The 72,089-nt window shown below is 42.3% G+C and overlaps 1 protein-coding gene and 2 pseudogenes across 1 annotated transcript; all 3 read right to left on the reverse strand.

The window, feature by feature from the left end:
• Positions 1 to 908: 908 nt before the first annotated feature.
• On the reverse strand, positions 909 to 1,303 carry LOC113196169 (protein POLR1D pseudogene; annotated as a pseudogene).
• A 22,114-nt stretch (positions 1,304 to 23,417) lies between these two features.
• LOC113196145 (acyl-CoA desaturase 1) lies at positions 23,418 to 34,454 on the reverse strand. Its single transcript, XM_026407890.2, has 6 exons — positions 34,126 to 34,454; positions 33,140 to 33,422; positions 30,182 to 30,312; positions 28,528 to 28,733; positions 26,903 to 27,135; positions 23,418 to 24,691 (listed from the first exon to the last, which is right to left on the reverse strand). Exons 1-6 carry the CDS (start codon positions 34,147 to 34,149, stop codon positions 24,492 to 24,494), a joined length of 1,077 nt encoding a protein of 358 aa, XP_026263675.1. The 5' UTR covers positions 34,150 to 34,454; the 3' UTR covers positions 23,418 to 24,491.
• A 29,384-nt stretch (positions 34,455 to 63,838) lies between these two features.
• LOC113196180 (stAR-related lipid transfer protein 7, mitochondrial pseudogene) lies at positions 63,839 to 64,730 on the reverse strand (annotated as a pseudogene).
• Between the last annotated feature and the right edge of the window lie 7,359 nt (positions 64,731 to 72,089).

Below are 72,089 nucleotides of genomic sequence, written 5' to 3' on the forward strand. Positions count from 1 at the left end.
GCTTTCTAGTTGCAAATTCTTTTAACTTTTGTTTATCATGGAAGGTTTTTATTTCATCTTGAAATCTGAAGCTTAATTTTGCTGGCTATAGGATTTTGGGTTGACATCCATTTTCCTTTAGAACTTGGTATGTTACTCCAGGACCTCCTACCTTTGAAGGTCTGGGTTTAGAAATCAGCTGAGATCCAAATTGGTTTCCTCCTATATGTAATTTGATATTTTTCTCTCACAGCCTTCAAAATTCTACCCTTATTCTGTATGCTAGACATTTTCATTATAATATGCCTTGATTTGGGTTTGTTGTAATTTTGTACATTTGGGGTTTTATAAGCCTCTTGTCTATGATTTTCCATTTCATTCTTCAGAGTTGGGAAATTTTCTGATACCATTTCATTGAAAAGATTGTGCATTCCTTTGGTTTATATCTCTGCACCTTCATCTGTCTGGATAAATCTTAATTTTGTCTTTTCATGTTATCCCATAATTCTTGGAGGTATTTTTTTTTCTTTAGGATTTACAAGTATTTTGAGAAATTTTGAGAAATGACCAAAAGTGCAGTACATCAAAAGACTGGGACTAGTTTTAATAATCTGAAAACTTTAAATTTTATATTTACAGGTTTTGAAGCTAACTTCCAAACAAAATAGGATAAAAATAACACAGATGTATACTCTACTGCCAAAGTAGCTCACACATGCCAAGATATCTTCAGGGCAAGTCCCTTTGTAATTATTTCCTCGATAAGTCATTTTCCACCTGCCACCAACAGCCATCTTTAAAAACAACAAAGGACTTACTGAGAAGATGGCTCTTAGACACCTGCCCTGCCCGCTCATCTGTACTAACACACCCTAGTACCAAGGGCCGTGTGGGCTCAGCTGGCATGGGCTGGCTTCTCCCCCTCAGCCTCACCACCTGCTGGGCCACGGGTTGCACTTGTCCTGGGTGCTCTGCCTTCTTGAGGGGGTGAGTACCCCACCTAGCCTTGAGTGTGCAAGCTGTGCTTGTAGGGTTGACTTTTGTGCTTCTTCTGGTACGCTTCCTTCTGGTCCTGCATTTTTTCAGGTTCCTTATTGCCTTTTTTTTGTTCTTGTGCTTTCTCCTTATGGGAAGGCAATGTGTTCTTGGTTGTGTTAATTAGGAATCTTTTATTATTTGTGCCAACAAGGGGACACTTCATCCTCCTCTCTGCTTTGGTTTTCCCCATCAACCCATAGATCCTATTGTTTCTGCTTTAGTTTTCCCACGTTTTGCTTCCTTTAGCTTCTATTGCTTTCCTCTTGTGCTCCTGGTCTTCTTCCATCGCTGGGGCAGTTTCCAGGATCCTCAGGTGGTTTATATCTCTGCACTTTGCTGGCAGAAAGGAGTCTCTGCTCTATATCACAAAATGTGGGGTGAAGCAGGAAGGAAGAAAGGACCGCTTGGAGATTCTGTTCATTGTTTCTTAACATCTCTTTTGTCTTCATTGTCTGAGGTTCTGTCTTCCAAGTGGCTTAGTCTGTTGGTGGTGCTTTCTATTGAATTTTTAATTTGGTTTATTGTTTCCTTAATTTCCAGGATTTCTGTTCCTCCCCACCACCCTGCCAATTTCTTCCTCTTTATTGAAGTGATCTTTCACTTCCTGTATTTTCTCTCTAATTTCATTTCTTATACCATCCCTTACTTCACAGATCAGTTTAACTATGTGCATTTTAAACTCCTTCTCTGACATTTCTTCCATTGTGGTGTCAATGAACTCTGTTATTGGCGTGTCTTTGTTTGGGGCAATCTGTTTCCTTGCTTTTCATGTTGTTTGTGTGTCTACCCTTCTAAGTATGGGTATGAGGCAGTAGAGTTTCTACCCTGTGGACCTAGAGTGTCCCTGAAGGTTTCAAGTACCTCACTGTTTAGCGGGAGACAAATAATAACAACAACCAAGGCAAATAATATATAGCATTAAACTAAATAGTTCCTACTATGATGTCCACAATGTTAATTATCACAACCAACAGAAATGATATGATCATTATTGCTTACAATAAAAACAGCAAGTTTGCAAAAGAGTTTATAATTTCACATGGTGGACAGGGAGAGAACAGAACTGATACAGAATATGATGACTATGAGGGAGGAAGAAGGGAGAAGAAGAAGGAAAAAATTAAGGAATGAGTGAAAGAACAATAGAGATTGGCTGTTAGCAGAAGAAAAGAGAATCAAGGGAATTAGGTATGAGAAAAATATACATATAAAGTAAAATTTTTAAAAAAATAAAAAATAAAAGAATATAAAACAAAACTAAAATATACTAATCAAACATCCTAGTTCACAAAAAACTAATCCATGAAAAATAACTGTCTTTGAAAATGCTAGAAATGAGAAAAAACAAATATGAATATGTATAAATGTCCATTTACCATAAGGTCACAATTAAACAAAGAAAAATAATTTTTAAAAAATTTTTAAAGAATTCTTTCTGTTGGCATTCAAAAGATTCTTAGTTTATCTTCTCAGCAATTTTAGGTGGGGGTCCTCTGTAGTGTGATACTCCACCCTCTGGATTGCTGGAGAGAGGTAATTAAGGAGCTAAGGAGCGGGAATTCCTGGAGGCAGGGTTTAGGCTTAGGTGGGCTTTAGGCTCTTTGCTTAATGCCAATTGGTGGAGATTTTAAATCAATGCACCTGCAGTGACCAGTACTTGCTAGTTCATGCTGGAAGTCTGTACCCCAGGGATCTTCCCTGGGTTCCACTCATGTGGGACCCAATTCTTATAGCCCTCTGTGTCACCTTTGGAACCCCCCATCTCCACCCCACCACCATTTCCTGGTCCTGCCTTTAGTCTCCAAACAATCCCTCCAGCCCTCACCCTTCTGAGTTCCCAACCAGATGCATCTCTCCCAGCTGGTCCTGCAAGCAATCAGATTGGAGGGAGGGTGTAGAGTTGGGTGGGTTTCCATGATCAGTTGGGTCCTGTATAAACCGCTGTCCATGTTTGATTTTCTCCTGGTCACTTAAGCACACTCTATGTTGTTTAGTGTGTGTTTACTGGGCCTATATTTGGGGCCAAACTCGGGGATGCCAGGAATTTGCCCCCTCAGCTGCTGGTCCCCCCAGGGAAGCAGCTGCAAATGGTTCCTTCCTTTGTCTTCCACATGATGCCTGGAGAGATGGTGGCTTCTTTCCCTGCACAAGGATATTGTGCAGTGTGTCTTTCAGGTTTGCTGGGCAAAGTCCTTAATTTCTAAAGGCACCCAGACATGCCTCAGGCCTTCCAAAAATGCGCATTCCTTTAATTCCCTTACCCCTCCACTATGCTCATTGGAGGACCTGCTCTGGCTTAGCGCTTCTGGCCCAAGCTCAGCAGTGGCTGTGCCGCTGGGGATTTCTTTCTTATTTTATTATATCCAACCTCCTGAGTCCCCCATCTGCTTCAAATATTCAATTTTATTTCTTTTTCTTTTTCTTTTTCTTTTTTTTTAAGAGAGAGTGAGAGAGGAGAGAGAGAGAGAATTTTTAATATTTATTTTTTTTTTTAGTTCTTGGCAGACACAACATCTTTGTTGGTATGTGGTGCTGAGGATCGAACCCGGGCCGCACGCATGCCCCAGGCAAGCGCGCTACCGCTTGAGCCACATCCCCAGCCCTCAAATATCCAATTTTAAATTCCGGTAAATTCCCCTCACTTTTTTTTTTTCACCCACCTTGCTGAAAAGTTGCCTGTGTGCTTTCTTGGTTTCACTCCATGGAGCAGCCAGGAAAGCAACCCCCTCTATTTCGCCATCTTGAAAAACCTCCCCTTCCTTTAAATTCTTTATAACCTATTAGTTTATTTTGCAGGAAGTTTATATTCATTTCTAAAACTAAGAATTTTTAATCAATTGATTCCTAATTATCTCAGTATTCCTTTTTAATTTCATTTGTTTTCATTGAAACATCTCATTGCTCACTTTGTCTGGTTTTCCTAGACTTGCCTCCTGACCATTTATTATGTCATTCCTTATCTGAGGATATCTAGTTTTGTCCTAAATTTATATCTTCTACAAACCTTTCTTTGATTAAGTCAAAACTTTAGATAAAAATTTCCAAAATAAATCTTTGCAACACAGTATAAAACACAGAACATTGTATGTGTTCTAAAATAATAGCTAAATAATAGGTGATTTTTATTGAGTGCTTATTTAGTACATGCCAGGTATTGTTCTAAACACATTATACATGCAGCATTCCACTTAATTCTCATTAGATATCTGTGATGTTTGTGACATTATTTTCTAATTTTACAGATAAGGACCTGAAGCAAAAAGAAGTTAAGTAATTTACCCCAGGATTCTCTACCAGAGGAAGTGTTAGAACTTGGAGTTGAACCCAGGTAGTCTTGACAGAACCCATACACTCAATCCCATCTCACTAAGCTAGCAATCTGTGGTGAGAACATTCCAAATGTGGAAGCAAAATGTAGGCTGTTCCATGGGATCTAGGTTTGGAGCACTGGTCATTCAAAAGGGCCAGTGTCTCTAACTAGCCTACTGGATTTTCTGTGTAAGGGCAAGGCCCACATCTCTGTAATTCCAACGTCTGGCACAATGACAGTCCCAATGAAGACATTTCATAGGTGTGGTTAAATAAATCAATTCAATAAATATAAATAATATTTGAAATTCTGTTTTTTAGGGTTTTTTTTTGTTTTGTTTTGTTTTGTTTTTTTGATGCTGGGGATCTAACCCTAGGCCTTCTGCAGCAAGGCCATCCTCTATTAATTGAGCTACATCCCCAGCCTTGCAGTTCTGTTCTTTATAAGTTCTATTTAGCCGAAGACACTTGAACCCTATCATTACCATGATCACATAATACAGGAAGTATATTTCCTTTTTTAGCAATGGATGCATTGTGGAAAATATCATATGCAAACCGAATCATAGTTTCCTGATGTCTTGCATTGTGATATTTGAAAATCTAAGTAAAATTTTCTGAAAGAACTACTAACTTTATTAGATTTGTCTTTATGTTCTGCTCACTCATCCACTTCTGCTCACTCATCCACCACTCATATTTATATGCTTATATATGTATATGCATAAATGCCCCAGGAATGTTTCTATTTAAAGGACTCCTTTTTTTGTATTATACGGAAAATAGACAAAAAAATCATTAACATGGAAAGTCCAGGTTTATACTTTTGCTTGACCCACTCCCTCATGCTGAAGTGATAACAATGAGGCAAAAAAGAGGGCAAAAGCCCTGTGGTGTGATCTCTCGAAGTATCAAATTAGACAAAAGGTAGATTCAGTATATTAATAATGTATGCAGTACTCACATGTTAGACCAGTGGGAAGAACAAATTTAATAAAATTTATTTGAAAACTAGGAATAAAAGGTAAATGGAAGGTACTGGGACTTTGGGATTTTAAGTTATAATTCTACCATATTATTTGTTTTAAAATCTCTTTGGGGATGTAGCACAGTAGAACATGAGCTTAGCATGTGTGAAGTTCCAAGTTCAATCCCCAACACAGCAAAACAAAACACAAAACTCACGATCATATAATTAAACATATCATGAAGTAAAAAAGTCCTTGGAGTTGAAAATACATTTTGGCAATTGTTAAAGTGACAGGAAAGAATCAGAATTGTCCTCTACCCTTCAACCTCATCCCAGGTGCTCCTACTTTTTTATACTTCTGGTAAATGAATGTCTCTGACTGTTTTTAAATTTTTTTTAAGATAACACAATGTCCAACAGATACACAAATTTAATAAAGTATTCACATTATATATAGAGACTATTTATGCTTTTTAAAGATAGTTTATTTTAAAGAAATGAATTTCCTAAACTAATTAAGACAGTTTATTTTACTTTATGTAAACTACACCCAGCCATGTGGTATCCAAATATTTGGTTAGACATTATTTCTGTATATCTGTGGTGGTGTTTCTGGATGAGATTAACATTTGAATCAGCAGACTGAAAAAAAGTAGATTATCCTCCCTAATGTGGCAGGACTCATCCAATCTGTTCAAAGTCCAAAGAGAATGAAAAAAATCCTTCTCTATGCCTGCCTTTGAGCTGAAATATCATTCTTCTGCCTTCACACTCAGATTCAGACTGTAACTTACACCATTGACCCTCCTGGTCCTCAGGTCTTGGACTTGGAACACTATTGACATCATTGATTCTCTTAGGTTCCAGCTTGCCAAATGCAGATCTTGATTATTCTGCCTCCATATCATAATCATATTAGTGAAATCTTTTTTTTTTTTTTTTTGGTTCTGGGTGTTGAGCCCAGGGGCACTTTTCCACTGAGTTATATCCCAAGTCCTGTTTTATTTTGAATTTTGAGATGGGGTCTCACTAAGTTGCCCAGGCTAGCCTTGAACTTGTGATCCTCCTGCTTCAGCCTCCTAAGCCACTGGGATTTCAGATGTGTGCCATCACATCCAACCCTTCCAGTCTCCTTCTATCTCTCTCAATATAGATATAAATATATCTTATTGATTTTGTTTCTCTTTACAACCTGGACTAATATACCTACTACATAAAAGAGGATTTCAATTTACTATCTTTAGGTTAAATTGCTTATATTGAAAAATTCATCTATTAGTATCTGTGCATTTGATGAATCATAAAACTCTTTGGAATGCCACTCTGGGCAACTCTTCTAGGAAGGCGGTGTAGTGTACAATAAGAGCTTATGCTCAGGGATCAAACTGGTGTAGCTTGAATTCTGGCTGTTCCAATTATTAGCAGTGTGACTTAGGTCAGTAATTTGTTTTCTTAAAATTCAGTTTGCTTATTTTAATATAAGGCTAGTAACTTGTGTCTCATCAGGATGTTGTAACTCTCAATAGTTGAAGTATCAGCATAGGACTAGGAATATAACACTCAAACTTAGTGCCTTTGCTTGTGACTCTGAACAGAACAGCAGGCTGAAGGAATGTGCAAAGTGTGTGAGGTATGGTGAATGGAAATTGTAAGTCAGTTTACCTCAATATTTCCAAAGTAAAACTAATTTCCAATATAAGTTGAACATTTTATTTCTGCCAAAATAATATGGGCTGTGTCACTTGATTGTCCTTAAAAATTACATTCTAACACTGATTCTTATTGTAATTTTCCTAATCTTAGATGCCCTTGGGTCCTAGCTTCCAGGAAAGGAATGAGATCTAGCAGCTCACCATTCTTCCCATCATATACATGAGAAACTGGGATTCAGGAGTGGCATCTTTCCAAAAGTAATATGGAATGTCAGCATCCAAGTTCAAAATCCTTTCAGGCACAGGCAATTGGGGCTACCAGGTCCCTTGGAAAATGATATAGTAGGTGAAATGAGGGCTAAAGAGAAGTCATTACTTAACTTCAAACCAAAGGATAAGAAGAAAGAAAAAAGTTATAGAAAATATGTACAAACACATCCTATTAGTATGTATACATATGTATATACACACACACACACACACACTCAAACACAATACACACACATGCAATTGCAAACCTTTCAAGACTTTGCTTAAGTTTTACTTCCTCAATGATGTTTACTTTGACCATTCTATTAAATACTGCAGCCTATCTCCACCTATTCCTCCTGAATCCCTATTTCCTCTGCACTTTTTTCCCACAGTACTTTTAAAACTGCCTTTCTAATGCCAATTATAATCTAAATATTGATTAACATTATCTCTATAACCCCATTCACATTCTAGAATGAGAAATCCACAATCGAAAAGGTTGTTCTTTTTTGTTCACTGATACATTCCAATTGTGTAAATAGTACCCAACATACAGGAGGCACCCAATAAATATGTGCAGAATAAGGAGGTTCTGAGAAACAAAAGAGAATCTCAGGTAAGGAAGACAGAGTGAACACCTGTACAGGCTCCCTCCCCAAACTCTAGCAAAATTATAGTAAATGAATTATTTAACAGGCATAATCCAAGGATGGAAAAAAATGGGAGAAGAGACTACAGGCAGATTCTGGAAGCTGGAACACAGGTGGATGACTAAGACTGAACCTGAATCAGAACCAGTGAAGCTGAAGCAGGCACTGGGGACAGCACAGAAGCAACATGGTTTCCATGGAAGAAGTCCACAAAGGCTCAAGATCCAGAGGCACTAGCTGCCTTGGAGGGCAGTGGGGAGGGCACAGAATCCTAAGGACAGGATCACTGATCTGTTAAAGAAGGAAATGCCCCAGACTCCAGACAAAACACTGGAAACTATTTACTGGTTGGAGAAAACTCCAGGATCTCTAACTGGGGAACATGAGATTCATCTGAGGGCAGAGTGACTGCATCAGTGTGGTGGAGTCAGGAGATAGAAACTGCAAAATGACAGGGAAGGGAAGGGAGGGTAAAGAGAATTAACATACTGGATGTCAGACTCATAAGGTCCTTCTCTTTTTCAGCATCTAGAATGCAGCAGCCAGGCCTCAACACTTCAAGCAGCAACTGAAAGAACCTTCTCTGCAGACTCTTAAGAGCCTGGAAGGAAAAAGCTATGATACTGACATCTGAAATCACTCAAACATTTCTGTCACAGGCAGAGATCAGCTCTCACTGAACATGAGGTGCTCGCTCAGAGCTTCCTAGGGCTTTGTACCCACTGTTATACATCAACAAACAGGTGTGGATCATCAGGCACCTCAGACAGATCTGCCAAAACAAAAGAGCGAAAGCAACAACAACAAAGAAATTTGGAACATAGGTGAAAAGAGATTATGTAGGGAGAAGGAAAAAATATTCTCTAAACTATCATTAAAATTCTTAAAGGAATAAGAGAAAACACTGAATCCAAGGAACACACAAGATAATACAAAAAGTAATAAAAATAATAATAATAACAACAATAATAATAATAATAACCCACTGTCAATTAAGGTATGATATAAAATGCAAAAAAAAAGGGGGTGGTTATAAGATGAAGGTAAAGAAATCTCCCATAAATCAAGTAAAGAAAAAGAAATTAAAAATAGAGAAGATATCTATCTATATCTATATCTATACACACACACATATATATATATGTACATATGTATATATACATATATGTGTGTATATATGTGTGTGTATATATATATATATATTTTTTTTAATTAAAGATCAATTCTGCAATTCTGGAGATTTAAGTCAGAGAACAAAAAAATTGGAGGAAGAAGAGAAAATCATCAATACATCACCAAAATACATTCTCAGATTTGAAGGGTCCACACAATATCCTTGACGATGTATGGAAACTGATCCATACCAAGGCATATCAACATGAAATTTCAGAAAACTGGAGTTCCAGAGATAACTGAAAACATTCTACATCTTATGAGACTAATAGAAAATGAACAATTCCCCAAAGACAGTGAACCAAGAAAAAAGAACACAAAGAATCCATGAACAGAAGATACAATGCCAGCAAGAAGCAAAGGGAATCACTAGAATCATGCTTCTGAGAAGTCCTAAGAGAAGAGGAGGGCAGGAGTTTCATGGAGCATCCATTCCAGGATGGAACAGGTGACAGGTTCCAGGAGAGACTGTTCTAGGACATTAAAATTGAGAGAATACCTGATGTGACCAAATGTATTGAGATGAGATGTAGAAGTTGGTGGGGAGATTGAGTGGAACTAATAATAAGTGCAAGTGCACAGAAATCTAAAAGAAAACAAGTTATTAGGTCCCGAGAAAACAAAAAGTTACACAGGAGGGAATCACATGTCTCCTGAGTGAACAATAGTTAAATAATATAAACATGGACTACAGATATAACCAAAATTACAACACAACTGTACTTAGAGTACTGAGAAAGTGAATCATCCAGGTGCCCACGTGAATGAGTGAGTGGTGGCTGTACTAGTGGTGATGGGGAAAAAGATAAAATTCTCTTCCGACCTGGAGAGAAGTCAATAAGTAATGTAAAAGGGTTTAAATCACTAAGTGGCCATGTGCTTATATGTCACATGTCACATAGAGATACAGAGGGGACTTCCAAAGAGTGAGCTAAAAGAAGTTCAAAGGTTGTCTCTGAGAAGCAGAAAAAGGTGAGGAGGAAGGGGTCCTACTATTTTCATAACAAGCCTTATGAAAAATTTTCACTCCTTAAGTTATATAGAAATTAACAGGCATAAAATATGGAAAAAAATACAAGGTAACTACAGAGACTTTTCAAATGAACAACACCCTTCTCCCCAATCTTTGTGACAACACTGTCTTGTTTCAGATCTCACTTGTCTTCCCCCAACCACTCACCCACATCCCAACAAGGACACTAAGGAGAGGGAAGGGAAACACTGGATGATTCTGGGATCTGCTCAGCCAGGATCATATTAGAATCACTGGCTCTGTTTTTAGTCTGTTTTCACCAGATAACTTCTTCTGGGCAACTTAAAAGTTTTATATTGAAATTATAAGTTTCAAAACCAGGCTGACTCAATACTTGCATATTTCCTCTTCCTTATTTTCCATTGAAAGGTCCAAGCAATCGATTTCAAATGAACATCTTGTCCTCCTTTCTCTTTGTCTTTTCCTCTAGAGATTGGAGTGTTCCTGAGGTTTATCACCTTTGATGGGACTCACACTTGCCAAGTCTTTAATGCTTAAGAGTAACAAAGAGTCTTTACCCTTTCACCTTACTGTAGTGACCTCCACCTTATCTATACTGGCCTTCACTATGGATAAAAGGCACAGTATTATCAGTGTTGTTTTTTTTTAATACAAAATATTACCCTTTACCTACTAAATTCTGGAATATTTCCCCTTCATCACTAGCTCTTCTACTGGCTCTGATTGTAAGGCTGGTCATGGCATAAATGAGAGAACTGCCTAGAGGACCCTCAGGGGTCCATGGGGTATGCAGTGAACACATCTATGTGAAATGCCTTTCCCAAAATTATGCATCTGGTAAGTACTGGATCTCATAGTTGAAACTAGGTTATACTGACCCCTAGTATAACGGTTTCTGCATTGTGCCACAGCATAAGAAATGAGTGACACAGGTATGAAGAATAATAAGAATTCATATTAAAACCAAATAACTAAACTTCTACTCGATGCCTAGTTATAAATACAATTATACAAAGATAAATACAAAGATTATTCAGCCTTCTCTTATTCAGTCTGAAGTGAGTTTCATTCATTATGGTTTGGATCTAGACTCACTTCTGGGTCATTTTTTTCAATGGTTTTGTTGTGTCTATCAGCTAGTTTGATCATTTTAAACTCTTAAAACAGGTTTACTTAAATCTATGAAGAAGTGGGAAATAGACATCAAGAGACAAAAAGTTGTGCAAGAGAAAAATCATGGGTGCGTCACGTTTCCAGGGTGAAAAATAGTTAGTAATATAAACACTGACTATTGACAACCAAAATTACAATACAATTGTACTTAGAGGACAGAAAAAGTGCTCATTCTATAGACTCAAAATAACAAACTTGATTCCTATTGCCTTTTGTTTGGTTATAGGACCTTCATGTACTTCAAATAAGAGCCCCAAACTAGGTGGAAACCAAGAAGAAATCACATCTCTTATCTTACCCCATGCAGAAATTTTCTCACAGCATCTTGGGCAAGTTCAATAAGTATAGTAAAGAACAGTTTTCCTCTCCTTGAACATCCTAGAACATTTCAAGTTATTTCCACTTGAATTTGGCTCTTCTTGGTCCCCTCCACAGCCACACTCTTATTTCTACTCAGTTTAATTGCTTCATTCAAAGCCCTGAAGCAATAAGAAAAAAAAAAAGTCTACTTCTGTGGCATGGTTTAAGTCATCTTTCAAGTCCCCTCATAAGTGAAATTTCCTGAATAATGTTGACCAAATTATATTGTGATAATATAATTATATATCATTATATAATTATATTATATATAATTATAATTTGTACATGCACGTACAAATATGTAACAATGAATTATACCATTATGTATAATTACAATGTTCCGATAAAAAATATGGACAAAGATAAATGATTCAGTCTGAAGTGAATCACTTCTGGGTCATTTTTTCAATGGTTTTGTTGTGGAGGGCCAGGTGTGGTCTTGATTTATTCTTCCAGGCCATGTTCCCAGTCTGCCTCCTCTATGCAGAGGTTCTGGGTCACCATTTTTCTCTTCATTCACTGAGTTCTTGTGTTCTAGGCAATGGCTTTCTTTTGCTACATAAAGTACAGCATCACATTGTTATGAAGTAGGGACAATCAACATGTGTCCCTCTCTAACCCATTTCATCCCATTGTCTCAGATGTGGAGCACCCTATAAAAATTTAAATATAGCATATAATATATATGATAATTAAGTGATAAAATAATTATAATATAAAATTAATAATATATAATCTCTAGTTATGATTTCCAACCTATTTTAATGTACTTTTCAATTTTATTGAAATACAGAATGGAAAACTGGGACATAATGGGTTAAAGAAGGTATTATAGTTAGAGGATTGGGAGTCATTGTATATAACTGTGTAACCACCACCTGAACAACACAGAACAAGTTTCTTATGCTAAAAATTCCCTCATTACCTTTTGTTGCCACATATACATTTTTTTAAGTGTAGGATAATTGTATACATACCATTCTTTTTTTTTTTTTAAAGAGAGAGTGAGAGAGAGAGAGAGAGAGAGAGAGAGAGAGAGAGAGAGAGAGAGAGAGAGAGAGAGAATTTTTAATATTTATTTTTTTTTTAGTTCTCAGCGGACACAACATCTTTGTTGGTATGTGGTGCTGAGGATCGAACCCGGGCCGCACGCATGCCAGGCGAGCGTGCTACCGCTTGAGCCACATCCCCAGCCCTACATACCATTCTTTAATCTGAATATTTCTCTTAAGATGCATTGGACATTTTCTATGGAAATTAATAATAGTTTTTGTATAACTTTCTTTTTAAATGTTAGGGATATTATGGACACTAAGTACATGGTCAACCACTGAGCTAAACCCCAGCCCAACAACTTAATTTTAATGGCTAGGTAGTATTCCTTCAAATCACTGCTAAAAAAAACAAAACAAAACAAAACAAAACAAAACAAAACAAAACAAAACAAAAACCAAAAGGGGAAAACAACAGAAACAAATAAAAAGGACAAAACCTATTTAACCAAATACTTTTGATATGTGTTTTTTCCTGCTCCCTCTTGGTGAAACTATTTTTCAATTATATTACATTATTAAAATTTTTTTTTAAAAAATGTCTTTTGTTTTTGTTACCACTGTGTTCTCTTCCTGTTTTGTTTCTAATTCCCATTATCTTGCCCTTGCACTTTCCTAGTCTATAATTTCTTCTTAGGTTATCAACTTTCTCTCTATCTTCATATAGACTCATTTAGATTTCATCTCTATTTCTCTTCCCAACACCAGATCCTGATTCCCAGGAGCCTATCGGGTAGTATTTGTATGTACATGTACTTTTTGCAACTCAAACTACATCAAAAATTGAACTCCTAACCCCTTCCAAATCTTTTTTCTTCTTGTTTTCCTTCCTTCTTTCAACTAAGGGCCTTGAACATTCTAAGCAAGTCTCTACCAGAGCTACAACACTGACCTCTACTTCTTTTAAAAAATTACCTATTTCAATTGTTGAAAGTACTTCCTTTGCATCACTCAGACTAAAAAAACCTCAGGCATTTCAATTCTTTTCCATCATCTCATAGTTTCGATCGACTGAGTGTCCAAACGTCTCGGACTTCCTTTCCATTTCCACTATCACTACCCAGATTTGGAGGTCCCCTGCTCCTCACCTGAGTTGTACCAAAGCCTTAATCTAATCTACCAGCCCTAGTCTGGACTCCTCTGCTCTGCTGTTGCACAGATTTTCCTGTCCTGCTTGAACATATCTAATGACTCCTTATCAGATAAGAAGCAATTTGCACCCTCTGTGCAGGCACCTTTCCCTCCCATTCTGCACCCCCTTCATGTCGGGTGACATCAGCCTGGAACGTTCCCTAACGTGCTTCACTTTTGTTTTACCTTGGGCTCTTCCTCATAAGTTTTTCTGACTCCTACGTGACAGGTATTTTGCACTACTACACACAAGAATCACAATGCTCCCTGCCCACCGACTCTCCCAGTTTAGCCAGGTCTCCCCAACCTCAAGAGCAGCTGGGGAACAGGTGCCTACACAGGCCATAGACCCCCAGGGGAGGGGCTGGCTGCCCAGGAGGCTAAAGCTCTTTGCATTCATTTCTTTTGGGCAGGAAAGGAGAGCATGTGCTGGTGAGGAGCGGCCTCTCCCATTCCGGGAGCTCTCGAAGCGCACAAGTGCACAAACGAACTTCCCGCTCTGGAAGGCAGTCTTCACTTCCGCGTTCCAGCGTGTGGCCGGCGAAGTCCGACAGAAGCCTTATCCCGGGCGGAAAAAGTAGAAAGACGACAGCGAACGGCCTGAAGCGGTCGCGCCTTCTGATTGGCTCGGATGGCCCTCTGACAAGCCGGGTGGCCGCTGATTGGCTGAGCGGGCTCAGGAGCTACGTGCCGCGTGAACGCTAATAACCCTGAAGGCCGGGTCTCTGACCGGCAGTAACCTCGGTGAAAGGGGAGGAGGGCATCGGCGGAGCCCCGCCCCGCCCCGCCCCGCCAGGCTCTGGCTCCGGGCGTGAGGCTGCGGTTTGGGCTGCGGGAGCTGCCCCTGAGAGTTCAGCGCTCAGCGTTGCAGGCTGAGCCTGGCTGGCGGTCTGCGCACAGAGCAGCCGCCTTCCGACCTCAGCGGGGCTGTTAAGGAGTTTAGTGAGGAGGGGGGCTTTGGAGTCACAAGGACGGCAGTTCTGTGGAATCACACGGATGGCCGCGGTGGCTCAGCGAGGTGGCAGCCTGTCCTCCCCGCCCCTGCGCACTCTGCCCTATTGGTGGAAAAGGCACGACCTGAGGCTCCGGCCTGACGCTGGTCTTGCTACTGCGGACTTGGCTTCTCCCACCCTCACATCCGGGGCCAGGGAGACCTGTGGGGACTGCCTTTCCTGAGGAAGGGAGGAGGAAGGGACGGACGAATGTGTACGTGAAGGATAAAGGGTGACGCGCATACGTTGGTGGTGGGAATGTAAATGGTGCAGCTACTGTGGAAAACACTGGTGAGAGGGCTGGGGATGTGGCTCAAGCGGTAGCGCGCTTGCCTGGCGTGCGTGCGGCCCGGGTTCGATCCCCAGCACCACATACAGACAAAGATGTTGTGTCCGCCAAGAACTAAAAAATAAATATTAAAAATTCTCTCTCTCTCTCTCACTCTCTCTTAAAAAAAAAAAGAAAACACTGGTAAATGTTCATAAACAGCACTAGTCACAGTACCCCAAAGTTCATAACAATAGATAAAGCAATATACAGCTGTAATACGCATTAAATAGAATATTAATAATCCATTAAATGGACTATTAATAAAAAGGAATGGAGTACCAATTTATGCTACAGGGCGGATGAACATGCAAATAATTATCGTGGGAGAGAAACCAGACACAGAAGATCACATAATTCATTTCTGTGAAAATCAAGAATAAGTAAATCCATAGAGAGAAAGCACATTGGTTGTTGCCAAGGATGGAAGGTGGAGTGAGGGTGGGGGGAAAATGAGGAGTTCCTGTTGAAAGGGTTTGGGATTTTCTTTGGGATGATAAAAAAAATAAAAAAAAAAAATGTTTAGGGACCAGAAGTGGTGGTTATGCAATATTGTACATGTATTAAATGCGACATGATTTTTTTTAAAAAAAATACATTTTTTAGTTGTAAATGGATCTTTCATTTTATTTATTTATTTGTATGTGGTGAGGAGGGAACCCAGGGCCTCACACATGCCAGGCAAGTACTCTACCACTGAACCACAACTCCAGCCCCCCACATGATTTTTAAAAATGGTTACTTCATGTAGTGTAAAGTGTACTTCAAATTACCTAGATAAAATGTATATCGATATAATGTATATAGATATAATGTATATCTAAAGATATTGCTCTACATATCTGAAATGAACTAAAAAGGGTGTTTTTCTACTGACCAAAATTCTCTCAAGAAAGGAGTGAAAGTTTATCTGTAACTTTGGACCGTTGGTTCCCTTTCATGTTCAATTTTTAATTTTTTTCATCTAGTTTACAAGGTTTTTCAAAGCCTGGCCTGGCCTTGGCTACTCACCGCTCCCACTGGACTTGGGCCTAGACATAAAGGACCCTTTTGGTCCCTCTGAGAAGATCCTTGCCTGGGCCCTGGGCCACTGTAAGTCAGCACAGCACACACTGTTCTTTTGTGAGCCCTCTCAGAACAGGGTATAGCAGGCTGGGCAAAACAGTCATTAAGGGGCAGACTGGGTTGCCAAAATAAGAGGGTTCTGCCACTGGCAATCCCAGAGTAGAATCTCAGCTTCTTGGAGCCTGTGGCATTTGCCTCAAAGTCAGTGTTCATGAATCAGCCCTTTGCCTGTAGCTGTAGCTCACAGAGTAGGACTCCACTCCCACTAACATTTCCCCCAGTATGTAGTAGAGACACAACTTAAAAGAAGACATGAGATCTTTCCATTATTGGATTGAGTACTGACTGTTTTAAATGAAGGGAGACATTTCCAATAAAGTAAGATGCCTTTGGAGGAGTACAGAACTTTACAAGGGGGTGGAGTATGAATGAAAAGAAGAGAGGAAATGTCAGGTCTGATTCTGTGGTAGAGAGGAGAGGGCTTAAAAACTCAAATATGGCTCAGTGTTAAGGTGGGTCAGAAGGTGGAGAGAGCTGGGTTCTTGCAGAACACAGGAAGCTTATGTAGTTTGTACTTGAGTTCAGCTCCCTGACATTGGCAGTCAGGGAGGAGGGCTACCACCAGGCTTTGCCTCTGAGTATAACTGAGTATCATGGGCCGGCACTTGCTTTTATAGCAGGGCTGTCTTTTTGGTCCTCAGGAGAGCCAAGAGGTGAGACCTCAGTTCTGGAACCAGACCACAGTGCCACTGTCCACTCTCTCACAGGTTCTCTCCAGATCTGATCCAGCTACCTCTTTAGTTGAATTCATGCAACAACAGCACCTGCTTCTGGTAGAGTGAGGTGATGTGCTGTTTAGCCTGCAGTGCAGTGCCTGTCTGTAGAAATGTGGATATTGCCATTATCAGTAGTGCCTGTCCTCTAGTCTGGTGGACAGAGATCTTGGATTTTGACTCTGAGGAAAGTTGGATTTGTTTTGTGCAGTGGCCAAAACATTTTTCACTAATATAGCACATAGTACCTGGATTCTTCCAGCTAGTGTAATTTGGGAGAGCAAAATTATCATCTTAGACTCCAGTTTATAGAATTTACCTTTTGTCTCCTTGACATTTGAGACTGAGAACCATACAACTGTATAATTAAGGGAAGACAGAGTACTTCCTTTAATGAAGTACTTCAGTCAGTTATTTTTTAGTATATTTGGGTTTTATTGATTCAGTTGTTATATTTATGTATGATTATGCCACAGTGAAACCCACTATTATGTTCAGTTATTATGTACCATTACAAAACTTCTTTATTTTCAAATTGGATTGTCTTTTTTGTGTGGTTTTTGAGTTATAAGCATTCACTTTATGTTTTGAGTTTGAGTCCCCTGTCAAATATATGATTTGCAAATGTTTCCTCCCATTTTGTGGGTTACTTTTTCAATTTCCTTTTAAAAAATATTTTAGTTGTAAATGGATTCAATACTTCTATTTTATGTGGTGCTGAGGATTGAACCCAGTGCCTCACATGTGCTAGGCAAGTGCACTACCACTGAGCTATAGCTCCAGCCCCAAACGTTTTCGATTTCTTGATAACATTTTTTTCAAAGGACAGTTCTCAGTTTTGATAAACTTCAAATTATCTTTTTTTTCTTTCATATCTAAGAAACCACTGTTTAATCCAAGGAGATTTACATCTATGTTTCTCCTCAGAGTTTTATAGCATTAGGAGATTCATTTGGAGTTAATATTGAGTTAGTGGGCCAGCATTCCTTTGCATGTGGATATCCAGTTGTCCCAGAACATTTGTTGAAAAATGTTATTTTTTCCTTGTTGAATTGTCTAGACACTCTCATCAAAAATCAAATTTACCCTAGATGTTGGGGTATACATCTACACTATTAATTCCATCTCATTAATTTATGTGTGTTCTTATGCCAGTAGTGTCTCACTTTATCTTGATTATTGACCCTCAGAAGTCTTTTGAAATCAGGAAGTATTAGTCCTCCAACTTTGAGTTTGTCTTGCCAGTTTGTTTTGGCTATTCTGGGTCTTATAAATTTCCCTATAAACTTTAGGATCAGCTTGTCAAATTCTCTTCAAAAAGGAATTAGAGCAGGGCAAAATGTTGCATGCCTGTAATCCTAGCAGCTCTGGAGGCTGAGGAAGGAGGATCACAGCTGGAGGTCAGCCTCAGCAATGGTGAGGCACTAAGCAACTCAATGAGACCCTGTCTCTAAATAAAGTACAGAATAAGGCTGGGGATGTGGCTCAGTGGTTGAGTGCCCCTGAATTCAATCCCCAGTACCAAAAAAAAAAAAAAAAAAAAAAAAAAAAAAAAAATCAGAGCTAGGCACAGTGGTATATTCTTATAATCCTAGTGACTCAATAGGCTGAGGAAGAAGAATCACAATTTGGAGGTCAGCCTCAGCAACTCAGCAAGACCTTAAGCAACTTAATGAGACACTGTCTCAAGATAAAAAATAAAAAGGACTGAGAATGTGGCTCAGTAGTTAAGGGTCCTTGTTTTCAATTCTTAGTACTTTGGTTGAAAAAAGTTGAAATTTGATAAAAATTGCCTTGAAATGATACATAAATTTCAAGATATTGCCATGGTAACAATATTAGTCTTCTAATCCATGAACTATACTTCCTTTGAATATCTTTCAAGTACTTTCTCCTTTAAAATCTTTCAACAGCATTTTGTAGTTTGAAGTGTATCATCATACTGGACATATCTTTATTTTTGATGCTACTATAAATGGAAGTATTTTTCAATTTCATTTTTAGTCTATTCATTGCTAGTTTAGACCGAATACAATTGATTTTTGTATATTGCTATTATATATATATTTTTTTAAAAAAAAATATTTTTTTAGGTGTAGGGACCTTTATTTTTATTCCTTTATTTATATGTGGTGCTGAGAATCGAACCCAGTGTCTCACACATACTAGGCAAGTGCTGTACCACTGAGCCACAGCTTCAGCCCCTATTGCTATTATATCTTGAAACCTTGCCTAAATTGTTTATTTTGTAGAAATTTTCATATTCTAGTTATATCATCAGGAAACAAAGGTAGTTTTACATCTTTCTGTTTAATTTAGGTGCTGCTTCTTTCATTGCTCTGTCAGATATTTTGGGGAATATAGTGGTTCTTTTAGGGAGGAGGGAGAAATGGTGGCCACTGGTATAAAAATTTTCATTATTTTAGTTTCTCCATTATTTTAAATCTTTTTTTTTTGCCAATAATTAAATCTTGATGCCTAGACTGGTCCTTAATCTCTTTATCCCTTCTCATAAAACATGGAGAAGCAGAGTTCACTGTTTTGCCCCCAGGGAGCTCTTGCTCTCCATCTCACCCTCCCAAGAAAGCTGTCACTCCTTCCCTTAACTGTTTTCCAGTTCTAAAATCTCTCTGTTTTCCTCTTTCTTTGGACAACTTTTGCAGACAAGGAAGAAAACAGTCCAAGGAACAAATAGATATAGAAAATATGGAGGAGGCACAGAGGTGTGTTTAATCAGAGGGAGGACAGCCAGGTGTGGAAGAGGAGGAACTGAGAAGGCAGCAGGAGCACAGCGAGGACATGTTGTTTCCCTGGGATGCCAGTCCGTGCAACAGCAGAGACGCGGCAGGGCAGGTGCAATTATGGGACAACCGAAAAATTATTCTGACTTCAGCATTTTAAACAAGGGAAAGGGAGTGGGACTCAAGGTAGAAAGCCAGATACTCACTGATGAAGAAAATGTCACCCTCAGTCTAAGTTAGTAAGGTCTGGCAAAGCCTCGAAGCATGTTATCTTTGATTTTGGATACTCAGAATTAGAGAGTCCTGCGTTACAATGACTCTAAGAGAGTAGTGCTTCTTGTTCAAGACAAGGACAACCTTAGATCAGAAAGTGAGGTGAACTGAAGGAAGTAGTTCTTAGAGCTCATAGAAGCCAAGTTTTTGGTCAAGGAGGTTCCTGCTGGAATATGGAGCTTGTACAGATGGTACAAGTTCTGCCCTCTTTTTGCCACAAGAGGATTACCAAAGCCGTAGAAGCTGAGAGGAAACCAAACCAAACACCTTTTCCATCATGTGATGGTGAAGCCCTCTCTACTCCAGGAATCCAGGTTCCCCTGTATTATTTCTTTCTTCCTGCTGTTGTATATCAGTGGTCAGGAAGCCATTTATTGCCTGGAGGCCAGGACTTTCCAGGAGCTGGGCTGCCCAGCCTGGTTACCACATAACCCACTTCGGCGGCTGCTGTCGGCCTCTTCCAGCATCTTTGTCTTGGGTCCATGTGACCACGTGACACATGTGGTCCTGGCATGCCTCCAGGCCAATGTGCAACCGCAGGTATGTGTTTGATTTAATAGGAGCAGACACCTCCTTTCCTGCTGCCCAGAGTTTAACCTAAAGTTACCCTTTGGAAGGTCAGGGCAGGTTACTGGGGTATGACTCAACCATTGTAATATTTTTATATTTATTTTTAACTCTTAAAGGTTCAGGACACACACGGGATGGTGGGCCATAGAGACAGGTCCCAGGAGATTATATCACAGCCAAAACACTCTAAGACACAGTGCAATCAGAATCACTTCACTTTTATTATTAACAAACATAATCTCAGATCAGTACAACTAGCTTCAGACTTGATATTCCAAAATTATTCTTAGGTAACCAATAACTACTATCTCACATTAAAATGGGAAGAGAAAAAAAAACAACCCACTCAGGCAAGGAAAAGGTACCCTGCATAAGAGACACATCCATCTCCAATGGCTGCATTTAATCTCTTGAGAACCATGTAGGCTAATAATGACATCCAGACATATGTGCATGTCAAGTTTGTGGTGGATACTGCTACTAGAAAAGTCTGTGGGGCTTGAGAATTTCTCTGAATATCCCAAAATGCTTAATAATAGGCTTTAGTAATACTTCAAAACTGTCCTTTGAGGTAGGTCAGTATTATTATCATACCACATTTTAACAGAAGATAAAGCAAGGCACATTATAACTGAGTGATTTGTCACCCAGTGCAACAATTTCAGTGTTCCTCCTCAAAGTTCATGTGTTGGAATGTTAATCCCCAAAGCAACAAATTGAGAGGTGGGACTTTAAAGAGAGGTGATTAGCTCAAGAGGGCTCTGAATGGATTAATGACATTGTCTGGGGAGTGGGTTTGTTATAAAAGCAAGGGTCACACAGCAAGTTGGTGGCACCGGGTTAGAAGGCCCAGACTTTACCCACTAGTGTAACAGGGTCACCTTGCTTTGTTTACCTTTTTGACTTACCCCTTTGAGCTACATACAGTACACTGAAGATATTAGCAAACCAAGCATACTTTCCACTATAAATGCTACTACCACCATTCCATGTTTCAAATGTCAAATACATTCAAATTGCTTCTACTCTCCTTCAAATTTGGGCACTTAATAAAAACATTCCTAAGAAAGGCTTTTAAAATGAAACTTAGAGGGGAGTCCTTCAAGTCTCTTCACTGATAACACTCCAGCCAGGCTTCTATTGATTTAGGGCACTGCTGCAGGCTCTCAGGGGTAAAGGACTGCTCAGAGGGAACCAGGAGGAGCATAACCACAGGATTAGAAAAGAATTAAGGCACCCGAATCTGTTGTCAGCACACCCACAAGGCAAGGATTGAGTAATTAACTCTTGATGAGAGTTTCTCATTAATGTGTCACTTGAATTGAGCTTTAGAATCTTGAAGAGTGTTCTTACTAAACCAGCGTGCCCCTACAGGGTTACTGGGGACCTCACCCTGAGGTCACCATACCCATGTGTGTAGGGACATGGCATAGATCAGAACCATGGAACAGGATGAGAAGAAAAGAGAAAGGTTGAGTTTATTGTTTATATATTATCAAGCAGACATTTGATGACCTGTAGAATTAAAACCATTCAACAGACATTTCCGGTGATAGGCACAGAGTAGGCAGCTCTTCCTTCATGAGGTGATTTTCTACTAAAATGAACAGCTTAAGGACAGGTTGCCTTACTGCAGGCTGGAAGGCCCTGCTTCCTCCCATGGCTAGATCTCAGTGGACAGAGCACTTGGGATTGCACATTGCTGATCCTGGTAGAGCACAGTCAGGCTTCTGCTTTAAGGACTGAGGTTCAGGGCAGGACAGGTCCATGGTCTTCAAATAGTGGTGTTCTGTGTTTTTCTAGACTTCTTCTATCTTACTTTCTGCCCTAGGTTGTGTGGTAGGGGATGTTGATTAGTTTGCTGAACAGACACAAATATTTTCAGCAAAGTTCATGGCATCTCATATCCCACATTTCAGCCAAAGGTTTACAGCAGACTCTGGCTCCAGGCTGGGGCCCCCTTTCAAAATGAGGCACTTGGGACTTGCCCTTATTTCTTGTGCTTCCCAGTGAAGACTATGCGTCCTCCTCCTTCTACAAGGATTGAGTGTCCCCTGGGAGCAAGCAGTCTTACTGAATATGCAGGAGGCACTGAACATGCTCTCTGTTCTAACCCAGAGAGAGGAGACAAACTTCTAACCCTGCTTTGCTCTGAGATTGGCTCACTGGTATGGTGGGCATTTGGCTTCACAGGAGACTGAAGCTGTCTGAGCCAGGAATATTTCTAGAGCATTCTCTAAACTTTCTGAAGTTATCAGTGTGGCACAGGCACAGAGGATCTGGAGACCAGCAAAGAGACAGTCAGCCCTCCTTGCTAAAGAGAAACAATAGTTCTGTGCTCATGAGATTTGTGTCCACAGGACAGGGAGCTGCCTAGATAACAAGTTCTCACTTCCCTAAACGGACATAAGAGGCTGACTCTTCAGACAAAGAAGAAAACATTGGAGAACAGAGTGAACCAGCAGAGGAAAGATGACAGATGGAATAGAGCCAGAAAACTAGAAACAGTTAAGAAATTCCTTCCCACCCAGGCAGTCCTATATGCAATCTGATGGTCACAAAGCAAGGATGCATGAAAAGGTACAACACTGGGGGAGGAAGCCTATGTTTTATTCCACCGACATGAAGGCTTCTCTTTATAGAGGTGTTTTGAACTGCAGGCCTCTGCTTTGTAGTGGTGGACCCACTATCTAACTCAGTTCACTAGAACACCTAACAAATTACTCAGTGACTTTTGAACCCTTGGGCAATGTGCTGTCAGAGCTCTTCCTTCGGAAAGTGATCTCTCAGGAGCTGCCTACAGACCCTGCCCCTCCAACTGTCCATCTCCTGCCCAGCAGTGGGAGGAATGGGTAAACCAATGGGCTCCTCTTCTCCTTCGAGCTTTTTTAGCATTTCTTTTTCAGAGGGAAATACTCCCAGTGAATATTTTCATGCTCCAGTACAAATTATGTCTATACACATTTAACTCTGACCCAAATTCACCTGCTAAAAATCTTTCCATTGTTGGATGTTTGGAAATGCCACAGCCATCCTATCACTACAAGGGCAGTGGCCAAAATCCTGAAGATAGCACAGCAGAAAGATGAAAGAAGTTGGACAAGCAGCTCACGGAATCCTCACAACTCAATGAGCTCTTGCTGTATCCATCACTTCCGGACACAGTCGACAACTCGTTCATCTATAAAATAACAAATCTCCTTAATACGGGGGAATTTTTTTTCCCCCAGAAGAGATCACTTTTCCTAAGAACTATATGCTTCCCATTTATCCTCAGTCTAAACTATATTGAGACATTAAGATGTGCTGCTGTAATCTAACATTGCCAACCTGCATGGCCATCCCCTAATCAGTCAGGAGAGAAAGGATGCATACTGGCTGGAGAGGCTCCAGGTCTCTGCTAGGTAGGCAGCTGGGTCTGACTACAAAAAGAACTTTCCCACCTCAACCACACCCTTACTTAGAAATAATATCCAGCATGCTCACTCTCCCCTGATGAATGACCTACTTTGCAAGCTCTATGATAAATAGTTATTTTCATCTTCTATCTAGCAAAGTGTATGATGACAGTTAATGAGCACTTTTGAGAAGATTTTGTTGCATTGCTAAGTGGAGCCACCTGCCTTAAAGTTCAGAAGAGATCAAACATGAGGGTATCTGAAGTAAATCCTTTCTTTGCTTTTTTTAAGCTCTTGGAAGATTGCTAGGCTTTTACATTGGACACCGACCTGCGGCTGACCAGATGCTTGCCTGGGAGGCAATAGGGAGAAGACAAAGGAAGATGATAGGAACCAAGCAAAGAAAAGGACAATGGAAATAAAGATAGAGTAGAGAAGAAATGAATATTGTTTTAGCATCAAAGAGGGGAGTTGTTGCCCTTCAGTACTTGTCATTTACTGAACCGGAATGTGTTAAGGTCATCATCTTTAGCATCCAGGTAGCATTACTCAGTAGTTAATTAACAGAACATTAAACCTTTACTGGATTTTGGAACAGGACCCTGGACAACCTCAAACTCAGCCACTCTTATAGCTTCCATCTCCAGTTCTTTTAATCCTGGCCAAGACAGCGGCCTTGGATACTTTCTTCCGGTCATAAGCCAGGCCGAGGACAGCCATGCAGTCGATGAAGAACGTGGTAAAGTTGATGTGCCAGCGGTACTCACTGGCAGAGTAGTCATAGGGGAAGGTGTGGTGGTAGTTGTGGAAACCCTCGCCTGGAACAAACCAAGGAAAGAAGTTATGAATCTCAGTGGAATTCTGTTTTCCTCATCTTGGCAACCTCTTACCCAGCAGGGCACTAAAAACCTCAGAGAAAGCTGCTGTTGCTGAGTGAATAAATGAACCCTGTGTCTTCTACTTAAAACAAATAGATGCCCTCAGAGTCATCATAAGCAATGAACCAAGAGGATCTGATCACCTATGTCTATCTGGGAGCCTTTGTGATAAGGAGTTTCTATTGGAGGATAAGAAACTAATACTGTTGAGAAAGGATTTTATACTAGAAACTACCATAGTTCCACTAAATACAAGCCTACAACCCCACAGGCACTTTGCCTCTGTACAAGTGTTGAGGTGAGGAGGGGAGAGTCCAGAGGAAGAAATTGTAGCAGTGCTGCTAACAAGGTGAGTAAGCACTTTTCCCCACTGCACTGGTACCCATTCAAGGATGGGAAATTCCAATAGAATGGGTGGCAACAGCCATTTCCCACCTCAACCACACCCTTACTTGAAATCATATTTTGGATGTTTGGAAATGCCACAGCCATCCTATCACTACAAAGAGAAAAGGAGGCTCAACCAGAGGCCAGAATTTCCACAACCATGGCTGGTTCACAGTAGGCTGATCTGGATCCTAATCCTGAGTTTTGACCCTGGGGTGAAAAAACAGAACCACTCTGAAAATACTTAGAGATTTCCTGTAAGCTGAGATTCTGAGAAATCCTTGCTAGAAAAAAAAAAAAAGAAAGAAAGAAATCCTGGATTCAGGACCATTTCGCTATTGGGTAAAAAAACAATTCTGGAGGGACTCTTTTGTCTAAGTCAATTCCAATACTAATAACACTGACCCTTATCAGAGTTGGAAAAAAGAGAGGTCCTTTATTTATTAGTTAGTATAAAAAATAAATAGAATAGCAATGAAATGAGCAACTAGCAAGTGAAGGAAATTCTACCAAGTCAATTACTCCATCCAGGGCATCTCAAATTATGCACTATCTCTGTACACACGTTGACCACCCAGTGAACTGGGAAGCAGGAGTGCAGAGTGGGGCACAGGGAACACCAAGACTCGGGGTGCTGATAGAGGATTGCTAACTTCCACATATGGGTTCAGAGCAAGACCTCAACAAGCCCAAAGGTATCAGATTTAAAAGGGGATAGACATACAGATAGAGAAGGGAGAGGAGAGTCAATGGGACACAACAGGGACAGTAAGAGATAGCCGAAGACTCTAGGGGAAAGTCACCTTTATCAGAGAAAAGATTAACATGTGACCATGGGGGAAGCAATTCCAGAAGCAAAGAGATTAGAATGGCAGGAAACAGAGCTGGAAGAGAGAAAGGGTAAGGTTAAGAGGCCAAAAAAGCAGGTTTGAAGTTCCATTTATAATTATGGGACACATCTCAATCTAGGTTCTTACATTTCTATGATTTGTACATCATAGGTCATTTATTTCAAATATGGTGTCTGCACCAGGAAAACTAACTTGAGGCCTTGGTCAAAGTCTATATGCACTTGGAATGAAGGACAGGAAAAGGTAGAGTCTGATGGTGGAACTGTCAAACTCTCTGCTTTCCTGGAGGATTCCCCCAGCACTATGGGAAAAGGGAGTTCCTAGCACACTGTAAGAACAGAAGACAGAAAAATAAAGGACATAAGGAGCAAGGGTGGCATGTGGGAACACGGGCCACCAAGAGATGCACTGATTCCCCTCATGTTGGCATCAACAAATAACAAGGTATGGCCCACACTTGAAAGATAGGGCACATCCAAGTACAATGGAGAGAAAAATATTCTGTGGCATAAAATTTTTGAATTGAATTATAATTGTTCTACATTTTATACAGCATCTTTAAATATAAGACACTGGGCTTCTAAGTCATGCAGATGTCTCTAATTTTCTCTATGCATTCTCTGCCTCAAGACTACAAACCTGTAAAATATGACTAGAAGAAAAAAGTCAATGGGGATCAATGTAGGTAGGATTTAGAGATTGTTTTACAACTTAAAAGCAGCATTATTTTTCACCCTTTCCATTTTACATAAGAGTTGTTGCCACACTCCCAAAGGGATTTCACAGTATCTTGCCCCTAGAACTATACTGAAAAAAAAAAAAAAAATAGGTCATTTGGGTTCTTCCAGCTCCTAGCCAAATATCCTGATCAGGAAACCACTAGGTGTGGTCATGCTATTGTCTTATGACTTACCCACAGCTCCCAGGGAAACCAGGACATTCTCTCGGGAGTTGATATTCTTGTCATAGGGGCGGTATCCATAGAGGTGGGCAGCACTGTTCACCAGCCAGGTGGCATTAAGCACTATGGTATATCGCAGTAAAGAGGCGACGTACAAGCTGTGTGCAAAAGTTTCACCCCAACAAAACCAGGGCACCAGTGTGGGCAGGATGAAGCACATCAGCAGAACAGCGGACTTGTAGTACCTACATTGAGAGATCCCACAGTGAGTCAGTGGAGGGCTGTCATGCCTAAGTGGATTGTCCACTTTCACTGAAGAGTGTCAGAAAAGAGCACGAGGGAATAGGGTGGAAGAACTTTTCAATGCATGTTATCCCAGTCTCTAGAGGAGGTAACAATGTGTTTAATGACTTTCCTAAGAAGGCCCCATTGGTAACCAGTAGAACAAATATGGAAACACCTGTATCCTGACTTGAAGTCCATTGTTCTTTTTCAGGAGACCATAAGGCCATGTTGGTTAAACAGATGAGCATCAAATCTCAAACTCATCAGCCAGTTCTGCAGCCTGGGCCTTCAGGATCCTTCTTTTTGTCACAGTGTCATGCTTCCATTCTAGCTACTCCCTGTTCCCCGAAATTCCTTGCTCTACTTGTCTCTCAGAAGGCTCACTGAATATCCTTGGTCACCTGCAGGTCTCTGTCCTTTCAGAGGCCCTGTTCCATACTCTTCACTTCTGTGAAAGCCAGGCAATTGGCATTTTAAGGGAATGGATTGCCTACCTCCCTTCAGCAGTCATGTCTTTCACTTGTATGTCACTGTCATTCCTTGCCTCCAACTCCTTTCCATTGCTGCCACTGCTTCCCTAGCATGGATCCTTGCTACTGTCTAACCTGTGTCCCTGCCTCTTGTCTCTCTGGCTCAATGGTAACTTTCACCTGTCCTGAGAGCAGCTTCTCTGAAGCATGCCCTTGAATGTGCCACATGGCTGCAAAGGAGATAATTAGAGGTTCCCTGTTGCCCACTGAATAAAATCCTAAATCCACACTAGAATTGCACAGGAACTGCATGAGTCTCTGTAGTCCTTTTACCTGCCCCACCCTACACTTCAAGAAGAAGGACATCCTTCATGGAACATGCTTGAGGCTTCTCGGCCTCATTCTGTTCTTTCTGTTTACATTATCACTGATCACTAATGCTTGTGAAGATCTCTCATAACCACTTTCCTCTGCCCGCAGTGAGCAACCTCCCTCCCTTTGCACCTCTCATAGTACAGACAATATTATACCCTGTATTGTGGTTATTTGGGTAGTTGGCTTAGCCCTTCAACCCCAAGAGGATACAAACTCCTTGAAGGAAAGAACTTAACTACTTTATTTTTTGTGTCCATAACTATCCTAGGTCAGTGAGCATTTGTTGCATTTTAACAGGTTTCATTAAGATAGCTCAGAGAGAAAGGAACAGAGCCGTAAACTGACTGAGGACCTGTGGCATGTTAAATACTGGATTTTAAATGAGTTTGAATTTACAAACCCAGTAAATCCTCAGCTTTTATTTTCTAAGACCTAAGGTAAAAGGTGGAGTCCTTAAGATTCAGGTGCCCAGGGCCACATCCCTGGTCCCATCTTCCTTTTACTTACCTCCTCTGGAACATCACCAGCTTCTCAGCTTTTAGGTCAGACAGGTCCAGGGTTCCCCCCTTCTCTTTGACAGCTGGGTGTTTGCGCACCAGCAGCCAACCCACATGAGAGAAGAAGAAGCCGCGGCGGGAGTTGTGAGGGTCAGCATGTGTTTCTGAGAACTTGTGGTGGGCGCGGTGATCTCGGGCCCATTCATAAACATCATTCTGGAGGGACAGAGAAGAGGAATGCAGGCCTGAGGAGGGACGCCCTCATGGGAAAAATGCCATTCTTAAATGTATGTAAAGGGTCCATGGCTTTTGGCATGACCTCACACAGTCTGGCTCCAGAGGAGGCAAAGAGGGGCCTGCCCTCTTCTGCACACTTGCCCTCAAGATCAGATGGAAAAGCGACTTACAGTATAGACCCAGGAATAGAACTGCGACTTCCTGCAGGTTACAGGATGGGGAGAATGCAGGTAAACCACCATGCTCAAATAATTTCACTAGGAGAGAACAGGGCAATTCTTGTAGCAAGGGAATGAGGCAGGTGGCTTCAGACCCTGGGGTGATGGCTTATGAGGAAAACTGCAAGGAGTTCTATCTTGATGTGTTTGCAAGTGACAGCTTCAAGGGCAGCATGTAACTCATGACCATGACTGCATCTCCAAAGGACTTCTGGGCTTGTCTGGGGCTTTTTCCATTCCTTCAAAAAATGTTCCAATGTGTTTCTTCTTTCTCTTTGGCCCACAGAGACAACATCAGGAACCTTGAAGGTATAAGTTTCTAGGACCAGAGATGATTATCCAAATGTGGTTCCATACCTCAGATATTGCCAAGAAAAACAGGACTAATTTGTTTTTTATTCTCCTCTTAAGCCCAATACCACGAGTTATCCTGTGCCCATTGCTATAATGTACCAGCTGTAAGAGTCCTCTACCCCAATTCCCTTCATTCTATTTCTGATATAAATTTGGGCCACAACTATCCTCAATAGCTGACTTAGCTACCACAGAAATGTGGTCATGGTCATGAGGTACATACTGCCCTTGGGTGACAAGGTTGGTCCATCCACCCTCTAAGTGACTCAGATTCCTCATCTGTAAAAGGGAGCTAAATAATAGCACTTATCTCCTAAGATGTATCAGGACTTATTGAGTTCATCTATATGAAGTGCATAGCATAGTTCCCAGCACACAATGCTATAGAAATGTGATCTTATTACCCATGACAACAAAGTTCCTGAATCTCTTAGACATCATTCTCAAAAAAAAAAAAAAAAAAAAAAAAAAAAAAAAAAAAAAAAAAGGTGGTGTCTGAAGATAGTCTCCCTAAACCAAGAGTATCCCCCACTCCCAGTGTCTGCCCAGGAAACCAGGTTCAGTGTGTGGCTATGTGATGTGGCCCCTTATGATAAAGGATCACAATAGCTGAACACACTGGTATCAAAAACAATCCTGTACCTCCAGAGCTTTGCCTATTTATTCCCTACTTCCCTTCCTAGTGAAGTATTCTGAAGCATTCCATGTTTGAGCGTACACTTTAGGTGACCCCTGGAAACTGGAAAGGTCAGTGATGGTCCTGCTGAGGCTTCTCTCAGGGCATTGACACCCTCTATTCCACCCTAGGTCATCAACAAGGTAGAGATACAAAGCCGAGCAGCACCCGCTTCTCACCTGGAACGCCATGGTGTTGGCAATGATCAGGAAGAGCCGCAGGGGCAGCCGCGCTTTGTAAGTTCGGTGGCTCCACAGGCGATGAGCTCCTGCTGTGATGCCCAGGCCACTGATTAAATAGTACACATAGGCTGCCAGGACAAGATGATAGGGGAGTCACCAACAGGAAAGTTCCATAGGGAAAGCATATCAAAGTAACTCTCCTTATACCACTCATGTGCTCTTTAGGCTTTGGGTGAATATCCGCCTTACCTGAACCATAGGGCTGCCTTGGCATCCAAGGCCTGTGCCTTTTACTACTTGAAATGTGACCACCACCTCCTAGCCTCCCCACCTACGAATGGAGACAATTCAAGGATTCTCAGGAACTAAGGAGGCAGGATGGCAAGATAGGAATAAAACTCTCACCACTGTGCCACTGTCATTGTCAAAGGTGGGGGTATTATCCAAGGTCTTGTCTGGTTTGACATTCAGCTTACCCTCTCGAAGATAATCAAATTATTCCTAACAGAGCTCAGAACCCTATATACAAGGATTTTATGAAGATAGCCACAGCAATCTGGGCACTGCTCAACTGGTCGTAGTGGACACTAGGGGTAGCAATGTACCAGCTGGTGAGAAACTTTTAAGCATTGTACCAGGCAATGCAACACTATCAGGGTAAGTCAGTCCTGCACCCAGTCGTGTGTGCGATGGCTCAAGCTTTATCACAGGCAGTTGTTAGTAACACCACATATTGCAGGTAAAGAAAGAAATAGATGCTTTAGAGGGTGCCTGTTTATTGAGCACTGTCTTGCCTCTGCTTCCTCTAGTTCTACAGGCTCACCAGGCACCAGATACAATCTCTAAAGGGCAAGTAGGCAGGTGTACCTATGTCTTCCTGTTTAGTAGCTCTAAGAGGCAAGGACTCAGACCTTGGGAGAAACTGTTAACAATGTTTCATTCCTAGGAGCCAGATGGAAAGGATGATCTTAAGGAGCCAGATTTTAGCTGGGTTGAAAATGGTATATATGGTAACAAATTATCCTGTGTTCTACAGCCAGAGATAAAGAGTTTCCTAAACAGCTCCTTTCTCTCCCCTCCCTTCCCTCCTGTACCCTATCCCTTTCCTCCCACAGGGTTCGCAGGAGAGTCAAAGAAATAGTGACTGTACCAAGGAAAGTACTGGCCACATTCTCTCTGAGCTGCACTGGAGGCTCCAGCTGATATTTGGCCTCTGGCCATGTGGTAACTGAGATCTGATATGCATCACCCATACCTAGAAAAACCACAGTGAGCCAGGGCCCTGCAATCACCAGAAGGAAAGAAAGGGCTTTAGACAAAGCAGAAACACTCAGCTGAGAGGCCAGGAAGTATCAGCATGGTGCATACGACCCTGGCTCATTGGCTCCTAAAGCATATGCCATCCCATCATAAGGGGAACTGGATCAGAATCCAGGCACTCTGGTTCCTGTTCTATGCATACTTGTCAGACTCTCAAGAAGGCTCAGTCAGTTAGATTCACTCTGACTTCCCCAGAGGACTGTTGGTGTCCACATTGATGGTTAAGCAACATCTCACTACTTTGCCCTTTGGCCCTCAGCATTGCCAGAGACATCTCCTCAACCCTGCCCTAAGTGCTCTTCCAGAGTCTACAGATACAGAAGTCTCTTGAAATAGCTGACTGAGGAGAAACGATGCAATAACACACAATGACCTACTGCAATAGGACCTTTTCAATCCTATAAATGTAGTGTTGTTGCCACTTAGTATCAGGTGATCCTGAGAAAGGGAATCTTCTCAGTTTCATTTCCATATGGCACCTAGAGCATTCTCCAAGACAAAGTTTAACTACCAAGACCAGATATAGCCACCTATAAGACCTAAGAGACCCGGTGGGGATAGGCTAACACATGGCCAACCAGCCCTTCTACACCACTACCCTTCAAGAAAGTTCCTCATGCCTCTTTGTTCTGAAAACTTCTGGTTGTCTCCTGGAGAGGGTGTCCTGGCTTCCAACTTCTCGGAGAGCAGCAGTTGGGCCCATGGGTCTCTAGATCTCCCTGCTCCCCCTTCCCTACTTGGGCTTTAGGGGCAGAGGTCAATCTGTCTGCAAAGCACATGCATGGGTCCAGGGGCTATCAGCCTCCAGCCATGGATCTCCAAAAATGCTAAGCTATGGGCAGGTCAGGGGAGAACTGGCAACCTCTCTCTCATTACAGCAGCCTAAGGAATAGGGAGGAGCAGGAATAGCAGCTGGTGTTAGAAGTTGTTAGGTCCTGGGCACTTCCTAGCCTCAGGAGAGAAGAGCAGGAAATGGCAGAGTGGGGAATGGAACAGGAAGCATTTCTGCCACATTATTTCATTCTAAGCACATATTGCTGACTGGCATAAGCTGTATCCAGACCTATCTAGAGTGACAGAGCAACACATCTGTGCAGTCTGGGTCATGGCCTTGTTATTTCCCCTCTATGACAAGCCTGGTCTGGTCTGGGGTCAGGTCAGAATCTTATTGATAATCCTTCAGGTTCTTAATTTTGCATGATCTCTCCTCATCAGCTTTTCTTTCCTACAACCCTGACTGTGCTTGGTGTGCAGTTCAGGAACTCTGGTCTAGCCCCAGGTTCTCAGTCACTCAGGCAGGCAGGACAGGGACAGGGAGCCAACTGACTCAAACAGAAAAGTTTTTTGGGGGGACAGCTGCTTCTGTGCCACACACATATCTATACTTCAAAGCCCCCTGCGCATGGTCTCAGTGCTTGCTCCTCAGCACCCATGTTAAGGGACCCTGTAGAACCTACCTTCCTGCACCCCAATCTCACTAGGCTCTATTCCCAGGCCAGTCAGCCTCTCAGGCAACCAAAGACACTTGGCAGGCAAAACCTGAGGAGAGGAGCCTCTGCTCTGTGGAAGACCCCACCTTATTAAATATCAGTGAGAAACCTGGGGTACTGGTTCAGAATAAAGGAACCTGCTTACCCCAGATCCAAGTGTAGAACTTGCAGGTGGGAACCAGTATGACCCCATACAGGGCCCCCAGGTGCAGCAGGCCCATGAGGATGATATTTCTCCAGACATACTCAAGCTTGGGTGTGGGACCCTCGGCATCCTGATAGCTGTGATCATATATATCATCTTTCATTTCAGGGCGGATATCTTCTGCTGAGTAAAGGGACATCTTCTCCAATTTTTGTTCTCCATCATGGAGACCCTCATTTGGAGGTGCTTTGATGGTGGTGGTGGTCACATAGGAGCTGGAGATCTGAAAAGAGAAGTGGAGAGTCAAGAGAACGCAGAGGCTGGGGCAGTAAAGGACACTTGCTCTCTAATGCAGCTGGGGGTGGGGGGTGGTGTGCAGTAGAGGCACAGACCCTGCCTCAGTACCTAGGCTATGTGATGGTGGTAGGTATCTAGAGATGGAATAGGGGACGGTTTCCAGAAATTGCAGATGAATTGGGAGTTAAATCATAAGGTGAAGGAGCGAGAAGGGTAAACAGCTCGCACCCCTAGCAACACGCAAAGGAAACCCCATGTATGCAGGGGGTCTGAGCAGGACCAGAGTTTTCCTGACTTTAAAGCTCAAGAACCGGGGCTGGGGATGTGGCTCAAGCGGTAGCACGCTCGCCTGGCATGCGTTCGGCCCGGGTTCGATCCTCAGCACCACATACCAACAAAGATGTTGTGTCTGCCGAGAACTAAAAAATAAATATTAAAAATTCTCTCTCTCTCTCCTCTCTCACTCTCTCTTTAAAAAAAAAAAAAAAAAAAAAAAAAGCTCAAGAACCAAGAGTCAGGGAATAAATCCTCCAGAATGCAACACACACCCCGCCCCCAACAGAGGGCAGCAGAAAAGACGGCCCTTTCTTCACAGAAGCTCTTAATTGTCTCCCCCACTAACCAGTCGCCTACAAGCCCCATTCGCACCCGCTACGCAGCGGGACGGAGGCCACTTCTGGGACGCTCACCTCCTGCAGCATGTGGGCGGGCATCTGGCTCTCGGGTGCTGGGATCGCCCTCCCAGGGCTGAGGCTGCGGAGCGAATTTGGCGCAGCTGAGACAGAGGATGGACTTCGGCTCAGGGGTCCGCTGGTGCGGGGCGTCGGTGGAGCTGCGCTCGGAACACCTCTCTGCTGTGGCACGTGGATGGCTGTGCAGGCCCGACCCGCTGTGCGCGGAACTCTCTGGGCTCGGAATTTAAAGGGAAGAGTTAGCCTAGGGCGACCGTTTCCTCAAAACTCTTTGGTCTGCTGCCAAAAGGGACAGAGTGAGCAGAGCTGCCTGGCCAAGACAGCCCCGCGTGGAAATAAGGGCGGGAGAGGAGAGGGGAGGAGACAGAAAGTCGAGTAGCTCAGCCACCGGAGACACAGCGTGGGGATGCAGCCGACGCCAACACCACGCCGCCCCAGCCCCAGCCTCTGGGAAATGCTAATGAGACTCCTGTAAACTCTGGCCAGTCATTGGCCAAAGGGAATTTGGTGCCACCTGGTCCAGCCGTTGCCATTGGCTGGACGCAATCTGCTGTTCCCTTTGCTGCCGGCTCCTCGCTCCCTTCCCCTCCTTTTCTCCATCTCCACTTTTCTTCTCTCAGTTCTTGGGGCTCTGTCCCACACCCCGCGATTTCGGATGCACCTGGGAGATTTCTCTCTGAAGGAAGGGGAGGAGTTGGTTCGGCACTGGGGGGTGGGTCACAAGTCTTGTACTGGTCCTCTGCTCACAACAAATGGTTGGCACTGCTGAAATTGCACTGGGAATAGTGGGGGGAGCCACGGTGGCGCCCAACACTCACAATTCCTTTCTGTCTTCCCTTTCCCCCAGACGCTTAGGAGGGGAGACGTGGCTTCTACCCCGGAGTAGCCCAGAGAGGTCTGGTGCAGTCCGCCTCCTAAACTGGGAGCTCGGACTTGAAGCTCTACCCAGTCCCCAAGCTCTGGGATGCTAACCCCAGACCGCCCGGAACTCTGGCCACACGTGCAAACTCGCACGGATCTGTGTGCCTACAAGGCAATATCCCGCGCAGTCACTGGGCACATTCTGCAGGGAACGTCCACCGCCAGACAACAGTGGACAATCCAGTCCCTATGTCCACACCTCCAAAAATGCTTGCGGGACGGTTTGGATATTCTTCTGATTGTCAAGTTGGAATTTTTGAGTCTTTACAAAGGAAAAAGGCAGGAAACACAGACAGGTGTTTGCGCTCAGCAGTAAGGCAAAGAACTAGAGGGTTCAAGGAGTTCATGGAGAGGAGGAAATTCAGGACAAGTGGGGTCCTTGACTTACTAGTTGGAAAAGAATTTCAGCCCGTGCTAGTTAGAAACAGAAAGATTTATTTAAGGAACTAGAAACACATTCAAGAGAGACAGTAGGCTATCTCAAATGAGAGATGCCCTTTGGAGTAAAGCAAGGAATACACACTGAAGGGAAAATGTGGGGCATCTTCAGAGTGAAAGATACGTTTATGTTTCTCAGGTTCTTCTTTTAAAGGATATTTGTGAAGGGTGGTCATGGAAAGATCTGTGAGGATGACAGCAATCTGGTGATCACAAGAATGTTTATAATCTTTCTTGGTGTCTTTAGGCTGTTGTAATCTTCATTATCTTATCAAGGTAGCCATTGGAAAGTATATTACAGGTTTCTTAAATTATAAAATACACTTCTCCCTCTCTCCCTCCCTCTCCCCCCCCCCCCAGTACTGGGAGACCTGGGGGTGCTTTATCACTGAACTACATCCCCAGTCTTTTTTATTTTGAGACAGCTCTCATTAAGTTGTTTAGGGACTCACTAAGTTGCTGAAGCTGGCTTTGAACCTGCGATCTTCCTGCTTTAGCCTCCCAAGTTGCTGGATTCCAGGTGTGTGCCACTTTGGTGGCACATTTTGTGTTAGAGGAAAAAAGAGGAGGCCTGCCAAGACAACGCAGAACAGGAGTCCTGTATTTTTCTCCAAAACCAGGCTTTTGCCCTGTGGAGAAGGCTCTGGAAGTACAGAAAAGGTCTGAGTTAGGGAGAATGAGTTTTAGGAAAGAAGGCAACGCCCATTTTGACATTGATAACCAAGACAGAATGGTTACTGGTTTGACCTGTGTGTATCATGTGTCTGTGACTGTGTCATCCACTACTTTGGATCCTCAGGAGCTCACCTCTGCCCACAAAATAAGGTTTTGTGTTAGTAATAAAGTTATGGGGGAAGCATGAGAGTTGGAATAAGGAAAAATTTTGTCACTGTCAAGTTAGAATTTACAATCATGATTTGTTTACAATAGAATTTATGACTCAGTTGATTAGAGCTTTAGTATAGAAGTGAAAGTACAGAATATGCTCTGGAGATGGAGGTTGGTGCTATAAATATTCCTGTATAAAAAGGGTACATGATACTGTGGCAGTTATAAATTTTCATTTTGATTCTTCAACTCAAGAGAACAACAACAACAATAAAAAAGCTATCTTAAGTATATAAGTTGTCAATGGCAAGAATTAATAGAAATCAGTCCCCTTCAGGCCTTCTCAAGTCTGATACTGTAGGCAATGAATTGTTCCTATGCATTTCAGGATTGGGAGTGCAAATCTATGCCTGGAAAACATTTTCTAGTTCACTACCATTAATCTGGTGTTGTGACACTTAAGCAGGAAGTATTGAGGTCCTCTTACCCCACATAGCACATGATCCAGGGATACTACTGACCCAGAGGAATAGTTCAATGATGTTTTGTGCCAGATTTTAATGGTAACCTCAGCCACACGTGTGGAAAGGTAACATGAACTTGAATAGAACATAATTTAGCATTAAATGATGTGTCTGTTTCAGCATCCATTCCATTGTCCTTTATTAACATGAAAAATTTAGAGGCACTTCCACTGGAGAAAAAAAGCTACCTCTGATTAATCATTAGAGAATATTTTCTTTTTCATTTCATTTCTTTTTTTATATTTATTTATTTTTATGTGGTGCTGAGGATTGAACTCAGTGCCTCACGTGTAGGAAGCAGGTGCTCTACCACTGAGCTACAGCCCTCATTTCTTTTCTTTTTTTCTCATAGGGCCTGCAGATCAAACCCAGGGCCTCAAGCATGCTAGGCTGTGTCATCCACCAGTGAGCCACTTCCACCCCCAAAATGTTTTTTTTTTTTTTAAATAATATTTATTTACTTTTAAAGTTTTCAGTGGACACAATATCTTTGTTTGTATGTGGTGCTGAGGATGGAACCCGGGCTGCACGCATGCCAGGCGAGCGCGCTACCGCTTGAGCCACATCCCCAGCCCTTTTCCCAAAATGTTTTCATTCAATTTTTCTAACTGGGTTTGTTTCCCTTTCCAGCAGAGATCACCACCATTCCCAAGGCTCTGGTGGGCTGTACCTCTCAAGTGACAATGGTCAAACCAGCACTCTGACTTGGATTCTAACTTTGTTTTTGTTCTGGGGACCCTCCTTCAGCAAAAAGAACAAATTGCCCCCAAAATTATGATAGCTAAAAGTTAAGAGCTTCTATGTAAAGAAGTCTATAGATTGACAAACATAATTAAAGCTCAAAATGATCAAAGAGGCAGAAGACCTGAACAGGCACTTCATAAGAGAAGAAATATGGGTGGTATACAACCACTTAGCAAATGTTGAACTTGAATAATTATTTTTTAAAAATTTCAATGATAAGTGATTTATCACAAGGACATGACAATATTCAATACTGCGGAAGTTGAAACAAGTATTCTTTAAAATGCTGGTTGCAGGGGCTGGGGCTATAGATCAGTGGCAGAGCGCTTGTCTAGCACGTGTGAGGCACTGAGTTCAATCCTTCGTACCACATAAAAAAATAAATAAAATGAAGGCATGATGTCCATCTACAACTACAAAAAAATTTTTTTAAATGCTGGTAGCAACACAAATTGATTCACAAACATATTTGTCACAATATTATTTATGATATTAAATAATAATGTAATAAAACATAATATAAATAATAAACAAAAATGATAGGTTAGGATTTAGCTATACCATATATTGCAATATATATTGAATATGTATATATATCTACATACTATATATTTTATGTATATAATATACACCAATAACAATATTTTTCAATGGGCTGAGGGTGAAGATCAGTGGTAGAGTGCTTGCGTAGCATGCAGGAGGCTCTGGTTTTGATCATTAGCACTACAAAAAAGAATATTGTTTAAGAAGCATCTCTAATGACATTAGAATATGCTCATGTTATAATGTTCACATAAAACTATGTAAAAATATATTTATTTTTGTCGTGATCTCAACAATGTATAATATTATAATAAAAGGAAAAAAGTATCAAGCTGAAATACTGATTCTGAAATTTAATGAGATGCCAGGTAACCTTAGGCAATTCACTTTAATCAGTGAGTTTCAATTCTCTCATCTGTAAACAAGAACACTAATATTTGTACAGGAAGCTGTTGCCAATATTCACTGAGGTATTAAGTTTGTTAGTCCTGTATTGGACACATAATAAGTTGCAAATGTTATTATTTCATTTTTATCCAGACTTCTTCATTTTTGTAAGCAAAGTGGTTATGATTGTACCCTGAATGTCTTTTGCAGCCTTAATTCCCACTTCCCTCTTGTGCCTTCATCAAGCTACACTTGCACAGATTTCTACACTTGATCTTAGCCACAAGTTCAAGAAGCAATAACTCCTACTAGTTTCTAGACATACTTCTAAAGTTTTCTTCCACTCCTCTCTCACTATCAAAATGTTACTCAGAATCCAGCAATTCACTCCTAAGTATATACTCAGGAGAAAGGAAAACAAATGTAGACACACACACACACACACACACACACACACACACAAACATACACACACAAAAAAAAAAGAGAGAAGAAGAAGAAACTTATATTTTTTTCACAACAGCCCAAAGGGAAGACAGTGGAGACATCTATACACTAATGGGTAAATTAGAAGAGGTGTATCCACATAATGGAATATTATGTAGCACTAAAAAGGAATAAAGTACTAGCATATGCTACAACATACATGAACCTTGAAAACAGAATGCTAAATGAAAGAAGCCAGTTGCAAGGGACCATATAGTACATGATTCTTTTTATATGAAATGTCTAGAATAAGCACATTTATAGAGACAGAAACCAGATTAATGGTTGTCCAGGGCTTGAATGGAATTAGTGGTGGTGGTGGTGGTGGTGGTGGTGATGGTGAAATGATAGCTAAAAAATGGAGTAATAAAAGAGTTTAAAATTGTGATCAATCTTGAAAATATGCTAAAAGCCGTTAAATTGTGTGATTTAAATGGATAAATTGTATAGTAGAGAAATTGCCTCAAAATACCTTGTAGCTACTGTCAAATCAACCACTGCAGATCCAAGATTGTCATCTTGCTCAAGTAAACAAGTACTCTGAGATTTATAGTTATGCAACCAGCCCCACCATCTGTCCATCCACACCACACGTGGCATTGTGGAATGGGGACAGGAGGTCAGAACTACAGCAACTGCCTTCATAACCCCAGGCCTCTTGGGCTTTCCCATGGCAAAGGACAATGTGGGAAGGAACATTGGAAGCCACTCCTCTTGTCCCAGTGTTGACCCCAGCTTGTTCTCTGGGCCCATGGAAAGGGGCAGGCCCTCCTGGGCTGTGGGCTCAGTTAGCGCCCTGTCCAATGATGCTAACCGAATCCCAGGCACCAGACGACCAGGAGAGATGGTGCAAGTAGATTCATTCTCCTCCCATCCAGGGAACAGCGCCCAGGGTGGCCTGCCCTTCTGTGGCCTGGAGGAAAACTGGCTCTGGAGGAAAGAAGGTAAAAGAGGCAATGGGGACCCCACTGCCAAGAGCACACAGTTCACTCATTCGGAGGATGTTTATGAACACCCATAAAGCCCCAGGGGTCCCTTTGGGCAGTTCTCATGGTGGATGACATGCTGATGGGACCTTACACACAGTGCACTGTAGACTCAAGAGGAAAGACGCAGGCCAGACCAGCCTGGGAAAAGCAAGGAAGAGACACTGGTGAGAAATTCCCAGGGGCTACTGCCATTAGGTGTGAAGAGCAGAAGACAGTTTGGGAGCCCACAAAAGGAAAAGAGACTCTAACATGACACTTCACTGACGAGGACCCTCAAACAGGGCTCCTCCTAGGCCCCAGGTTTGAGAGATAGTGCCACAGATCCCCAGCTGAGCAGCCTGGATCAAGAAGAGGTCAATGCACTCTCCTGGCCTTCCCTTTGCTCTGCAGTAACCTCACTCACACTGATGTCATCTGTGCTTTCCTCTATCAGCACTGAGCTGACCACAGAAGGCTGCAAGGTCCAGAGGACAGCTGGCACTGTCCTAAGCCAAGCTTCCCCAGAGCATTTCCCAACCAGGAATGTGCGCCTCTCCCATCTCATCCATGGTGCCAAGGTATCTACCTGGGGGTTGGGTGTTGACTGCGCCTCCCTGTGCACCTCCCTGTGCCCGCTGAAAAGTCAACGCCCTTCCCAACAGAGGAGCCCCTAGGATTGGGTAGGCAAGAGAACGGCCTCAAGGGTGATTGCTGCGGCAGTACTTTCAAGCTTCTTTTCATGTGCACTGTGCTAGGTGCACTAACAATCCAGCAAAGTTCACCCATGAGTTACCCCCACTTTGCAAGGCTCAGAAAAGCTTGCTGGGTGGGAAATGGTATGGCAGGAATGTGCCAGAACCTAACATCTGCCAGGTATGTGCAGGGACTTTGAATATTTTCTCTAGCAAGTAGCTCTTTCCAACCACAGAACAAACCTGCCAAGCAGAGTCAGAAGCACACTTGCTGTGCCCTGCTTCTCTTGTGTCCACTTCAGCAGGGCCCCACTCCAGGCTGAAGACACACTGGAAACTGGGTAGAGTCTGGAAGGCCCACTGGCCAGCTAGAGGCGTCTGAGAGCATGTCTGAGAGCATACCCTTTCTAGTAGGCTGTACTGAAGTCATTCACCCAGTCTCCCCTCCCTAAACCCATCTCCACTGCCCCCTGGCACCTTCCTCCCCTCTCCCCCATCCTAGAGGCAAAAGGGAAAGTCCCAGGCAAGCTCTCAGCATGGTCCTTGGCATCCAAGGTATAAGTGTCCAATCCTGGTGGATTTCCAAGCTTATTTCTACTGGTTTTTCACCAGGGTTTAGCTAGATTCCCTTTCAAAACCCAAAGTTATTTCCTTTCCCTTCCCATGGGGACTCTGAATTTGCAGTGTTCTCTGGCCCAGACATGTTCTCAGAGAATCCTTGATTTTCCCCATTCTTCTCTCATGCAGCAGCCACCTGCATTCCTCTCCACTCAGCTGAGAACCAGCAGGATGGGGAGGAGCCAAGTCCAGAATCCCCAACAGCAGGCTCCTCAGCTACCTCAAGTCTAGCCTCAAGAGCCTCACAGAGGCCCAAAGGAAACTAGTGACCTGTCAGCCCCCAGGACATGTCAGGCACCCTGCATTCCTGTCTTCTAATATTCTTTCCACTAAAGTCCTATTTTCTCTAGTCAAATGCCAGTGTCTTCTCGATACCCAGAATTATCTGGACCTCTGGGTCACTTGGCTAAGCTTCAATCATCCAATGACATAAGTTGGTCTTGATTCCCATACTGCTGACTCTGGTGTCAGAGGGAGGGCCACCTGAGAAACAGGAACCCCAGGAAAAAGATGGGGCCTGTTGCCAGCAAATCAGCTTCCTGCCAGGGCAGGCTGGTACCTAGACCTGTGACTAGGAACTGAAGCCAACAGCTAGGTAATTCCATTACCCCTTTGTAGTTTAGGACTGTAAGCACGAAGGAGGCAAAGGCACAGGAATGGAAGAACCAGGGCTTGCTTAGAGATAGAGTGCATCTGGATTCATCCAGGAAAGCAGGAACAGAGTCCCATTCAGGGGTAGGAGGAGTCTGTGAATAGGTCACTGGGGAAGGATTGGGAGAAGGGTGTGAGATCAGCACAGGAGGTGAGAGGTGAGGGGTGAATTGTCTCCCCCCCCCCCCAGGTTGGAGTAGACATGGCACTTAGTAAAGAGAATGGAGGCTGCCCCTTCTTCAAAGAAGAGCATTGTAAGGATGGGCCTCACATACTAATCTGTATCAGAAAACTCATTGGCAAGAGCATTCATGTGGGTCCACACATCCTGTGGCCTCTCCCAGCCCAGAATCAGCCAGGCCAATGATGGAGATAGGCAAGCCCATTCCTGTGATACAAAGGACTCCCCTAGGGGCCTGTTTTGTTTCCCTAAAGTTCTCACCAACTCTTTCTAGTAGACTGCACTACAGTCATTCATCCAATCCCCCCTCCCCAAACCCATGTACTCTCTAAGGGTCATGACACACATCATGGTGGTCAGCCCTGGGCCTAACTGGGCCCCCTCCCTCTGTTCTCTCACAGTGTTTCCCTCACTGAAAGCCACGCCACTTGTCCACTCTCATGTCTATATCTCAGAAGATCCCACTTCACACATAACTCCACTGGGCCTCTGGAATGATCGATTACTGTGGGTTAGAACTTGTTAGCAGGGCCAGATATTAGCCTGCAACAGTACCAAGAAGGAAAGGGTAAGTAACAGGAAAAAGCTGGGGAGAGAGATGGTCCCAGGATGGGGACATTCTGAGAACACTTGGAACAGGTTTGTCTGCTTTTCTTTCAGAAAAGCACAGTCCCTCTGTAATGAGGGAGATGGGGTGATGTTTCGGATTCCACCTGGTGGCCATGGTAGGTAAAGCACTTTGTAGCCTCTGCTGGTCTGTGACTCAGGTGGAGAGGAAAAGAGTGGAGAATTTGATTGGGTTTGGGGGGTCCTCTTCCTCCCTGACATACAGCAGACATTGGAGGAATCCTTACTACCAAAATTAATGCTTGAACTTTCCTCCTTTAAAACCAGCACCATAGTTTCACATCTATGATATGCTACTCCTGAATTAACTGGTCCATCTTATTGTCAGACTATTTTTCATAAAGTAGAACTTTGATTCATTTCTCTGTTCAGAAATCATTTTTGTCTTTCTATTGCATAATTAGTCAAACAACTGGCATTTCAGGCCTTCTGTCTTTGCTCCCAGCTCTTGTAGGAGTCTCACTTTGGATTCTTTAGCCAAGGTGGAACTGGCCTTCTGAAAAGGTCTGTAGTCCTCCTCACTGTCTGCTCTGGCTCATGCTGCTTTTCCTGGATGCAAACAGAGAGGAAGCCAGTATCTTGACCATGAAAATACTGATTGCAAAGACTGATTCCACCAGAAGTTGTCTCTCTGATCTTCCATTTCTTTGCCTGTAAAGCAGAGATTAGAAAAACCCCACCTCAGAAGATCCCGTGAGAATTAACTAATCTCATGCACTGTAAAATGTCTGGCCTTTGGAGAGTTAATAAATGGCAACTACACTTTATTTTTGTTTCTTCAAACATTACTCGCCCTTCAAAGTCCACCTCAATGGCCATTTCCTTCCAAATTTCCTTCCTGTCCTAATCACTCTCCTTCCTCTGCACCACTCTGAGCCTCTGTCCCTCAAGCTGCTGTTCCCACACTTGTCACACAGTCCACCCATACTCCTCCCAGCTGGGATCTCTATGGAAGTGGCCATCAGTACAGTGTCTTGGTGCAAGGAGGTGACAGGCAAACCTGCCACATGGGTGGCTTCCATGTCAAGGATGGAAGTGGAGAGCTGGTGCTGCAAAGACCAGCAGCCAGGAATTGCTCTGAGTCTGGAATCAAAATGAGCCTCAAGTCTCAGAGCTACTGACTACTGGCTTTTCAGAAATAATTGTTTTTCTAAATATGACAATACTCATGATCATTGCAGGTAAAAGAATGAACAAGATAAAAAGCACCTGTAATTACATCAACCAGAGATGACCACCCCTAATTTCTAATTAGCTTTACTCTCTGTATTCTTGTAAGTATAATATACACATAAAATTTACTTTCTGTTACACGGTAGGTGTGTATTCCAGCATCTTCTCCACAACTTGTGAGGAGCATTTTTGCATTTCACTAAATATCATCCATCAACATTGTTATCTCTGCATATTTGCTCATTGTATGAGTATGCCATAATTTTTAAACTTTTTTATCATTGTATATTTAGGTGTCCCTTTTTGGCTTTGAAAGAAATTGTTATCAAACATGCTGACAGAAATATCAGGATGCTTCTTGGATTTGTGATTATGGGAATGAAGAAAAAAAGTTCTTGCTTCTGAATGCACGTTCGGGAAACTGTTACTTGCTGAGTGGTTTCACCAGCTGCTCTAGCTGTTGCATGAATGTCCATCTCTTTCCCAGGTTCTGAGGAGACAACCCAGCTTAGAAATGGAAAAGTGGTTGGATCTGTGTTTGCAAGAATGGATGGGCTGCAGAGGTCACATTCCAGTGACCGTGTGGGCTCTGGGTGCTGCGTGCACACTTTCTTGCAGTGCTATAGCTAACAGATCTCTTTGTTCCATCTTGTAACTTGGTTTGTTCCTCTATGCTTATTAGCAGTAAAATATTTTTGACTCTCAGGAAACCTTGTTTGTTGCAGGGACAAGAAATAAAAAAGAAGTAGAAATCATCATTCCACTCCTGTAGCTGCAGAAAGTGGCTGTCCTGTTGTGTGTCCTCAGAGCTTCCCGTGTCTCTCCCTCACGGTATTTTGTGTGACTATATGCCATAAATTACTTGTGTACATGTCACATTCCCTATCACAATCTAAATTCTGCACAGCCGGGCCACATGGTCTTGTTTGCAGCTTTGTCTCTGGAGCTAAGCATTTCAGAATGGACTTACTGTTGGTGCGTAGTTGGGCTATGAATTCAGACTGGAATGAGGACTCCACTTGGAAGGATGTGTGTCACATCCAGTCATAGGGCCATCGGAGACTGGGACAGGAAGATGTCTTGAGTGACAACTCTGAGACCCTGAAATGGTGTTGGTAGAGTGTACCCACAAGGATGTCCTAGAGCTCCAATCTGTCCTATTCACGGGCTTTGGACACACAGCCAGCTGTGCCAGGGTTGGAAGCGGGTGTTGGTGACTGGCTCTGCAAGTAAGAAGAATCACCTTCTATAGGGTGCTCTTCCCCAGGCCCTGTGGACATTCTCTTTCTCTTGCATGCTTTTCTTAACTCTCTGGTCCCCATGCCTTGCATCTGCCTTTCAAATGCACATGGAGCCCTTTCCATCCCCACTCCACCCAGTCTAACATCAGAAATCCTCATTTCTGCATCTCTGTAGGAGAAGCTATAGGAAGAGCTGACAGTCTAACTGCATCAGGCAGGAACTCTGCTGAGAAGTGATAGTGCTGATGGATTGCTTGGGTGTTCATGAGCACGTGGCATCTCATCACACTCAGCAGGGAGGCAGGATCATGGCCACGGAACAAGTTTCCATGGACTCAGGGAACTGAAGATTTACTTCCTTATTTCTGTTGCTGGCATCATCTGTCTCCCACATTGGTTTGATTGGTTCCCCAATCTGTGGAAATCTTCCATAGAAGACATGGACAGATAGATGTGGATATCCAGGAGAATCCTCTAGAAATGGAAAGGAAGCTGAAGATCTCATTCAAAAAGAATTCCTTTGGGGACATGGAAAATGCAAAATGTATTCAACAGGACTTGTGAAATAGGGGCAGTGATGGAAGGGAAGGAGGAAGATAAAGTGAGTCATTTTGATGAGTAGATGGGGCTCTTCCAGCCTATTTTCTTGGTTTCCTGAGTAGGGAGAGCTGCCACAGGACTTCATAAACCACAACTTTCCAATGAGTGTGGTTGGTTCATTTTGATGTATTGAGCAGCAGGGGCTTGTGGAAGTCCTGGAGAGGTAAGCAGCCTGGTGTCTATGGCATAGAAACAGGTGGGGAAGATGGTCTTGTATGTAGACCACTCTGACCTGCCTGCTTGATCTGCCATATTTGGAGCTGTGAACTTGGGCATGCTGATTTTAGTCTTGTTTCTGCACAGATGACTAGGGGTATGTTGATGAAACTCAGTCTTATGCCCAGGGTTCTTTCTATTGTCAAGATATTTCCCATGTCTTCCATTAACACTCTGCCATAGTGAGCCCTGGTTATAGGAAGTGTGTCCTGTTGTCTGTGCTAGTTGGGGTGAAGGGTTAAGAGTGAATATGTCAAATAAAGGAGATGGTTTGAAGTTTGCCATTTCCTGCAGAAGCTGGACTGTGCATCTCCCCAGGGTTCCTTTTCCTAGAATATGGAAGGGAACTTGTCCCAGGGGTTCTTGAAAACTTTTAGGAGGATGAACCATAAGTTTCCCTCTTACAGACTCTGCTATCTCTGGGCAATTGTCGGGATCTAGTATAGCTGGTAACTCAGAAGAAGCTGGTTGGGATGGCCGTGGTGTGGAAAAGGATGCACATAGGCTGTGGAAATAAGGTGGTCCTCCTCCCAGTGTCTAAATGAGGATAACATGTCACCAATATATCACAGCAAAGGAATGGGACCAATTCATCAGGTGGGCTAACTGGCATCCTGTTGAAGGAGTGCTTTTGGTTCTGATGGGCCAAAGTTCTGTGGCGTCATTATAAAGTCCTCCAGGAGGTGCTCTCATTCAAGGACTCCTTTCCATTTCTTTCCAGACCAGTGGTCACCATTCCATTCTGCTGGTTTTAGCTTCTGGAAATGGAACTATAGATGTGGACCCAATAGTTCTGGACCCAATTTACCACAAACTGCAGTGTGTGGACTGATTGCACAAGAATGGATGCTCTGGGAAAATAATGAAAATAGTTTTGTGCATTAGAGAACATGGTTTATAAAGCTTTATGCAATTTGCTATTTAGACTTAACAGCCCTTCAGGTCTTTAGGGAAGGTGCCATTATTGCCACTTTGCAGATAGGTCAACCAGTTTCAAAAACAACTTCTCCAGAACCATATCACTTGTAAGTTACTGAGCCAACAATCTAATTCAAAGACAGGTATTTAACTTAAGTTCAAATTCAAGGCTCTTAGGTTTTGCTGACATTGTCAAGAGGTTGCCTTAGCCTCTGATCCCCTCTGTTTGCCCATTTTAATAGAAAAGTCAAGTGCCTGCAGAGTCCAGAGGATGTGGAGAAGTATTGGACACAAAATCATCAGGAGATTCCACTTGATTACCACATTTGCAATTTCTGGAGTAAAGTTGGATATCATCAGAATTCAGAGGACTTGCTGAGATTTCTCAAGCCATGTTGCATAACCTGTGTCCTGTGGCATGTGGGCTGATCCACACACAAGGGGCATGTGCAGCACTGGGCAGGGAAGAGCAACAGGATGTATCCCAGTTAAATAACCATGAGTAAAGCAGTCTGTCCTGGCCTTGAATTTTCAGAATGGGGAGACTTGTCACATGATGAACCTCCCCAAGTTCATTCAAAGCACTGCTGATCACAGGCCTTTTCCAGAATTCCAAATTCCCCAAAGGGAACAAGAAAATACCTGCTGTTTCTTTCTCTGCTGCTCAGAATCACATTGTTGGCTTCCTGTTTCTCCCCTCTGTCTCAAAGTCCAGTGTTACAAATCAGAGAGACGTCCTGGTGCTATTATGGGTGAGAGGCAGCAGTTCCCCTTACCTTTCCACCAAGTTGATCTAACATAAGATGATTGGCACTGGTGCAGTTTCTCATCCTTTTCCCCCAAACAAAACAGGCACTTTGTCTCGGCACAGTGGCGCATGCCTATAATCCCAGTGGCTTGGGAGGCTGAGGCAGGAGGACGGCAAGTTCAAAGCCAGTCTCAGCAGCGGGGGGGACGCTAAGCAACTCAGTGAAACCCTGTATCTAAATAAAATACAAAATAGGGCTGGGGATGTGGCACTTTGGAGTGTGTCTCACTGGCTGGTACAATGAAGCATGGGCACTGACCTATCTAAAAAGGTTCACTGACCCATTCCAGTATAAACAGGAAGTTTACCTCCTTTATAGTGTTTGGGACTGAGGCAGAAGTTTCATGCATCCAACAGCCACTTTTTGAATCTTGTTTTAGAACACCTAGAAGGGGCAACTTGAATTTTCAAGGTACTCAGCACAGCCCTTAATCCCTGGTCTAGGATCAAGATCTCCTTATGGCAGACTCAGGGAATGCCCACCCCCACCCCACTTCAGACCAATGAAAAAAAGGACCCCTTAGGACTAAGACAAAAATACCTCTCAAGAGAAATAAAAACAGCCAAGCCAGCTCTTGGTCTTATGGGGTTTATAGCCATACCAGAAAATTAGGAATTAAAAGGTGTACTGGTCTTCAAGGATAACATTCCAGGAGATGAGAGGCTGGGGAACTCAGCTCAGCTTCTGACACTGGGTGGTCTATAGAAGTCCCAGCTAAAGCCATACAAAGCAGGGTCTGCACTATTCTGAAAACAATAATGTCAGAGACTTTATAAGATGATAAGAGGCAACTCCAAGTGGTGAGGGTCAAATCATGCATAGTCACCATGGTAACCACATTTACCTTATTATCATTTAAAGATGCTCACCCCTATACAGAGGCTTAAGATAGTAATGAGACATGTGTCACATGAAGAAGCATGATAGAGAAAAGCGCAGGTGTGATGGAAGTCCCACCTCTACCTGAGATGACGTCAACAGGCCCAGGCTCTGCCCACCCCAGAGATGCCATAAAACCTAATCCACTTTTGTCTTTCTTGGAGCCAGCCTCACCCCTCCCTCTCAGTGCTGTGACTCCCTTCTGGCTTTGAGCAGAGGTCCCTTATGACGCCTTTCCTGTGCTTAAATTCTTTCTGGGTCCAGTGTTTGTTTCTACAACTCTGAATCCAACAACCTGAGTTTGCTTAACACTTATGGGGACACTCAAATACTAGAGACTTTGATGTGGATGGAGACCCTGCCCCTTAAGATCTGACTGCAGGGGCTCCTCCTGCCATTAACCTTATCCTGGCTATGGGTGTGGGTGAGTAGGGGAGTGCCCTTCTCCACTAATTAAGGGACAGCTCAAGGGGAGACCATGAAGGAGTCCATTGGCTCCTCTCACCTCTCAGTCCCTGGCTGTGTTAGGCAGCTTTTTGTCACTGTGAACAAAATTCCTGACCAGAACAACCTAAGGGAGGAAAAGTTTATTTTGGCGTTTGTGAAGCAGAAAGTCAAGGTAGAAGGTTTTGGTGGAGGAGGTCTTCTCTGTTCCTGGCAGCCAAGAAGCAGAAAAAGGGAGGGGAAGGGAAAGTGAACCTTTCCAGGACACACCCCAGAGCCACCTCCTCCAGGCATGCTCCACTTGCCTAAGTCACCACCCAATCCTCCAAAGTAGGATGGACTGATTAGGTCACAGCTCTCACAACCCAGTCATTTCACCTCTGAACACTCCTGCGTTAACACAGGAGCTTTTGGGGGACACCTCAGATCCAAACCATAACACTGACCTTGCTCCCACCCTAATCCATGTTGGCCCTTTGAGGGGCTTTTAGTGGAAATTAGCTCAAAGCTACGATGGATTCCAGCAGCCTCAGCTCCTCCCACTGCCCTTTCATCACCTCTTCCACTTGGACTCAGAACAGCCTCCCCAGCCACCACCTGCTCCCTGAGAATTCACCTCTTAACCCAGCCCTGCTTGTGCTCTCCCTGCACATGACCTTCCCCTTCCCATCTCTCCCCTCTTCTAACCCCTGACTCCAGTTCCCTCGTTGCCCCTTTCTTCCTGTCCCTCAAGACTTGCAAAGAGAGAGAAAGTTTCCCTGACAGGATTCATGGCTATCCGCACACTCTGTCCTCTCCTCTCCTTCCCCCAGGCGGCCACAGATTCCCTACCTAGGAAGGAAGCAGAAGCTTAGTGGGAGCTGCTGCTCTTAGACTCCCTTTCCTTGGCTCTCTTCTGGCTAGGCCAGGCTGTGCCCCTGTTCCCTGTTTCTCCAGATAAAAATCTCAGTGTCCATCTGTGACTTGCCCGTGTTAGAACCTGGCCCTAAGACACAGAGATCAGTCTCATGATCCAACAGAGGGAGCACCTGGCACAGTCATCCCTTGGGATCCCAGAAGGCTATGTGGAAGTTAGGTTGAGGGAGGACACAGCTGTGATGAGATCCTGGAACAGGTGCCTCCCTTTCATGACATCTGTGGGGTAGGGTCCACCTGTGCGAGCAGACTGCATCCTGGGAACTCTGTATATATATCAACATTCAGCTCCTATTTTCTGCTTTTTCAGCCTAAGGTATTTTTTTGACAAAGAATTTGTCACTGAGTTCAGTGGACGAAGGCAGGTTGTTAGAAAAGCTGTTGGTGAAAGTGGTTTTGCCCAAAATAGTAAGAGAAATGCAGGTTTTAAATTCAAGTTCCTGACACTGACTCAGCAGCCATTGTCTTCTGCCAGAAGATGGAAGTTTTTAACCTTCCTGGAAAGAGTAGAAGATCACTCCTTTCCATTTGGGAAAATCGTTTGGTGGGTTTTTCATGGTTACTAATCATACTTTAAGCAGCATGGGGTGGCACACGCCTATAATCCCAATCTCTTGGGAGGCTGAAATAGGAGGATGGCAAGTTCAAGACCAGCCTCAGCAACTTAATGAAGCCCAGTCTCAAAAAATACAAAGGGCTGGGGCATCACTCAGTGGTAAAGTGACCCTGGGTTAAGTCCTCAAAAACAGAAAAAAATAAGTTATCATACTTTATCTGAATCATGTATCTTTCATTCTTTCCTCAAGGCTTAATTAATATTGCCCTAAAGTGTTGAAAAAGTGACTTCATGCAATCGAGGTGGCACTTTCAGGTAGAACAAGCTGAGATGTGTACAGACTTGCAAAGTTTACCTTACAAGCTTCCTTAGCCTCAGTTTGACATGGGGTTTCCTCATCTAGCTGAAGATGGTGTGATGACAGGATGTGGCCCACACAGGCGTGAGTATTGCCCCATAAACAGGACACTAGAAATCACCATCAGTATAGAATGTGGCCTGGGTGAGTTCCTCAGCATGGGGGAGGGGTTGGAGAGAAAACAAGGAGTGGTGGCAGCGATCTGGGATCCGACTCTCTGCAGGAACCCCTGATCCATGACTCTGTAGGGGGAGAAAGAAAACAATTATGGAGGTTCCGAGATCAGATCCCTGAGAAGAGGGAGAGGATGAAGGGTGTGGTGGGATCACAGGGGAATGCCCACCACACACAGGCAGCTCGGGCAGCTTCTGTGAGGCTCTAGCTGTGCACCCAAGCTGGGGAGGTTTGATCTCTTAAACTCAGAGAAACAAGTGGAAAGAGCCTTTGTTAGATAGAGTCAAAGGACTGTTAGTGATAATGAAGTTGGGCCACATAGAGGCTACTAGGCTATATAGATGAGGGTGAAAGATTTATATTTAGCTCCTTCCTTCCTTTAAAAGTTGCAAGGCCGGGGCTGGGGATGTGGCTCAAGCGGTAGAGCGCTCGCCTGGCATGCGTGCGGACCGGGTTTGATCCTCCAGCACCACATACAAACAAAGATGTTGTGTCCGCCAAGAACTAATAAAAATAAATAAATATTAAAAAAAATAATAAAATAAAAGTTGCAAGGCAAGAGGGGTTTGCTCTGTTCCCTGGAGCTGCCTGTGTAGTTGTGTGTGTGTGTGTGTGTGTGTGTGTGTGGTGACTGACGCTCAACCCAGTTGTGGTGCCTCCTTACTAGATGACTCATTCTCAGCAGGTTGGGTGATTTTAAGATACATAAATCTTTGGAAAGTGAGATGTGAAGTTTTCATAACAGAGATGTTGTAGGAAATGTCATCATCTCTGTGAATCATCCCCACTGTGTGGGCCCTGGGGACTGGATAGATGCACTTGCTTCTGCTGTGTGCTGTGGGGACTCACTGTGCTGGGCAGAGGGGGCCGCTCTGGGGCCTTCCCTCCTACAAACAGCACAGTGCAGAGGAGATTGTGTGGGAACCAGGCCAGGGTTCACATTGTGGGCCACTGGATTTCTTTCAACACACGAGACTCATTTGTTCCTCTCCTTCTTCACATCCCATGACCCCCAGGCAGAGCCTTTCTCTGCAGATGACGAGGAGACATCTGTAGTTCCACACCAGCTTTGGAGCACGTTGGGAGGTTTCTAGCTCCACAGGGTTATCACAAACCATTTCTGGCTCCTTTGTGGCTAGAAGGGGGAGGTAGGATCCTGCGGCCCAGATGTCCCATCTTTCTACGGTCCCCAGTTCCTGGAAGCTCAATGCACTCATGAGTACCAGAGGTCTGTGACTTGCCAAAGTTAAGTCACAGACTCAGTTCAGTAATTACAGATTCCTGGAGTGGCCAGGAGCTTTGCGGTTCAAGGGTGCAGAATAGGTACCCTTCCCTCCTGTGAGGATCTGTCAGGTGTCCAAGCAGCTCCACCCTGGGGAGTTCAATGGGGATTTTTCAGTCTCATGGGGGAACACATTCCGCTGTGGGCAGCTCTGCTTTCTTCCCATTATGGAGCCCTTTCTGCTGTGCCCAACATTGGACTGAGGGACAGAGATCACTGATACTTGGACCTTTTTCCTCAGGAGCTCACCTTCTCCTTTTTAGGACTTTCTTCTATGGATCCATTTGCTTCCCATCTACCATCTGAAGTGACAGCCTTTCAAGAGTTGGAAAGAACATAGCGACCATGTTTCTCCATAGTAATCTGTTCTCCAGGTTAAAACGTTCTGTTTTATCACAAAAGCAGGCACCATGACATGGTGTCCAGAGGAGATGTTATGCAGTAATTAAAGATGTGGGCTCTGAATTTGCACAGATTTGGCTTCAAACACCACACTCTATATTTTACCATGTGACAGAACTTGATAGTGGGACCAAGTTGCCTAACGTCTCTTTCAGTTGCCTTGTCTGTACCTACTTGAGCCAATATGATTGTGTGAGCATCATGCGAGCTACTATCCACAAAGGCCATGACTCAGTGCCTGGCATATCTTAAAACCCATTTCAGAGTGCTCACCATGCTGGTTGCCAATTCCCATTATTGGAAAATATACCCCATGGGCAATCTGACAGACCTGGGGTGCCACTACTTCTGGTGGATCTAGATTTGGGGGATCCATGAGGGCACTCATAGGAACAGATGTCCAAGCTAAGAACTGAGAAATGAGGAGGATTTAGACTCTTAAAGAGGAAATGAAGAGAGAGGACTTTTCTAGGAAGGGGTGGGGAGGGCATGTACCAAGGCCCATAGGGGACAGAGGGCACAGCTTAGTGAAGGTGCATTAGTGTGGCTGGAGCAGAGATGGGGAGGAACAGAGAGGTGAAGAGGACCACACTGCTGTGTAAGCATGGAAGGCCAGCAAGGGTCTCTTTGGGCATGACATGTTACTGGACTTTGTCCTGAGGGCCACTGAAGGGGCCATTGAAGAGTTCAAAGCACAGGAGTGACATGATACATTTGCATTCTCCTAATTCTGGGGGAGACAGCCTGTTCGAAGGCATTCTATGAAAAGTTCTTTGAAAACAGAAGTAAGGTGCACAAGCAAGTTGTTATAAGGCCGTGAGAGTAATATGGTTATTTTATGGGTGTTAGCAGCAAGAAGCTTGGGGGTTTAAGTTGGGGCAGATCCTCAGAATGGGCAGGGGTCCTAGAACCAGAAATAAGGCATTGGGCAATGGTTCTCAAAAGTCCTCTGAGGAGCCCTGGAGTTTCCTGTGACCTTTTTAGGGAGTTGTGAGGTACTCTTTTACCCAATAACATATCTGTTCAAGGCCATATTTTCTTCATCTATGCCAACCAAAGCAACAATTACAACAGACTGAATGCAGAAGCAGGCAGGAGGATATAACCCTTGTCTATCCTCCTGCCAAGACATTGAGGAGACTTGCAAATATGTGACACATTGCCTCATTTCTCAATAAAACATTTTTTGCTTTGTTTTAGAATAGTTTTTTTTTTATTAAAAATGTCATGTTTCCATGTATTAGGTTTGTAATGATTTTTGAATGAACAATATTTTAAAATTTCCTCAGTTTTAATTTCTAATGAAGCCATATGGATAGATATAATCCAATTAGCAAAACATTTTTGGAGTTTGTAAAACTTTTAAGGCCTACAAAGGAGTTCTGAAAATAAAACATTTGAGAACCAATTATGTAGAGACTTGAGCCTGAGAGAGCTGAAGGAGATTTCATAGCACAGAGGCAAAGAACAGGTGAGACCAGGAGGAGATCCTGGATATTCACACATTCATCCATTCAAACATTCATGAAGTCTCATTAAGTGCCAGGCCCTAGGTCAAGTGCTAAGGGCTTTGAAATGCATGAGACACAACCTGTACCTTCATGGATCTAGGGAAACCAATATTTAAACAGCGACAGTGTGACGAGTGCCACAGTTGAAGGGGGAGACATGAGGGACAAAGCACCCAGTTAGTCCCAGGAACTCTTTCAGTGCCACAGGCAGGTGCCCAGGAATTGTGAGGAGACACGTGGTCATTGCCACTTGCTTGCTTCCTTGCTGTTTGAACAGGGCTGGTGTTCAGCTTGGAGGAGCCAGGGGTTGGAGGAGGAAGCATTAGTCGACCAAGGCCATTCTGGGTCTCAAAGGGCTAGTAAGAGGTCAATGTCTACTGATATTTATCTATCATTTTACTATTACAAAATAATAAAAATAAAACTGGGATTTCATTCTTAAATTTTTACCTAACATACAGTCCCTGTTTTAAAAAGTCAAATAATACAGAGTGTCAAATGCCCTTCCTGCAGTCACCATGGAAAGTCTGCTGTATCATCTCGGCCACTTTCAAGACACACCCAAGTCTACATGAGCTTCAGACAGAGAAGCTGTGGTTGTTTGATGTGTGAGGTCAACGCAATACCCTCTGTGAGCTGATGGTGACAAGAGCAGTGTGGAGATTCTCCTAGGGCTCCAATGGCTGATGGCAACAGAGGCAGTGCAAGAGGATCTCTTGGTGCACTTTGTGGAGAATAAATCACACCTCTGAATAACCACAGGGAGCTGCCGGCTCCCAGAGAAGCCAAAATCAGGAGCCTGCTTCTGCTGGACACTTCTGGGTCCTGGGCTGGTTCTCCCAGCGCCCCCTTCCTTCCCTCTTCTCTCTCCCCAGGCACTGGCCCATTTTGCTTCCTCCTGACCCACCTCTGCCTGCAGCTTTGGTGTCCTTTTCTCCCTGGTACCCTGCCTCACAGCCCTTTCCCTGTCCTCCTGTTTTTGACACAAGCCTAGGACTTCTTGGGATTTTTCAAATACTCTTCCTGCCGGGAACATTTTCCACTTTTGGCTCTTGAACACCAGAGAGTTTGATGAGGTATTTTGGAAGTATATGCCCTTCAAAGTGGTAATGATAGATTTCAAAAATGGTGGATTTGAGGAAGGGTGTACTTTTCAGTTGCTCCATGGCCCCAGAGTCAAGCAGCAGGAGTACTGCTTAGCAACATGGGTCACAGAAGGAATTCACTGGTATTCAATATTAGATCATTAGAGACCCATAATGACCCAGAAATTCATGGGCTTTGAAAAAGGACAAGAAAGTACATTGGAAGCCAGGTGCAGTAGCACATGCCCATAATCTGGGAGGCAGAGGCAGGAAGATTGCAAGCTCAAAGCCAGACTGAGCAATTTAGCAAGGCCCTAAGCAACTTAGCAAGACCCTGTCTCAAAATGAAAAATAAAAAGAGCTGGTGTGGGCTGGGGATGTGGCTTAAGCGGTAGCACGCTCGCCTGGCATGCATGCGGCCCAGGTTCGATCCTCAACACCAAATACAAACAAAGATGTTGTGTCCGCCGAAAACCAAAAAAAAAAAAAAACAAACAAAAAAAAAAAACATTAAAATTTCTCTCTCTCTCTCTCTCTAAAAAAAAATAAATAAATAATAAAAAATAATTAAAAAAAAGAGCTGTTGATATAGCTAGGTGGTTAAGCACCCCAGGAGTCAATCCCTGGTATGAAAGAAAGAAAGAACAAACATTGAAGCCAAGCTTGTGGTGGCAGCAGTGCCAGTTCAGTGCAGAAGAGAAGAGTGACACAGAGAGAGAAACACATTGAATAAATTTTGAAAAACCAGCCTCTAGCTCAGAGCAAAGCCTGTCCAAGGAAGGGACATGACCTTTGTACTTGGAAAGACTCACAGAACACTCCTAGGCACATTCCCACCCTGCTAAGTGGTTTATCTACAAATAACAGGAGAGATCTGCTGCGCCAGGTGTCCCTGACAGCTGGGCTAGGTGGGGACCCATACCAATTCCCTATCAGCCAATCAATCCACCATGAGACAGGAAAATACCTGGGATGCCAGATGACCCTCCCAGTAGTTTATGGTGTTGGGAAACCACTTAGTTCAGCGCGAACACTCCTCTTGGCTTAAACCAATCTGTTCAAATGAATCTCCCTCCCCAACTTGTGCTAATCACGTTTTAGAGTTGTTTTATGATTTTCCCGTGGTGTGTGATGATTTGCTAAGAGATGCTATGATGTATGTGGAGGTCCCTGCCTTCTCCAAAGAATGTATAAAACTGGTGCAAACCCTGGGCTCAGGGCCTCTCAGCGTCACCAGTTGCTGTGTGCGCGTGAAGGACCGAGCTAGCTCGAAATAAACACCTCTCTGCTGTTTACATCGATCTTGGTCTCTGGTGGTCTTTGGGGGTCCCGAATTCGAGCATAATAATTTGATAGAAAAACCTCAAGAATAGAGAAGTAGCCTGAAGTTAGCTAAATCAGAAGCTGCACAGAAAATTGGAGTTTGAAAAGTGCTCTGTGTTTCTTGTAAGCAAAGAGCCAAGGCAGGAAACCATCTTGAGAAGGTCATACTGGATCTTGCTGCTGGGGGAACTCAGAAAATCATACCACGTGGCCGAGGGTGTTCCCAGCAGAATGCAATTAAAACAGGCACAGAGATTGAGATAGGAATTAGGGGATATAGAAATGAAAGATAGACTGAGTTTCAAAAGAGAAGTTCCCATGACCCATTGGAATGTAGGAAACACCCATGAAACAAGCATTCCTGAGCAACCGGGTCCCTGCCCTTGGCCTGTGCCCTTGACCCCATACCCTTTACCCCTAACTTGCCTACAAAAAGTAACATGAAGGCAATGCACAACCTCTGGAAAAACTGATGCCAAATCATGTAACTTTACTCTGGCTCCACCTTTAGTCCTGCACCTAGCAACTGTCCCTCTAAATATTTAAGACCCCACACAAAGGGGCTGCTGTTGCTCTCTCTGGAGATAGCCCGCATTTTCCTTTGAATGTGTATTCCTCATTTTACCTCCAAAACTTCTCTTTCTCAAGATGGCCAGCACCATCCCCTGAATCTGTACTTCTTTACCCCCTCAAAGTGTGCTTCCCTGAGATAGCCCACATTCTTCCTCGAATGGGTATCTATTTTCCTAAATAAACCTTTGTGTCTCTGACTGGTGAATAAATGCTAAAATTCTTTTCCATTACATATACCAAGGACCCCAATTGTCCTGAGTTGAGGCCCCCTCTTTGGGATCTACTCAGACCTCTAGTACTGAGAAGATTATACACTGAGTGACTCTGGTCAGGGATACTGAGGGAAGTGTAATCAATTTCCCTTTGAGTCCGGTGGCTCATGTGACTAGTTATAGGAAGCTCAATTGGCAGGCATGATTTACCCTCAGGGACTGAGCCTGGGAAGGCCATGCTGATTACTTTGCCCTCTGAGTGAATTCTTGTCAGGCCCCTGAGATCTAGACACTCAGCAGAGATGGCGCCTGCTGGCCCCTCAGAGTATGTTCATCTAATCTCTCTAGAACAGATAGCACCAGAGTTTCAAAGTTCAGATCAGAACTAAACCCTAGCCACCAGAACTTCCCACTTAGAACCCTGACTCGGCCTTGCCCTGGAAGTAGTCTAATCTGTCTGGACACAGTCAATTGACAGTACTTCCCATCTGTCTTCCCTACTGCTAGTGAGAAGGGAAGCTATTTCAATTCCAGGCAAATCCAACTGGCAGCTTAGTGAGTGACACACAAAAAGGAAAAGGTATAAAACCACCAGTCCTTGCTTTAAGATGTACACAGCTCAGGAAGAAATGGAAAGAAGGGCAGTGTGGCATAGGCAGCGAATATCCATCCTTGTTGACAATTCGGCTGAGACATTTTTTCCATTTTTTGTTAAGAATATTTTTTGTTGTTCTTACTGCACTTGCTGATTGGTTAGTAGCTATGGCTATATATCTATACCTATATTCATTTCTATTTTTCATTTTGATTATGTTTTCTTTTTAAGTATTTATTTGTTATTTTGCTTTGTTTTGTGAGTTAGAGGTTTTTCTAGTTGTGTTTTGGTTTCTTTTGTTCCTTGTTCTCTCTTTTCTTTCTAAAAGCCAAATCCCCTTGTTCTCCCTCTATTTAATTTCTTTTATCTATTTTTTCTCCTCATTCTTTAAAGCCTTCACTTGCTGCCTTTCTTCTGCTTTCTCTCTCTTCACATTTTGAATATTCTAAATTTTCTTTTGTCATTTTACCCCATTTTCTTTTCTTTTAGTGAATTGTATTTTTGCTATTTATTAGAACTATTTAGTTTATATAATTTCTGTTCCCACCATTCATGTTGTTGTGGTAGATAGTACTGTGGATGGTGTAGATGACACCTGCTGTGTACTTTAATGCTGGTTCTAGTTCACAACTACTTATTACTACTTATTGCTGTTGCTGTTGTTAATTGTTGACCCTGCCATTCCTGGTTTTGTGGTAATTAGGTTGTGGATATCATAGTAGGCATGTCAATGCTGTACATTGCTGACTGCTTTTGTTGCTGTTGTTTGTTTTCCCCTTAAAGGGGCTGAGAGTCTACTTGGACACAAGAGTTCACAGAGTGGAGACCCTGCTGCTCAGCCAAGAGACAAAGACTCTTGCCCCACCCACAACCTATCCCTGCTCAAACTTCAACAATACTTTAACGTGAAGAATGGGAGAGAGGAAAATCCTCAAACTGATGAGTGGTCCCAAGTAGAAATGTGTCTATGGAGGACCTGCCAGTTCCAATTGTGGGCATCTGCTCCTATAGCAAGAACAGAGAGAAATAACACAAAGACTGTGGATACCACACCTATGAGGGGTCTCAGTCTCAATTGTTCCCATACTGTTTTAAACACACAGAGTTGCTAAGCCTAGAAGAGCAATCACAGAAGATGTAGCCCATATATGCTGCTGTATACAATACAACTGCCTGATCTACAAGGCCTCCACTCTTGTGAAACAACAGAGAAAGCAGGACACTGGTAGGAGAGAGGAAGAGAGAGGAAGGAGGGAAGGGAAGGGAAAGGGGAATGAAATTTACCAAGTTATATTGTTATATTTGTGCATGTACAACTATGCAATAAGGAATCACACTATAATTACAATTATATAATTATGTATAATTATAATTCACCAACGAAAATTTGTATAATTATAATTATGTATAATTATAATTCACCAATAAAAATTTTAATGCCAAATTGCATCAGTACTACCATTACAGTGAAAACTTAAAAAAAATACTAAGTCTGGGGACTGAGGGTATAACTCAATGGTAAAGTGCCTGCCTAACCTACATGAGGCCATGGGCTAGATAATCAGCATATAATAGGTAGATTTTATTTTTCCTCATTCCCATGGAGCTCCATCATGCTATAATAAGATAAAATAATTTAAAAATTTAAATTACCTTTTCCCTTATATGTTTTGTTACCTAGACAATAAATTCCATAATGGCTTAAGCCAGTAACCCATGGGGTTTTACCTTATTATAACATAATCCTTACCTATATAAAAACCTTGATATTTTAAAAAAGATTGCATCATTTCTAAAGAAAACAGAGCTAGAAAAAGAGGTTAGTGGATAACTTTCACATAAATCTGTGCCAGAATGTATACTTGTTAAAATAAATTCTTTCTTTATATTAAAGAGGACTTGCTGACCAAGTCAATTGATGATATTCTAGGAACACTCCTGCCACTAATTCCTCAAGGTCCTCCAAGATTTATTTCTGGGTAAAGCCAGATTTCTGGGATTTATCATGATATCATACACATTTGCATATATATATATATGAATGTTTATACATGTATACATATTTCCCACTCCTAAACATTCCCTCATAGAATGAGCATTTAGTATGGATTTGGAAGGAGGGAGATATAAGAAATAGTCAAATGAGGGCCCTTGGTTATCAAGAAAATCTACCAGTACAGCAGGTGCTTAGCATGAACAAGGTCCTGGGTTCTATTGGCAGCACCAAAAAAAAAAAAATTTTTTTTTTCAAATGAGAAGTAGGCCCAATTTTTGTAACATTGCTTTTACCTCTTGATCCTCTGTCCTTTAGATAAAAACTAACAAGGCCAATTGTTCTCAGAGTTAGCATCTTCATCTTAACTAATGTGCTTTTTTTCTTGTCAACAATGAGTAGTAGGCAAACTATTTGTGTTTGGCTGACAGGGACCTCAGGCTTTGTTCTCATTTGCAATGCTTGTTTAAGTTTCTCTTCCTTGCCAGTCTTTTCCTACTTTATTTGCTAGGTCTTTTTATTCTAGTTATAATATGCTACATTTTACTATAGCTGTGCTTTTTAATGTATGCTGGCTCAGATCTCTTTTTGACATAGGTGGAGCATAAGTATATTTTTATTTAAAAAGTCTAACAGGTATAATTATTATTATTAATCATTATCATCATGAGCTTGGGTACTAACCTGATTTTATCCATTCCTGCTGTGGTACAGGCTGAATATTCTTGTCCTCTCTTTTGAACTCCTGGTAGAACTTCCAGCTCAGAGCAATAACAAGCAGTCAGCACAGTACACTGAGCTTCTCCTTCCCCAGGTGATTGCCTTGCAGGCCTTCATGTGCTCTGCCCACCTTCCCTGTCCCCAGTTACTGTTTAATGCACAACTATCCTTTTCCAGTAGCCCTTTCCTAGGCCAAGAACTGGATCCTTTCCCTCAGCTACCTGCCAAAGAACCTCTCAGAGCTGGGGTGCTTCTGCCAGAAAGTGTCTAGTTCCTTTATGCACCTGAGCTATGGAAATTGTATGACCTGAGTTTTTAACACTCCAATTGCTCCTTCCTAAACTAGATAGCTCTGAAGAGAAGTATTGAAAATGCTTCCCTCACAATCTGAGGGTCTCTTCCACCCCCAATCCTAGTGTTGATAGTCATTATACAAATACAGCCTCACTCACCCATAATCCACCAAATGTTAAAGAGCTGGATGTTCTTTGGGCTTTACCAATTCTAAAATTTGATCTGGAGTCTCCTTTGAGGACCTCTTTTTGAGCCCCTCTTCTCATTTAGCTTATTGAGAAATTCTCTGAAACATCTCTCTTTCTTGGAACACTGAATCCAGCATGCCACTGGCTATGAAAATAATTTGGGATTGGGGAGATCTGTGGTTATCCCTACAGGGTGGGTCTACTTTATTGTGAAATAAGAGGCAATGTCATGAAACTACCCCAATTTATGCTACCTCAACAGCCTCTGATAATAGTTTCACCCCAATCTTTATATATTTATTCACATATTTGATAAAAAGTTCATAGTTAGAAATGAAATACTTACAATGACATAAGTAACCATAGAGTCAAATTGTTGTAAGAACATGAGGCAACAACAACTGCTTAGCACCTGCATGCACACCCACATACACACTTTCTTGTATTCATTCATACCCACAGGTGCTAAGTTCAGACATAACCCAAAGATTCTTCCCTGGCTTTTTTTAAGTTCTGGGGTAAGGGAAGAAATGATCAAGATGCTGGTACTACCCAGGGCATCTCTTTGCTCTGCCAGCAACTTGGAAGACATGAACAATGGGGGAGTTATTTCCTTGGCACAAAACTGAATAAGCAACAAGAAATTTAAGGAAGGGTTAAGTTAGGTGTTAGGTTTAGAGTCCTTCTTCAACATCACAATAAAGCAGAAAACAGGAAAAAATTCATTTGTTTAATCTGCAGAATGTTATGGAGCCAACCTGTGTGCTCTTCAATAGATGAATGGATAAAGAAATTATGATATATTTTACACAATGGAGTATAACTCGGTTATAAAGAAGAATGACTTTATGACATTTTCTGGTAAATGGATGGATCTGGAGACTATCATGGTAATTGAAATAAGCCAATTAAAAAACCAAAGGTCAATTTTTTTTTTCTGATATGTGGAAGCTAATCCACAATAAGGGGGAGGGGAAGAATGGAAATTCAGGGATTAAACAAAAGAGAATAAAGGGAAGGGAGGGGGAAAGGGAAAAAGAAAGACAGTGAAATGAATCTGACATAACTCTACTATGTACACATATGAATACACCACAGCGAATCTCACCATCATGTACATCCACAAGGCTGGGGTCTTAATTAGAATAAGATATATTCCATATTTATATACTTATATTAAAGTGCACTCTACTATTGTGTATAACTAAAAATAACCAATAAAATTTTTAAAAATAAATAAATGCAAAAAAGGAAGGGGGAGGATGTAAAATTTGATCCCTCTTCTCCAACAGGACCATTAGCAAAATCAGCAAGACCAAGATGACACCATCTTGTTGTGACCTTATCTAAACAGTGTAGTTTGCTTTCATTTCAGCTCTGGAGAGAGAAAGAAAAAGATTTTAGAGGAACAAGAAGGTCACATAAACCATATCCCCATTATAATAATATTTTGGGCAAGATTACATCTATTTGTCTACAGAGCTGGCCTACAGTTCTGAGAGCTCCAAGACAGTGGCCCAGTTCCCATTCCTCTGCCTTTAGCATTTGTAGAAGGAGAAGTCAAAGCTCAACTAGGGAAAATAATACCTGAACCAAATAAATTTATTTTATTTTAAAGAGAGAGAGAGAGAGAGAGAGAGAGAGAGAGAGAGAGAGAGAGAGAATTTTTTTTTTAATATTTATTTTTTAGTTCTCGGCGGACACAACATCTTTATTGGTACGTGGTGCTGAGGATTGAACCTAGGCCGCAAGCATGCCAGGTGAGCGCGCTACCGCTTGAGCCACATCCCCAGCCCCTAAATAAATTTAAATGTGATGTTTGAGTCTTTCAACTGGCCCTCTATCTAAACACTGATGATACAGGAAGCTACTGTCTAAAAGAGCTTGTCTCCAATGTTCTTGGTAAATGGGATAAAGCTAAGAAGGAGGAAATTATTTGGTGAACAAAGAGCTGGCTGGTTCAATAAAAATGTTTGAAGTAAGGTGAGTCAATAGGGTAGTATTTCGCAAGGAGAGAAATTTTATTTATTTATTTATTTATTTATTTATTTATTTTTGGTATAAACTTCATGTACCTAAAGGTAAAAGCAAGGTGAAGACAAGGCACTTAACATGGCCAAGTATTGGTCACATCCATTCACACCAAGACCATTACCACGAGTACTCCCAGTGACCCCTCATTGAGAAATAACTGGTCAACCAGTTATTTCTGGCCAACCAGATTGCCTGTAGAACTGAAGGAAATCCAAGGTGCTGCACCGTTAGAGGAATCTGGAATGTCAGCAAGGAACTCCTCAGAGGAAGCAAAAGGAAGTCATCCCCTTCTGGCCTGAGGTGAGAGGTTTGTTCCAGATCAGATCATTCCTACTTGGCTATGGCTCTCAGCAGTCAGTCAAATACAAAGTTTCAAAATGGTTGGCCTGAGACCATGGCAATGCCTCTTTGGATTCCACCTTCTCTCTCTGATAAAGAGGAGCAAGGGCTCTGACTGAATAAAACCAGACATTAGTTCTCGAATTACCTTGCACTGATGGTTACGGCACATGCCTTCTAATACACTTGGCTGTCCCCATTCTAAGGTAGAACGATAAGGGATGGAAACTGGGCTAGAAGTACTTGTCTCTTTTTAGCCCAAAGCCCTTCAGGCATATTCAGTCTGAGTAGGACTACAATGGTCCTTGTTCTTCTGCTCAGATGACTGGGCAGTGGCCTTGGCCTCTCTGCTCATTTTCAGAGGCTTTCCAGAGATGTAGTCCTTCACTTTGATTTGTGTTCTTGACTTTCAGAGTAGCCACACACAGCTTCTCCAGGAAATCTCACATGCTGGAAACCATCCAACTAACCCAGTATCGAGGAAACACAATCTGGGGATTATCACTGCAGGTCAGCAAGTAGTCAAAGCTATTCTCATCAAGTGACTTGTGGAGATGGATAACCATTTGGAATTCATATGATCTGACCCTGATGAATTTTGGAGCTTCTGGACCACTGGGGTGCTCCATAGCACATGACTCCAACACTATCACATTTTCCGGATCCACACTGTACCATTGAACACACACATCATACTGAGAGTACATGGATAAAGAAATGGGTTATCCAGTGAAGAGCTTCAGAACCACTAACCACATCCCTCTTGGTTACCTCCAGCTTGATCACCAGTGTGTGTGTGTGTGTGTGTGTGTGTGTGTGTGTGTGTGTGTTTTGTGTTTAACTGAACATTAAAGAACTACTGAAGTGTCATATTTTTGTAGGTTCCAAAAACTTGGTACTGGTAAAGGTTGGTGCCTGCAGTTGGGTGCTGCCATACCTTAAAGTGTTTTTATTCATCACCATTTCCCATGGATGGTCTTTGTCCTAATTTTCATTCCCTTCTGTTTGGAATTTTGATTGGCAAGGTTGGCACTCTGCTCCAGAGCTCTGAAATATATTTGCCATTTCCTCCATCCATTTCAGCTTATTAATCACTGCTGCTCCTCCTCCTGGATCTTTTCCTCGTCCCACATGAAGATGCCAGCAAGTTCTGCCATCAAGGCAGAGGGGCTGGGGCAGCCACAAGTCTGGCAACAAAGGCCTCCAAGGAGGACATAGCACACACTCTTCTAGTTCCACAATAGCTTAACTAAGCTTAGCTAAACACTGTAATGTCCTCTCCTGGTAGAAAGCAATCAGCTTCCATCAATCTTCCAATGATTTTGACTCAGGAATATTATTTGATATTATTTAAGGTAATGCCTTGATTTTTTTCAGGTTTTGTTAACTATTGTTGTCCCTAGTGCCAAACTGTGGACAAGATTTGTTCCTCACCTGATCTGCTACAGACTGCTAATTATTTCCTAATGCTTTTTTCTGCCCTTCTCCATAATAATATAAAATTTGGGGGTACTGGGGATTGAACCCACAGGTGCTTTGCCCTCAGCTACATCCCCAGCCCTTTTAATTTTGAGACAGGGTCTCTCTAATTTAAGGCCAGTCCGAGCTTGCAATCCTTCTGCCTCAGCCTCCCATCTCTGGAATTGTAGGTATGTACCACCATGCCAGGCCAGGATAATATAATTTTATCTGGGGGCACACTTCTGTCTAACTAAATACCACATTACCCTTGCAGCTAAGTATGGTGACCATTACTTAAGTTCTGGCCACTGGGATATGAAAGAAATGACAGGCTTCCACTGACAACTTCTGACTCATGTCCTTAAAAGGAAGGGACATGTCTTCCTTTCTGTTTTCCTACTCCCTTCTAGCTGGAGTACAGACATCAGAACAGCAGCTAGAGTATGAGATAGCAGCAGCGTGTTGAAGATGATAAAGCAGTAGGTGGAAGGAGCCTGAGCCCTACAATTGTGAAGCACCATATTTGTTCAAGGATTCTTATGCTCAAGACTGTCATGCAAGAGGAAAATAGACTTCTATCTTTTTAAAACATTTTTGGTCAAACATGGACACAATATCTTTATTTTGTTTATTTATTTTTATGTGGTGCCGAGGATCTAACCCAGTGCCTCACATGTGCAAGGCAAGTGCTCTGCCATTGAGCCACAATCTCAGCCCAACTTTTATCTTTTTAAGCCACTGTTATTTTTGTCCTGTTATTACAGCTGGGTCAATATCCCAATTGAATGGGCTGGGGTTGTAGCTCAGCGGTAGAGCAGTCGCCTAGCACATGTGAGGCACTGTGTTCAATCCTCAGTACCACATAAAAATAAATAAATAAAAATAAAGGTATTGTGTCCATCTACAACTAAAAAAATATCCCAACTGAATATTTCACATGAATGTATCCATGTCAAATGGGTGTTTTGCAAAAGGAGCCTTTCTAAGAAAATAGGAATATGCAGAGAGGGGGATGGGGAGAATGTAGATCTGAAATCAATAAACTGAGAATATGAAATTTCTATCTTTTAGAGTAGTCAAGTCTAATCACAGAATCTTGTGGTTAAAACCATTTACTGGGTATACAGAATCCTGTTCCTTTTCTTAGTAGAAAATCCCCTAGTGAAAAAAGCATTTTGTTGTTACTGTTTATCTTCTCATTCTTCCTGGATAATTTCTTCTTCGTTTCTATCCCATCTACACATTCTGGTTAATGCCATTTGCATCATTCCGAGTTGGGTTTCAGATGCCTCCTGTGGATTTGGATGGACAGTAGACAGAGGAATGTTGAACTTGGAGATAAGGAAAGGAATATTTCCTCAAAGTACATGCTAGAGGTTTGTGGAAAACTAGTGCATTTCACAACAGTGTGTCTATACAGACTACAACTGAGAGAGTGAGGCTACTTGTACCTGTCCTAGCAACAAAGTCTATGAGCATTATCAAGATTTTAAGGCTGAGATTCAGAAGCTTCAAGTTCAAGAGAATGTCTGACCACACATGACTGGTTTCTTCTTAGGAAATCAGAATCAGGGCCAAAAAGAGTTTTCTGAGTTTCTCCTGAGGGTAATTCAATCAGGTGATCATTCTAGAAGATGAAAAATGAATCCAAGAACTGGTTAGTGATCACTCTAATGTTTCTAGTAGCCCTGAGATCCTAGCATAGCAAGGATAGTTCCTATATATACTTATGCATTTGAATCAGTGTAACAGATTAGCTCAAGGAATGGAATACTGAAATCAGATACCCAGGTGATAAGCTAAGGGGACAGAGCACAATGATTCACTTATGATTAGATGCAGGAACTTAACTTTTATGCTTTGTTCAATTCTGAATGCAGATCCAAGGGAGACCACAGCAATGAACTCAGCCTTAGCTCCTCCAAATAGGTTTCTCAATTCTCACAGGGTTTCAGAGCACTTGAAGAATTTATTAAGACACCAGTCAAACCAGGAGGTAAAATGTCCTAAGGAATATGAATGGTCTTCTTCAGAACTATCCTGGGAAAATATTGATAATGGAGATAGAAACTTTTGACTCAGTAATGGTAGAAAGAAAATCAAGTCAAGTGAGCATGTATAAACAGGGAGGGCTTTAATTGGGGTTTTAGCCAAAGGGGTAATTAGGGCTTCAACTGAAGGAATACTGCACTGACCTAAAATACCAAGTTGCTCCCCAAATGGAGATATTTAAGATTTTATTGATTTGCTCGTATAGGCTAGGGTCTGGTAATTTCTACTGGCCAGGGGGACAATTTCATAAACCATAGTTTATGGTTTCATCTGAGATTTATGATGGGGTTGAAGGACACTGGATGGCTGGACTGTTAGAGATTTTAAAAAAAGCATTTAGATGGGGTAGAAGAAAACATATGCCAGCTCCAAAGGCAACCAAAACTTCTATTGGCACAGCCAAGTAGATCTGACCCAAAAGAAGGCAGAAAAGGGGACAGACATAACATGAAGACAGAGATCCCATTCTGGTCACCCATTAACCATCTGCAGGCCCAAGTGAAGAATCAGTGTTTTCAGCAACAGCCCTCTTCAAATCCTAGAAAAAGTAACCTAAGCAACCATTAGCATCATAACCGATCCATCAGAGGTGTTATCTACAACAAAACTTTTGGGAAATTAATGGTGCATAGCTCACCTGTGTGACCTCCAGAATTAGTGATTTTTGTGTGGATCAAGAACAAGTAAAGCTGGAAGGTTTCTTTAGGGTTTTTCCTGGTAACAATTTCATCTTGTGTGAACATTCTGCCTCCGTGTTTTTTTTCAGGGTCTCATGGTAGGTCTGTTGAACAGAGCACAAGGCTAGAGAGGCAACATGCCATGCTCCAAAAGGTTAACTAACAGTTTATTGCACTCATGGGGTTTATTTTACTATCCCAGACTGACGCACCATGGTGGTCTCTATCTCAATACCGTCCCTCAAATAGAATCATTTCATATTATCCACAAACCCCAAGACATACTGGAGTTCAGTCAATGTCATGAGAGATGTCTAAGATGTGTGTATCTGTGGTCTCTGGGAAGGAAAATATACTGATTCTAGAGAGCTAAAGACATGGGCTGGAGTGTACCATGAGCGACCTGCCTGAGTGTAGGGATTCCCTGGCTGCTGAGTCAGCTGTGTGGAAAGTTAAGAGGAAGATTTATGCTTGTTCTTACCTTGTTCCTTGAACTATTTTGCCCAGGATTTCCCAGAGACTGACCATCTTGGAAAAACTAAAATCACAGAGAGTCACAAAGAACCAAGAACTGAAGACTTTTTTTTTTCTGTCTATCTCTAGCTACACCAAAAATGTATTTAGAAACAGAGGAAGCATTAGAAGAGGAATTCTTGACATTAAAAGCAGACAAGACTAGTCCCCAGAAAAGATGGGTAATAAGGCAGGAAAAACTAGTGACATTTATAGGTATTACCTTATTTGGGTGCCACTATTTATTTATTTAGTACCACCAATTCATGGAAGTACTAATAAATAATAAAGGAGTTAATAGAGTTAGTGATGAATGATTTCACTATATAGAAGCCCTGGACTTTATCTGTACTTTTTAGTCCAAGCTATATGAGTCAATAAAGTTCTGTGACCATTACAGGATAATCAACACCTGACCAATCCATATGTTTACCCAATGCTAAGAACTGATACTTTCTGAAGTTATTGAGTTCATTCATGGTAGCCTCACCATTGATGGGTTCATGAAGTATTTCCAAATAAAGACAGTCCAGGAAAATCCTACAAAGACAGCTTTGGTCACCTCAGAGAAATGTATCACCTCCATTAGTGTAGGGCTTGCTCAATCAATGCACACCAGGAGGCTCTTGAACAGATCCACATGAAGGGAAGCATATCTCAGTAATTTTTTTTTTTTTAAAGAGAGAGTGAGGGGGGGAGAGAGAGAGAAAGAGAGAGAATTTTTAATATTTATTTATTTTTTTAGTTCTCAGAGTACACAACATCTTTGTTTGTATGTGGTGCTGAGGATCGAACCCGGGCCACACGCATGCCAGGCGAGCGCACTACCGCTTGAGCCACATCCTCAGCCCATATCTCAGTAATTAATGTATTGATAGATTTCAAAATCATTTAGCAGAAATGATATCATTACCATTCTTTTAAAATTTTTGTATTGGTGCATTGTAATTATACATTATAGTAGGGTTGTTTTTACACATTCGAACATTAACTCAATATAACAATATAATGTGGTAACTTTCACTCTCCAGGGCTTTCCTTTTCCTTCCCTTTTCATCTTCTGGTCTCCTTCCTCTATTCTACTGGTCTCTATTCTATTTTCATGAGATGCCCCTCCACCTTTTTTTTTCTGCCTTTGTTCTCTCTAGCCCTATACATATGAGAGAAAACATATGACCTTTGACTTTTTGGTTTTGACTTATTTTGCTTAACATAATGCTCTCAAGTCATCCCATTTTCCTGCAAATGACATAATTTTATTCTTCTTTATGGCTGAATAATACTCCAGTATATACTATATTTTCTTTATCCATATATTGAGGGACACATAGATTGGTTCCAGTTTAACTATTCTGAGTTGTAATTCAATAAACATGGGTAGGCATGAATCACTGCAGAAAACTGGCTATCTATATGTAGAAGAATGAGACTATATCCCTATCTCTCACCATGCACAAAATCAATTCAAAGTATATCAAAGATCTGGAAATCATACTGGAAAATTTGCAACTGCTAGGAGAAAATGTAGGGTCAACACAGCATCATTTAGGTGCAAATACTTCCTCAATAGGACTCCTAAAGAACTAATAAATGAAATGGAATCAAATTTAAAAGCTTCTGCACAATAAAGGAAACAAGCACATGAAGAGAGAACCCACAGAATGGGAAAAAAAAATCTTTGCTAGTCATTCTTTCAACAGAGGATTAATATCCAGAATATATAAAAAACTGAAAAAAAAACCCCACAAAAGTGAAGAAATAACCCAACCAATGAGTGGGCAAATGAATAGATATTTCTCAAGAGATACAAATGGCCAACAAATGGGTGAAAAAAACCACAAATCAAAACTACACTGAAATTTGATCTCACTCCAATTGAATGGCAACCATGGAGAATACAAACAATAGTAAATTCTGGGTAGGATGTGAGGAAGAAAAAACAACACTTAACATTGTTGTTGGAGTTGGAAATTAGTAAAACCACTATGAAATCAGTATGGAGTTCCTTCAAAAGACCAGGAATGGAACTACCACATTACTCAGCTAACCTACTTCTCAGTATTTATCCCAAAGAATTCAGGTCAGCATACTGCAGTGGTCTTGCTAAGTTTCTTAGTGCCTTGCTAAGTTGCTGAGGCTGGCTTTGAACTTTTTTTTTTGCTTTTGCTTTTTAGAGAGAGAGAAAGAGAGAAAGAGAGAATTTTTTAATTTTTTTTTTTTTTTTTTTTTTTAGTTTTCGGCGGACACAACATCTTTGTTTGTATGTGGTACTGAGGATCGAACCCGGGCCAGGCGAGCGCGCTACCACTTGAGCCACATCCCTAGCCCTGGCTTTGAACTTTCTATCCTCCTGCCTCAGCCTCCCAAGCTCCTGGGATTATAGGCACATACCACCATACCCAGATCACTTGGTTCTTGAAACAGATTTATATACTATTATATATTTGGTGCCAGAATGAACACATTTTAAACTCCTTTTGCTATGTCGAGTTTTGAGTTTACAAGTGCTTTTATAATTTAATTTCTATCTCAGATATTAAACACTTGGAAAAAAGTTTGCCTAAGAGGACAGCTTATAAACTTGCAGAATCCTAACTCTTTGGATTAATTTTTGGACGGAGAGGCAGAATCCATACTCAGAAGGATTTAAGGCAATAAAGTGATATGTTTACACAATGTAGGATGGTAGTTAAATCCCTGATTTCTGGAGTAAGGCAGAGTTGAGTCTGAAACCATGTTCTACTTGTTCTGTGATGTTTGGAAAAGTTATTTAATAACATTCTGCATCTCAGTTATCTGTATAAATGAAGATGATAGTTTATCTTTTTTTTCTGGATTGTAGGAGACAATGTATACAAAGCCTTGTTGACTAATAGCTGGCAATAATTATGGTTCCTATTATATTTGGATAAAAAGAAAAAAAATCAGATACTTTCTGTATCAAACATTGAAACCACCACCTAGTCTCTGAAACCCTTTCAGGGAATTTTCATGTAGTTGTGATCCAGACTCTGAAATTACCTAGAATAAGGTTCACAAAAATGTACTGACATACTGACAAACTGGTATATGACACACTGAATCAAATTCCAATTCTTTCATTCCATGGTCTAGTGCTGCTTTTTGAAATACATAAAGTGATTCTACTCCTTTTCTGAATCTTTAGGAAAGAACTAGGAATGCCAGACATACCTAGTGCAGGCACCCCATCTCTGTGACCCTCAGCATACGTTGTTTTGCTGACACTCTCAAAGAAGCAATGGATGTTTGTGAAGTGGCTCAATTCATAACTGAAAGGGATTAGTGACTGGGAAAGGCTGTTTTTCGTGGAGACTTGAGTTTTAACCCTGGTATCTTCTCTCCCTCGTTATAGTTCTGTCCTTCAAGAAATACAGAATCAGTGTACTGTGGAGACAGGCAGATTTGGAATTTAATTCTGGCTCTATTAGGTGTTTTTCTGGGCAAGCGACTTAAACTCTCTGAGACTGAAAAATGGAGGTAATAATAAAATTTGCCTCATTGGGTTATCAGTTTAAATGAAAAAGCATGTCAGACACATTGTAGCATGTTGGACATATTCAGAGGCAATAAAAGGCTACCCTTTCTTTCTCTGATACAGAGAATAATGATGGTGAGATGAGTATGTTAAATCCTTGTCATATTCAGAAAACTCTGAGCCAGGTGCTCCAGTTAGATAAGCTAAATCTTTTCACTGAAGTCAAACTAGGATTCTTATTGCTGAAAAAAATTAATAATGGGAGTGAAGGGAAAGTCCAACAAATTGTTTTCATTCTTCCTCCACCATAATGCACCTGA

This window comes from Urocitellus parryii, chromosome 5 (assembly GCF_045843805.1).
Source record: "Urocitellus parryii isolate mUroPar1 chromosome 5, mUroPar1.hap1, whole genome shotgun sequence".
Lineage (NCBI taxonomy): Eukaryota > Metazoa > Chordata > Mammalia > Rodentia > Sciuridae > Urocitellus > Urocitellus parryii.

Excerpts from the sequence above, each read along its gene's own strand:
- LOC113196145 (XM_026407890.2), bottom strand. The coding sequence starts at position 34,149 with ATGCCCGCCCACATGCTGCAGGAG. Across the intron at positions 30,313-33,139 it reads GTTCTACACTTGGATCTGGG|CCTATGTGTACTATTTAATC; the intron begins GTAAGCAGGTTC and ends TTGTCCTGGCAG. Across the intron at positions 27,136-28,527 it reads CTGGTGATGTTCCAGAGGAG|GTACTACAAGTCCGCTGTTC; the intron begins GTAAGTAAAAGG and ends CTCTCAATGTAG.